General features: G+C 46.4%; 2 protein-coding genes across 3 annotated transcripts; both read right to left on the bottom strand.

The window, feature by feature from the left end:
• Positions 1 to 4331: 4331 nt before the first annotated feature.
• LOC143815153 (uncharacterized protein C3orf38 homolog) lies at positions 4332 to 14892 on the bottom strand. The gene is made up of 3 exons (XM_077294086.1): positions 14613 to 14892; positions 8044 to 8240; positions 4332 to 6392 (listed from the first exon to the last, which is right to left on the bottom strand). The coding sequence occupies exons 1-3, from the start codon at positions 14737 to 14739 to the stop codon at positions 5856 to 5858; spliced, it is 861 nt and encodes a 286-aa protein (XP_077150201.1). The 5' UTR covers positions 14740 to 14892; the 3' UTR covers positions 4332 to 5855.
• A 7634-nt stretch (positions 14893 to 22526) lies between these two features.
• Positions 22527 to 62278, bottom strand: ZNF654 (zinc finger protein 654). Of its 2 annotated transcripts, XM_077294085.1 has the most exons (10): positions 62041 to 62278; positions 57304 to 57449; positions 52714 to 52795; positions 52316 to 52451; positions 51974 to 52176; positions 50509 to 50648; positions 49417 to 49558; positions 40743 to 42323; positions 39803 to 40703; positions 22527 to 22806 (listed from the first exon to the last, which is right to left on the bottom strand). In XM_077294085.1, exons 1-10 carry the CDS (start codon positions 62170 to 62172, stop codon positions 22796 to 22798), a joined length of 3474 nt encoding a protein of 1157 aa, XP_077150200.1. In that variant the 5' UTR covers positions 62173 to 62278; the 3' UTR covers positions 22527 to 22795. The 2 variants fall into 2 exon arrangements, with proteins under 2 accessions (XP_077150200.1, XP_077150199.1); XM_077294084.1 differs by having other exon boundaries at positions 39803 to 42323; positions 62041 to 62277.
• Positions 62279 to 72089: the final 9811 nt, after the last annotated feature.

Raw genomic sequence — 72089 nt, 5'->3', positions numbered from 1 at the left:
CTATAGGACCAAGTCTTGTGCTATATGCTGAAATAATTTCCAGACATATGGTCGAGCGGAAAATCGCTCATGTGAATTGTGCCATCAAATATTATGGTGTCCAGGTATAGTCTGCTGTGAACAAGGACAACACTTAAACAGCAGTCATGTGAATTAGTTCTAATACTCATAGCTAGTTTAAAGAGGTATTCTCAAGTTATTACACTGCTTTAATTGGTCAAAGAACATGAAGATAAGCAAGTTTGCATTTGACTTGCTTTTTCTATCTGCTGTCATTCTTCTGCAATGAGAGCTTTTGTCTTTCATAGTGTACAGCTAGTTTCCATGGATCTCAGCCTCTGGTGCCTGACCAGACCCTGGCCAAGAGTGTACAGTAGTTATATTCCAGGAGAGGTGTTAACTCCTAACATCCCAGTCAGCTCTCTCAAGCCCATTGATATCCCTACCACAGTTATTTGGTCACCTCCCTCTCAGCTCCTGACCAAGCTGCTGTTATAAATATTGCAAAATCACAAGAACAGCATCTTTCAGAGCATTTTCCTAATCATTGCTCTTGCTATGCTGAGCCGTTTGCTTGTTCAAATGTCCTGTTATCTCTATGTGTAAATATAGGCATAACAGTGTAGACTCTAGAACAAATCAGATAGCTGAATGTGCTACAGCAGAACTTGTGCTGAGCTTTATAGTTCAACTAATACTACAGCTTTGCTACTAACCAGAACTTTCCATCTGGAGTATAGCCCTCTCTGCAAAGAGAAAACTTGAGAATGTCCCTTTAAGCAAGCATACACCGATGAGCCAAAGCATTGTAACCACCTTCCTAATATTGGGCAGGTCTTCTTCATGCTGAACTGCTGGGTCCAGAGCTCTATAAGACCCATGAAGATGTTCTGTTGTCACTGACCCCTAAATATTAGCAGCAATCTGTGAGTTGTGAGGTTCGGCATCTGGGTACGAGCCTTGTTTTCCCAGCATCTTCCACTGATGCTCGATCAAATTGAGATTTTGGAAATTTAATTAACCCAATCATCACCGTGAACTGTCATCTCACCTGAAACCTTTCCTAAAAAAGTGTTGCAAAGTGCATCATCCTGCGGGGAGAGGCCATGGCTACCAGGGACTTCTGCTGCCATGAAGTGGTGAGACAGTGGTAGGTAGGTGGTATGTGTCACATTACCATCCACATGAAGGACAGCACCCAAGGATTCCCAGTAGGACGTTGCCCAGGCACCACTCTGCCTCTGCTGGTTTGTCTTCCAACCACAGGTCTCCAGGTGGCATCTCTTTCCCAGGTGATGTACATGCACACCACTGTATAAATGATATAATTGGAGTATAAACTGATCTTCAAGAAAGTCAGCCAAGTGCAGAGTAATGTGTAACAGCCAGGAAGCATGCAGCCGTGAGGACCCGGACGTGGCACTCGAGCACCCACAATACTCGGGGCGTACCCGAGCACTTGCGCTCATCACTGATGGAGAAAGAACATTTGCCAATTGATGGACTGATTGACTCTATACAAGCTGATCAGCGCTCACTTACTGGCCCATTCACGCAGGCCAACACAACTGTGGATTCTGATCCTTCTGGAGATTCATGTCCCAGCAGCACATCACACCCTTACACTGGGTGACGTGCTGCTAGAAATGACGACAATAATAATAATTATATTGTGCAGCACTTTACATTTACTCATTAGTTGGGTGATCGGCAGCATGGTTACAGCGGCTGACAATCAGGTATGAATATTGTTAGGAACGAATACTGGACAGCCTAAATGGGCCTTTCTTTAGCTATATTCAGTGTAAAGTTAATTACCAGTATGTAATACGGATCTCTGGTGTCTCGGCTGCCCTGATACACACATTTCTTCTTAGGGATCATACTAATCACAGTGGGGGAAAAAAAAAAAGGTCCGATTTCGGTCCAGAAAAGTCTGACGAGTTGCATGCGATTTCCATACGAGTACAATCCGATTTCAACACCTAGCACCCGATTTACATGTGAATCCGATCCGGTTGCAATGCGATTTTTAACATGAGCTTTTACATAGATACAAAAAGATATATAAAATATGACACATATATAATCAGTGCTTTGTGTGTGTAGTTTCCTGTACATTTATTTTTAGTAAATAAATTCCATTCAGAAAATAAAAAAAGAAAAGGTGTGAGCACAGAACAGGCTTTTCCTTGGAGACATAGAACACCAGAAAAGAAAAAAATCTGCAGCCACTGTTACATTATGTTAAGCTCAACAGAAAAAACGTAATGAATGGTCCTCGCTTTTAAGGGATTATCTACGATCAGAAATAAAGGTTTTCTTCTTTTCTAGAATGGAGACACATGATCCACGGGTCGTGTCTGACATTCAGATAAGTGGGGAAAAGTTACAATAGCAGAAACATCCCGTGGCAAGCTCTGGCACTGGCTTTGGAAAAGGTTTTTTTTTTAATTTTTAATTCCTGAATCGCCCCGTTTGATGTCCAGTCCATCCCTGGATAAAGACAGGTTGAAATGCTGTCAGCTTCCGTGATTGTTATGAGATTTGGAAACATATGAAGGAGGTTAAATGAGGCTCCACGCTACGCCCGGCCCTAAAGTGAGGCTGTAAGAGGCATGGAGGATGCTGATTCTGATCATCTGATTATCAGCGCTGCAGTGTCGTTCTAGTGTTACACGAAGGGTCACCGGGGATGCAATTATCCACTGTAATGTGAGGTCATGGTGTCCGGGCGGGGAAAATCAAAGCGCTACAAACCACAAGATAGACACTGAACTTTTTTTGGCATCAAGCATAGGGGTGCACAGATATGATTATTACTTGATAGAGTATGGCGGGTGCTCAGGTACCATGCTCGAGTCGTTAGACCAGGAGGGCGAGAGAGTCTATTTTTTCTGAGACCCCAGCGCTCATGTTAGGGTCTTCCGGAAAAATGCTCATGTTTCCCATTGACTTCCATTGTAACTGTTAGTCGTGTCAAGCCCGTCCGAGCATCCGACCTCCTGAATGCAAGTATCGAGCGCTCAAGCATTTTAGTGCTCAATCATCACTAATAACCAACATGACATTGTTATTAACGGGAACACGTCTCCTCCAGACACTCCACATTTCTGCACATATTGCTGTTTCCCTGCAGATTACTACAATTAAACCCTGCCGGTCGGGATCACTAGAAGCATAGCTATAGGGAAAAAATGAGGTTTACAGTCACCACCCACTATACGGTGAGCGCGGCTGGAATCATTACCCTGAGCACTGATTGACAGCCAACTCTGCAGTGTGTGTGTGTGTGTGTGTGTGTGTGTGTGTGTGTGTGTGTGTGTGTGTGTGTGTGTGTGTGTGTGCGCATGTTGTCGTAAGGCACCAGGTGAATGTGGTCCCAGTTTGACCCAAAAGATTACTGTGGCCACACTACACAGGTTGCCATGATGCAAACCCTTCTAGGTTTCTTGCGCTCTATTACCTTAACGATTGTGCCATGTTGTAGCATTGTGATACGTTGCACGGCCCGAGACTGTAGTATCACCCAATCTTAACATTAAGGTACTTTTTTTTCAGTTTTTTTTTATGGTTTGTTCCCATTGTGGTCAGGTTAAGTGTTTTCTAGTGATGAGCGAATATACTCGGTACTCGAGATTTTCTCCGAGTATTTTTTAGTGCTCGGAGATTTAGTTTTCATCGCCTCAGCTGAATGATTTACAGCTACTAGCCAGCATAAGTACATGTGGAGGTTGCCTGGTTGCTAGGGAATCCCCACATGTAATCAAGCTGGCTAACAGATGTAAATCATTCAGCTGAGGCGAAGAACTAAATCTCCAAGCACTAAAAAATACTTGGAGGACCCCCGAGCGTGCTCAGGAAATCTCGAGTAACGAGTATATTCGCTCATCACTCATCACTTTTTTTATTAGGTGAAAGTGCTCACAAACCACTTCAAAGAGAGATGCCCAGCCTTTTTTTTGCCTTCCCATTTACTCCTACTGTAAACTATGGAGCATCTTCAAGGGAAAAAAAAACTCCTGAAGGTCAGGTAACTTAACCGCTTGGTCGTCTTTGGAGACCTTAAGTGGTTAAAAGATAATAAAAAGCCTGAACTGTATGGGTTGTTTTTTTTAAATAAACATAAATGAATACAAACGGTCTTCTGAGCACTTTTTCAGGCAGTTTTTCGGAGCAAAGGCCCTTAAAAAAAATGTGAACAGACCCCAAGGGATTATTCCTAGAGGCAGGTGAGAAAACCTTGAGAATATGGTGCGGTACAGAAGACAACATACAACCCCCCAGTCACTTATATGGAGCTGAACTTCTCAATGAATTCTTACATCACATCTTACCAGTAGAATGGCACTGGCTCCCAGTGTGGTTTAATGTATACTATGTAAAAACCATAATAAACATACAGGAATAATATACCGACAGAGAGGATCATTTCTGACATTGAGCGGATCTTGCACCGATATATTAAAGTTCCAATGAGAACTAAATAGGAAATAAAATATAAAGCAAAACATTAAAACTGCAAAGAAAGAGAGCGCAATACCATGTGATGCAATGTTATATTACAGCCCATTAGTCATAGATTTACACATCGGGGGTTGATTCATTCACTGTAAGCGCGCTGATCCCATTGGCAGCATTAGTAAATCTGAAAATGAAGGCCCAATACTAGAAGAGTGGGTTCAGAGTTTATTTTGGCCTCACGTTCATGACTCGATCTGTCTGAGCTCTTGAGATGTAGGATTCGGACAGGACAATCTAAAGTTGCATATCTGATAATTGACGTATTTGGCTCCACCAGGGGACATGTCAAAAGGTTCAGACTGAGATCGGAGAAGCCCCTTACTTTTTTTTCTGTAGTGTCTGTCCGGGCCATCAGCTTTATACAAGAGGGTCATGTTGTATAGGCACAATGGGGACGGAGAAGGAGCCACGTAACAAGTAGTGTTGAGCAAACGTGCTTGGATAACATCTTATCTGAGTGTCTTGGGTGTGCTTGGATAATATGTTCGAGTCCCTGCGGCTGCATGATTTGTGGCGGTAGAAAGCGGCAGTCGAAAATCATGCAGCTGCAGGGACTCGAACATCCGAGCATGCCCAAGATACTCGGATAACCCGTTATCCGAGCGCGTTCACTCATCACTAATTACGAGCCTTGTGGCCCCTTCATTTGGAGGATCAATGGGAATTTCAGCAACACAAAACCCCATTAATCGTCAAGTGGAGAGGGGGCTAAGCATGTGTAGGTGCTAGTGATGAGCGAGTGTACTCGTTGCTCAGGTTTTCCCGCGCACGCTCGGGTGGTCTCCGAGTATTTATGACTGCTCGGAGATTTAGTTTTCATCGCCTCAGCAGCATGATTTACAGCTACTAGCCAGCTTGATTACATGTGGGGATTCCCTAGCAACCAGGCAACCCCCACATGTACTCAGGCTGGCTAGTAGCTGTAAATTATTCACCTGCCGTGATGAAAACTAAATCTCCGAGCAGTCATAAATACTCGGGAGACCACCCGAGTGTGCTGGGGAAAACCCGAGCAACGAGTATATTCGCTCATTAGTAGGTACACGCCGGTCTCCTCGATGGGAGAGACGAAATGGCCAAATGCAAGCAGAGAATGAATGGCGAGGTGGATACTCATGTGCATGGCGCCTTACATTATCTTCTATCATTTGCGTCACCCAATGTGCTTGTTTGGCTAAATCCCATAGAAGTCAATAGAGAGCTGCACAAATGAGTGGCTTCCTCTTTATTTATGTATATTCACCACAGGGACATGGTGGCCACCTGACTAGGTATGACTAGAATGTCGCCCCTTTGTATTCTGCGCCAATCCCAGGAAAGAGCTCGGGGGTTCAGCCATAGTACAACTCCAATTCACTGCTCTGTAAGGTAATGGCGGGCAATTGTTTAGACTCTTCACACGTTAAGGTGTTCTGTCCGAGAATTCGGAGATTCACGTTCTTAATCTTCCAGTTTTTCCCCACTGGACAGCGAATCAACCCAAAAATCTGTTCAAATATCCCCAGCCAGACGTGGTCTCTGTGGATGGTTCCTGCCACTGCCACCACCACCAGCCCGTGAGGCGATGGCACACATTTCAGGCCCCTGCTATCAATGTTGGGGTTAAATACGAGTCTCTCCTCTCGTGTCAGTGCCAGAAGACGTAGGCTTGCCATCTGCGAGCCATTGTGTTCCTCTAAGGCCTGCTCTGCAGTCCTGTACGCCAGCTTTAGCTCTGCATTCTCCCAGAAGTGCTGGGGTCCCCAGTCGCCCTTGTCCTGCCCCAGAGATGGATTCTGAGAATTCAGCATGGGGTAAAACCAACTGCAAAACTGTTCTCCCAGCATCTGACAGTCCAGCGTCTGAGGTTCACATTCTTCTTTTTCAACCTAAAAACAAATGAATCCATATATTTTATTTAATTAAAAATTCACGTATTTAAGTTAAAGGAAATTTTCCACCACAAACGTTCATGGGGTCGTGAACAATTACCAGATTGCGAGTCTAAAAATGTCTGATAACTAGTTATCACCACCATTTTCTAAAGGCCCCTCATACACAGTCTAGCCCACCAATATTGTCGGAATAGACAATTGTGCGCGGGGCCTCCAGACTTTTCCCAGGCAGATGATGCTGGTGGAAAGAAGAATTTGGCATGCTTGGTTTCCAAAGGCCGAACCTTTTGTTCTCAAGGTAAATTGTAAAACCCCCTTCATAGCCCCATCCCAAAATGTTAACACACCCCTTCACCTAAATGGAGCGGTGCTACGACTCCAAATCCTGCCCTGGGGTGGAATTGGAAAGGTTTTAAAATATTGGAAAGCTCCTTCAAGTTTTGCTGACCCTCCATTCTGGTCATCCAGAGGGGTTGTATCAATCAGACCACTTATGATCTCCTTCCCCCAGTTCCCCAACCTCTTGTGGAACCACAACTCCTAGCTTCAGAAAAAAAATTGTGCTTAAGATCCTCCCGACGTGTCGTGCCTGTGTCTATTTCTTACATTATTCATCAATCCCCAACACTCCTGAAGTTTATGGGTAGGAGAAGTATTTTATAGACCAATATTCTGATCACAGACAAAGCAGTCAGCAAATTAGCATTTTGAATCCTTGATCAGGGAGAAGGGTCTGGGAGTCTAAGAAAAGTAAATCAACCCAGGAATGCATTGCTATGGCTTTTCACTTCAGTATTTCTGCAGTGATATCAAGCTGGGTGACATTTATAATACTTTATAGGGAATTCCTGCTCAGTTCACATCACTTGTGCTCCAAGACGTGTCGTGGCGTGATATAGCAGGTTTCGTGCACCTCCCTTACTCATTAACATAGGGAAGCTGCCCGATACCTGCTGATCAGGTGTGTGACCTGGCTGGTACCAGATGTGACATCACCGACCAAAGCTGGATGTCAACTATCCACAGGATTGGTGGCAAGTTTCTGATCGATTGGGACCCCCCCTTAAAGAACATGGATACCCATAGTCCTATGTGAATTAAAAAGCAGGTGAGCATGTGCACTACTGGTCCATGCAAAGTCTGAGGCATCGAAAGAAGCAGAAGATGGCTGTAGTCCGAGACCAAGGTCAGTCCTATAAACTGACTGGACTGCCATGGATACGGTTGACTGCTGTTCCATCAAAAAGGGGGCTTATGACCCTGGTTCGGCAGATTGGCAGCTGATCATCTGGACTGGAGAAAAGTTACTGTTGTATAAGCTCATGAACCACTGAAGAAAAATGTAGGTTGAATCATTTCAAAACGTCCAGCCCCCGCAAAACCGGGTTTGGATGTATGCGCTGACGGGGCCATAGACTGTAATGGTGACAGCAGAGAAAACGTGCACTGCGATGTGCATCATTTTCAGGAGTGAACGACTACAGGAGGCGTCTTGCAGGGGAACAGGGTTCGGACGTATCCCCCCCGACAGGACCCAGGAATGCAATATGAAAGCACCCTATTACTACACCCGGATGTGTGCAGTCAGTGTGTGAAGAATAAGCGCAGTCTCGGGGATGGAGATCTCGCCATGGCCGCTGCTCACCTTCTCACTTGTCTGCTGGACACTCGGACCTCTCCAGTGATCCAGCGCACACTGGATGAGATGACTTTTCTCACTTGTCGGCAGCACGGTGACATTCTCCGCAGCAAGATACTTGAAAATGGCGCTGCGGTGAACCTTCCTCCTCTTCAACAGCTCATCAGCACTCTTACTATATACTGTGATGGCATCAACGGCCTCTAGAGAGAAGAGAAAGGTCAGGTCTGGACACTAGGAAAGAAGTGTAGGAATTAAAAACCCTCTACCACCACAGGGGCGCTAGTCATGGCTGTAATGTATAGGGGGGGGGGGCAAAGGGGACATCCCTCTACTACCACAGGGGGCGCTATTCATGGCTGCAATGTACGAGGGGGAACAGGGGACATCCCTCTACTACCACAGGGGGCGCTATTCATGGCTGCGATGTACGGGGGGGGGGGGGGAACACGGGACATCCCTCTACTACCACAGGGGGCGCTATTCATGGCTGCAATGTACGAGGGGGAACAGGGGACATCCCTCTACTACCACAGGGGGCGCTATTCATGGCTGCGATGTACGGGGGGGAACATGGGACATCCATCTACTACCACAGGGGGCGCTATTCATGGCTGCGATGTACGGGGGGGAACAGGGGACATCCCTCTACTACCACAGGGGGCGCTATTCATGGCTGCAATGTACGAGGGGGAACAGGGGACATCCCTCTACTACCACAGGGAGCGCTATTCATGGCTGCGATGTACGACGGGGAACAGGGGACATCCCTCTACTACCACAGGGGGCGCTATTCATGGCTGCAATGTACGAGGGGGAACAGGGGACATCCCTCTACTACCACAGGGAGCGCTATTCATGGCTGCGATGTACGGGGGGGGGGAAACACGGGACATCCATCTACTACCACAGGGGGCTCTATTCATGGCTGCAATGTATGGGGGGCAAAGGGGACATCCCTCTACTACCACAGGGGGTGCTATTCATGGCTGCAATGTATGGGGGCAAAGGGGACATCCCTCTACCACAGGGAGCGCTATTCATGGCTGCAATGTATGGAGGCGTCCTTCTACTACCATAGGGGGCGCTATTCATGGCTGCAATGTACGGGGGGGAACAGGGGACATCCCTCTACTACCACAGGGGGCGCTATTCATGGCTGCGATGTACGGGGGGGAACACGGGACATCCCTCTACTACCACAGGGGGCGCTATTCATGGCTGCAATGTATGGGGACATCCCTCTACTACCACAGGGGGCGCTATCCATGGCTGCAATGTACGGGGGGGGGGGAACAGGGGACATCCCTCTACTACCACAGGGGGCGCTATTCATGGCTGCGATGTACGGGGGGGGGGGGGGGGAGAACACGGGACATCCCTCTACTACCACAGGGGGCGCTAGTCATGGCTGCAATGTATGGGGACATCCCTCTACTACCACAGGGGGCGCTAGTCATGGCTGCAATGTATGGGGGCATCCCTCTACTACCACAGGGGGCGCTATTCATGGCTGCAATGTATGGGGGCGTCCTTCTACTACCATAGGGGTGCTATTCATGGCTGCAATGTACGGGGGGGAACAGGGGACATCCCTCTACTACCACAGGGGGCGCTATTCATGGCTGCAATGTATGGGGGGCAAAGGGGACATCCCTCTACCACAGGGAGCGCTATTCATGGCTGCAATGTATGGAGGCGTCCTTCTACTACCATAGGGGGCGCTATTCATGGCTGCAATGTACGGGGGGGGAACAGGGGACATCCCTCTACTACCACAGGGGGCGCTATTCATGGCTGCGATGTATGGGGACATCCCTCTACTACCACAGGGGGCGCTAGTCATGGCTGCAATGTATGGGGGCATCCCTCTACTACCACAGGGGGCGCTATCCATGGCTGCAATGTACGGGGGGGGGGCAAAGGGGACATCCCTCTACTACCGCAGGGGGAACTAGTCATGACTGCAATGTATGGGGGGCAAAGGGGACATCCCTCTACTACCACAGGGGGCGCTATTCATGGCTGCCATGTACGGGGTGTGTGGGGGGGGGGGGAACACGGGACATCCCTCTACTACCACAGGGGGCGCTATTCATGGCTGCAATGTATGGGGGGCAAAGGGGACATCCCTCTACTACCACAGGGGGCGCTATTCATGGCTGCGATGTACGGGGTGTGTGGGGGGGGGGGGGGAACACGGGACATCCCTCTACTACCACAGGGGGCGCTATTCATGGCTGCAATGTATGGGGGCATCCCTCTACTACCACAGGGGGCGCTAGTCATGGCTGCAATGTATGGGGCCATCCCTCTACTACCACAGGGGGAGCTAGTCATGGCTGCAATGTATGGAGGCGTCCTTCTACTACCATAGGGGGCGCTATTCATGGCTGCAATGTACGGGGGGGAACAGGGGACATCCCTCTACTACCACAGGGGGCGCTATTCATGGCTGCAATGTATGGGGGGCAAAGGGGACATCCCTCTACTACCACAGGGGGCGCTAGTCATGGCTGCAATGTATGGGGGCATCCCTCTACTACCACAGGGGGCGCTATTCATGGCTGCAATGTACGGGGGGGAACAGGGGACATCCCTCTACTACCACAGGGGGCGCTATTCATGGCTGCGATGTACGGGGGGGGGGGGGGGGGGAACACGGGACATCCCTCTACTACCACAGGGGGCGCTATTCATGGCTGCAATGTATGGGGGCATCCCTCTACTACCACAGGGGGCGCTAGTCATGGCTGCAATGTATGGGGGCATCCCTCTACTACCACAGGGGGCGCTATTCATGGCTGCAATGTATGGGGGCATCCCTCTACTACCACAGGGGGAGCTAGTCATGGCTGCAATGTATGGAGGCGTCCTTCTACTACCATAGGGGTGCTATTCATGGCTGCAATGTACGGGGGGGAACAGGGGACATCCCTCTACTACCACAGGGAGCGCTATTCATGGCTGCAATGTATGGAGGCGTCCTTCTACTACCATAGGGGGCGCTATTCATGGCTGCAATGTACGGGGGGGAACAGGGGACATCCCTCTACAACCACAGGGGGCGCTATTCATGGCTGCAATGTATGGGGGCAAAGGGGACATCCCTCTACCACAGGGAGCGCTATTCATGGCTGCAATGTATGGAGGCGTCCTTCTACTACCATAGGGGGCGCTATTCATGGCTGCAATGTACGGGGGGGAACAGGGGACATCCCTCTACTACCACAGGGGGCGCTATTCATGGCTGCGATGTATGGGGACATCCCTCTACTACCACAGGGGGCGCTAGTCATGGCTGCAATGTATGGGGGCATCCCTCTACTACCACAGGGGGCGCTATCCATGGCTGCAAAGTACGGGGGGGCAAAGGGGACATCCCTCTACTACCGCGGGGGGAAATAGTCATGACTGCAATGTATGGGGGGCAAAGGGGACATCCCTCTACTACCACAGGGGGCGCTATTCATGGCTGCAATGTACGGGGGGGAACAGGGGACATCCCTCTACTACCACAGGGGGCGCTATTCATGGCTGCGATGTACGGGGTGTGGGGTAGGGGGGGGGGGGGGGAACACGGGACATCCCTCTACTACCACAGGGGGCGCTATTCATGGCTGCAATGTATGGGGGCATCCCTCTACTACCACAGGGGGAGCTAGTCATGGCTGCAATGTATGGAGGCGTCCTTCTACTACCATAGGGGGCGCTATTCATGGCTGCAATGTACGGGGGGGAACAGGGGACATCCCTCTACTACCACAGGGGGCACTATTCATGGCTGCAATGTATGGGGGGCAAAGGGGACATCCCTGTACTACCACAGGGGGCGCTAGTCATGGCTGCAATGTATGGGGGCATCCCTCTACTACCACAGGGGGCGCTAGTCATGGCTGCAATGTATGGGGGCATCCCTCTACTACCACAGGGGGCGCTATTCATGGCTTCAATGTACGGGGGGGAACAGGGGACATCCCTCTACTACCACAGGGGGCGCTATTCATGGCTGCGATGTATGGGGGCATCCCTCTACTACCACAGGGGGCGCTATTCATGGCTTCAATGTACGGGGGGGAACACGGGACATCCCTCTACTACCACAGGGGGCGCTATTCATGGCTGCAATGTATGGGGGCATCCCTCTACTACCACAGGGGGCGCTAGTCATGGCTGCAATGTATGGGGGCATCCCTCTACTACCACAGGGGGAGCTAGTCATGGCTGCAATGTATGGAGGCGTCCTTCTACTACCATAGGGGTGCTATTCATGGCTGCAATGTACGGGGGGGAACAGGGGACATCCCTCTACTACCACAGGGGGCGCTATTCATGGCTGCAATGTATGGGGGGCAAAGGGGACATCCCTCTACTACCACAGGGAGCGCTATTCATGGCTACAATGTATGGAGGCGTCCTTCTACCATAGGGGGCGCTATTCATGGCTGCAATGTACGGGGGGGAACAGGGGACATCCCTCTACAACCACAGGGAGCGCTATTCATGGCTGCAATGTATGGGGGCAAAGGGGACATTCCTCTACCACAGGGAGCGCTATTCATGGCTGCAATGTATGGAGGCGTCCTTCTACTACCATAGGGGGCGCTATTCATGGCTGCAATGTACGGGGGGGAACAGGGGACATCCCTCTACTACCACAGGGGGCGCTATTCATGGCTGCGATGTATGGGGACATCCCTCTACTACCACAGGGGGCGCTAGTCATGGCTGCAATGTATGGGGGCATCCCTCTACTACCACAGGGGGCGCTATCCATGGCTGCAATGTACGGGGGGGCACAGGGGACATCCCTCTACTACCGCGGGGGGAAATAGTCATGACTGCAATGTATGGGGGGCAAAGGGGACATCCCTCTACTACCACAGGGGGCGCTATTCATGGCTGCAATGTACGGGGGGGAACAGGGGACATCCCTCTACTACCACAGGGGGCGCTATTCATGGCTGCAATGTATGGGGGCATCCCTCTACTACCACAGGGGGCGCTAGTCATGGCTGCAATGTATGGGGGGCAAAGGGGACATCCCTCTACTACCACAGGGGGCGCTATTCATGGCTGCAATGTACGGGGGGGAACAGGGGACATCCCTCTACTACCACAGGGGGCGCTATTCATGGCTGCGATGTACGGGGGGGTGGACACGGGACATCCCTCTACTACCACAGGGGGCGCTAGTCATGGCTGCAATGTATGGGGGCATCCCTCTACTACCACAGGGGGCGCTATTCATGGCTGCAATGTATGGGGGCATCCCTCTACTACCACAGGGGGCGCTAGTCATGGCTGCAATGTATGGGGGCATCCCTCTACTACCACAGGGGGCGCTGTTCATGGCTGCAATGTATGGGGGCATCCCTCTACTACCACAGGGGGCGCTATTCATGGCTGCAATGTATGGAGGCGTCCTTCTACTACCATAGGGGGCGCTATTCATGGCTGCAATGTACGGGGGGGAACAGGGGACATCCCTCTACTACCACAGGGGGCGCTATTCATGGCTGCAATGTATGGGGGGCAAAGGGGACATCCCTATACTACCACAGGGGGCGCTAGTCATGGCTGCAATGTATGGGGGCATCCCTCTACTACCACAGGGGGCGCTAGTCATGGATGCACTGTATGGGGGCATCCCTCTACTACCACAGGGGGCGCTAGTCATGGCTGCACTGTATGGGGGCATCCCTCTACTACCACAGGGGGCGCTAGTCATGGCTGCAATGTATGGGGGCATCCCTCTACTACCACAGGGGGCGCTAGTCATGGCTGCAATGTATGGGGGCATCCCTCTACTACCACAGGGGGCGCTATTCATGGCTGCAATGTATGGGGGCATCCCTCTACTACCACAGGGGGAGCTAGTCATGGCTGCAATGTACGGGGGGGGGGGGGGAGGGGAATACGGGACATCCCTCTACTACCACAGGGGGCGCTATTCATGGCTGCGATGTACGGGGGGGGGGGGAACAGGGGACATCCCTCTACTACCACAGGGGGCGCTATTCATGGCTGCGATGTACGGGGGGGGGAACACGGGACATCCCTCTACTACCACAGGGGGCGCTATTCATGGCTGCAATGTACGGGGGCATCCCTCTACTACCACAGGGGGCGCTAGTCATGGCTGCAATGTATGGGGGCATCCCTCTACTACCACAGGGGGCGCTATTCATGGCTGCAATGTATGGAGGCGTCCTTCTACTACCATAGGGGGCGCTATTCATGGCTGCAATGTACGGGGGGGAACAGGGGACATCCCTCTACTACCACAGGGGGCGCTATTCATGGCTGCAATGTATGGGGGGCAAAGGGGACATCCCTCTACTACCACAGGGGGCGCTATTCATGGCTGCGATGTACGGGGGGGGAACACGGGACATCCCTCTACTACCACAGGGGGCGCTATTCATGGCTGCAATGTATGGGGGCATCCCTCTACTACCACAGGGGGCGCTATTCATGGCTGCAATGTATGGGGGCATCCCTCTACTACCACAGGGGGCGCTAGTCATGGCTGCACTGTATGGGGGGACCGGGGACATCAGTAGTCCGCTCACCTTCCCTGTTGAACACATGGATCAGGCGATTGGTGACGGTTTCGGCTACAGAGAACAAGTCCTCGATGTCCAGCTGTGCCAGCAGCCGCCTGCAGCCCTCCTTCTCCCGGGGGCTGAGACCCGCCATGCCAGAGGCTCACACCCGCCCGGGAACTGTGTACCTCGGACCGGGACTTCCGCCCCCAAAACTGACAGCTAAGAACGAAACTAACAGAGGAGGCGTCCACTTCCGGCTGCGTCCTTGTCACGTGATCGGGCGTCACCTGGGAGACGAGAAGCTGCGGATGGTCGGTGGGGCGTCACGTGACATGCGAGATGTGACGTCACACCGCTGCACTACTAAGGCTCACCGCTAGTGGTCGCATTGTGATCCCTGCGGAGATCCTCTGTGAGTCGCTGTCGCCGGATCCTTGTAAATTGTAATCACACTGAGATCCCACTGATCTGCATGAGGTTGCGATGTAGCAGCAGCACAGAGACATTTGACCTCTGTCTTGGCCAAAGTCACCACAAATCCCCAACGTTAAGAGTGAGGGTCCCTTTCCACTTGCAAGAGACAAAACGGTCCGATTAACGGACCGAAAAAACGGAGGAAAATCATGCGAGTGCCATGCGATTTTTTTATCGCAACATCCGTATGACATCCGTATTACTGTCCGATTTTTACGCACCGGTGTCCTTTGAAAAGCCGGGAAATCAGTGCTGTGTACAGTAAAATCACACTGACAGGTTAGAATAGATATATACACATAGAATGTGTATATATACATATATATATATGTCAGTGAGACACCTATATATGTATATTTAATGCAGCGCTAGATAGCATAAAAGCCGCTAATTTAATTGCCGGCTTTTCATTTCTCCTTCACAAACCCGACAGGATATGAGACATGATTACATACAGTAAACCATCTCATATCCCCTTTTTTTTTGCATATTCCACACTACTAATGTTAGTAGTGTGTATGTGCAAAATTTGGGCGCTGTAGCTGCTAAAATAAAGGGTTAAATGGCGGAAGAAATTGGCGTGGGCTCCCGCGCAATTTTTCTCTGCCAGAGCGGTAAAGCCAGGGACTGAGGGCAGATATTAATAGCCTAGAGAGGGTCCATGGTTATTGGCCCCCCCCTGGCTACAAACATCTGCCCCCAGCCACCCCAGAAAAGGCACATCTGGAAGATGCGCCTATTCTGGCACTTGGCCACTCTCTTCCCACTCCCTGTAGCGGTGGGATATGGGGTAATGAAGGGTTAATGTCACCTTGCTATTGTAAGGTGACATTAAGCCAGATTAATAATGGAGAGGCGTCAATTATGTCACCTATCCATTATTAATCCAATTGTATGAAAGGGCTAAGAAAAAACACACATTATTACAAAGTCCTTTAATGAAATAAAGACACAGGGTGTTGTAATATTTTATTATTTTCTTAATCCAGCTGAAGACCATCGTTCTGTAACAAAGTAAAAATAAAAAATGAACAATATTCCATACCTTCCGTCGTTCCGTCAGTCCCACAAAGTAAATCCATCTGAAGGGGTTAAATCATTTTACACCCAGGAGCTCTGCTAATGCAATTGTGCTCCTGTGTGTAAAAACCCCGGCGAATAAATGAAATGCAGGGTGACCTGGAGTTACCTTGAGTTGCGGTGATGCGCCCCCTGCTGGATGTCCTCATGAACTGGAGCCTGGTAAGAGTTCCCACGCTCGAGTTCATATGAGGACATCCAGCAGGGGGCGCATCACCGCAACTTAACCCCTTCACCCCCGGAGCTTTTTCCGTTTTTCCATTTTCGTTTTTCGCTACCCTCCTTCCCAGAGCCATAACTTTTTTATTTTTCCGTCAATTTGGCCATGTGAGGGCTTATTTTTTGCGGGACGAGTTGTACTTTTGAACGACATCATTGGTTTTAGCATGTCGTGTACTAGAAAACGGGAAAAAAATTCCAAGTGCAGTGAAATTGCAAAAAAAGTGCAATCCCACACTTGTTTTTTGCTTGCCTATTTTGCTAGGTTCACTAAATGCTAAAACTGACCTGCCATTATGATTCTCCAGGTCACTACGAGTTTATAGACACCTAACATGACTAGGTTATTTTTCACCTAAGTGGTGAAAAAAAATTCCAAACTTTGCAAAAAACAAAACAAAACAAAATTGCGCCATTTTCCGATACTCGTAGCGTCTCCATTTTTCGTGATCTGGGGTCAGGTGAGGGCTTATTTTTTGCGTGCCGAGCTGGCGTTTTTAATGATAGCATTTTGGTGTAGATACGTTCTTTTGATCGCCCGTTATTGCATTTTAATGCAATGTCGTGGCGACCAAAAAAACGTAAATCTGGCGTTTCGAATTTTTTTCTCATTACGCCATTTAGCGATCAGGTTAATGCTTTTTTTTTATTGATAGATCGGGCGATTCTGAACGCGGCGATACCAAATATGTGTAGGTTGGGTTTTTTTTTTATTGATTTATTTTGATTGGGGCGAAAGGGGGGTGATTTAAACTTTTATATTTTTTTTATTTTTTTCACATTTTTAAAAACTTTTTTTTTTTACTTTTGCCATGCTTCTATAGCCTCCATGGGAGGCTAGAAGCAGGCACAGCCCGATCGGCTCTGCTATGCAGCACCGATCATAAGATCGCTGCTACACAGCAGATTTGCAGGTGTGCTGTGAGCGCCGACCACAGGGTGGCGCTCACAGCCACCGGCAATCAGTAACCATAGAGGTCTCAAGGACCTCTATGGTTACCTTCCTGACTCATCGCCGACCCCCGATCATGTGACGGGGGTCGGCGATGCGCTCATATCCGGCCGCACGGCCGGATGCGGTAGTTAAATGCCGCTGTCTGCGCTTGACAGCGGCATTTAACTAGTTAATAGCGGCGGGTGATCGCGATTTCACCCGCCGCTATTGCGCGCACATGTCAGCTGTAAAAAACAGCTGACATGTCGCGACTTTGATGTGCGCTCACCGCCGGAGCGCACATCAAAGCGGGGGTCCCGACATGTGACGTACTATACCGTCACATGTCGGGAAGGGGTTAAAGGGCCACTGTCACCCCCCCAGCCGTTATAAACTAAAAGAGCCACCTTGTGCAGCAGTAATGCTGCAGTCTAACAAGGTGGCTCTTTTAGTTTTTGATTCATTTATTACCTCAAAAAAGCGTTTTAAAAATTGGCCACACATACCAGATATTATACCTGGAGGCGGTCCGAAGCGTCCTGTATGAATCCCCCAACTGCCGTCACTCATCTCTTCAGGGCCGATGGTCCCCGCCCCCTGAGCGCTATCGTCTGAAATCCGGCGCCTGCGCTGTGCGTGCCTGCCTGGGGCCTGCGCAGTGTTCATTGTCAGTGCGGCCACACTGTTGCGGAATCCCCCGCCCCGCACTGTTATTCATTATGCACAGTGCGGGGCTGGGGTTCCTGGGCATGCGCACTGCGCTGTTTAGACGCTCCCCCAGCTCAGACGCTCCCCAGCTCCCCCGCCTTCCCAGGAACCCCAGCCCCGCACTGTGCATAATGAATAACAGTGCGGGGCGGGGGATTCCGCAACAGTGTGGCCGCACTGACAATGAACACTGCGCAGGCCCCAGGCAGGCATGCACAGCGCAGGCGCCGGATTTCAGACGATAGCGCTCAGGGGGCGGGGACCATCGGCCCTGAAGAGATGAGTGGCGGCAGTTGGGAGCTTCATACAGGACGCTTCGGACCGCCTCCAGGTATAATATCTGGTATGTGTGGCCAATTTTTAAAACGCTTTTTTGAGGTAATAAATGAATCAAAAACTAAAAGAGCCACCTTGTTAGACTGCAGCATTAGGCTACTTTCACACTAGCGTCGGGAACAACCCGTCGCTGTGCGTCGGGCCGACGTTCCCGACGCTAGCGTGGTCTCCGCCGCACTACGGGGGCAGCGGATGCATTTTTCCCACGCATCCGCTGCCCCATTGTGAGGTGCGGGGAAGTGCGGGGAGGTGGGGGCGGAGTTCCGGCCGCGCATGCGCGGTCGGAAAAAGCTGACCGTCGGGAGCAAAAAACGTTACATGTAACGTTTTTTTCTCCCGACGGTCCGCTACCACACGCCCAAGCGTCGCAAATGCGTCGCTAATGTTAGTCTATGACGAAAAAACGTATCCAGCAAGAACTTTTGCTGGATGCGTAGTTTCGGCAAAACGACGCATTTGCGACGTATTGCAGTTAACGCTAGTGTGAAAGTAGCCTTACTGCTGCACAAGGTGGCTCTTTTAGTTTATAACGGCTGGGGGGGTGACAGTGGCCCTTTAAGGTAACTATAGGTCATTAAAGAAAAAAGGAAAATCCAGCTCAACGAAATAGTGAAAAAAACGTGTCGTTCCTTTATTCACTTCAATAGTATATGTGGAGGATAAAAACATCAGCAACAACAGAAATAAAAACAGTATCAAGTCATTGACCTACATTTCCTTCATTCCCCGGGGTTTACAGGCATGAGCACAGCTGCATTATAGCAGAGCTCCTGCCTGTAAAATATTTTAACCCCTTCAGATGGATTTACTTCGTGGGACGTCACAGATCTACAGAAGGTATGGAATATTGTTGGTTTATTATTTTTAATTTGTTACAGAATGAGGGTCTTCAGGTGGATTGAGAGAGCAATAAAATATTACAACAACCTGTGTGTTTATTTCATTAAAATACTTTTTAATATTGTGTGTGTGTTTTCTTTAACCCTTTCAGACAATTGGATTAATAATGGATAGGTGTCATAATTGACGCCTCTCCATCATTAATCTGGCTTAATGTCACCTTCCAATAGCAAGGTGGCATTAACCCTTCATTACCCCATAGCCCACCGCTACAGGGAGTGGGAAGAGAGTGGCCAAGTGCCAGAATAGGCGCATCTTCCAGATGTGCCTTTTCTGGGGTGGCTGGGGGCAGATGTTTTTAGCCACGGGGGGGCCAATAACCATGGACCCTCTCCTGGCTATTAATATCTGCCGTCAGTCACTGGCTTTACCACTCTGGCGGAGAAAATTGAGCGGGAGCCCACGCCAATTTTTTCCGCCATTTAACCCTTTAATTGCATAGCTAGAGCCCCCAAATTTGACACACAGACACTTCTTACATTAGTGAAGAGGAATATGTAATAAAAGAAGGGATATGAGATGGTTTACTGTATGTAAACCATGTCTCATGTCCTGTCGGGTATGGGAAGGAGAAATGAAAAGCCGGCAATTGAATTAGCGGCTTTTATGCTATCTAGCGCTGCATTAAATATAAATATACATATATAGGTGTCTCACTGACTATATATATATATATATATATATATATATATATATATATATATATATATATATATATATATATATATATATATATATATATACATACACACTCTATTCTAACCTGTCAGTGTGATTTTACTGTACACCGCGCTGAATTGCCGGCTTTTCAAAGGACACCGGTGCGTATAAATCGGACAGAACTCGCATGGTGCGAGTGCTGTGCGATTTTTTTCTCGCACCCATTGACTTGCATTGGCGAGTCTCGTCCGAGAATCGCAGCAATACGCAGCATGCTGCAATTTTTTTCTCAGCCGATCCAGATTTTTCTCAGTCCGATTTCGGCTGAGAAAAAAAATCGCAAATGAAAAGACACCTATTAAATAACATTGGTCCGAGTGCAATCCGAGTTTTTATCGGATTGCACTCGCCCGTTTTCCTCGCAAGTGGAAAGGGGCCCTGAGGGTGAGGAACCAAAAGACGAATCCCACACATGGAAACATGGTCAGTGCTGCAGGTCACAAATCACTGCGACATCATAGGAAAGCATCAGATGTGATAAGTGACACCATCGTCCCAATGTGCCGTGGGGCGTAAGGCATTGCATGTCATGGCTTCCACCTGTGACGTAAAGGGGTCGGCCGGCGTTCGGGTACAAGGAATTCGTTTTACATTCTGTGACTGCAGACTTATCATGTGCACTGCGCGCTGTGAGGATTCTCCGGTGACGGCGGTCACGTATGTCATTTCCATACTTCCGGCCACATGCCGACTAGACTGTGTCTGGCCCTACACGTGCCTGGAGCGAGGCTGCACCCATCTGGTCAGCGAATATACTCGTTACTCGAGATTTCTCGAGCACGCTCGGGGGTCCTCACAGTATTTTTTAGTGCTCGGAGATTTAGTTTTCCTCATCGCAGCTGAATGATTTACATCTGTTAGCCAGCATAAGTACATGTGGGTATTCCCTAGCAACCAGGCAACCCCCACATGTAACGAAGCTGGCTAACAGATGTAAATCATTCCGCTGCGATGAGGAAAACTTAGGGCTTGTTCACACTATCCTTTTTTTGCTGCCGATTTTTCAGGTCCTGATTTTGGAAAACCCGCAGTGCAAAACCACGGTGGATTTCCCTGCGGTTTTTTGTGCGGTTTCTCCTGCGGATTCCACTGCGGGTTTCCAACTGCACTTTCCTATTGGTGCAGGTGGAAAACCATTGCGGAATCCGCAGAAAGAATTTACATGCTACTTCTTTTTTTCCGGAGAAAATCAGCGCGGATTTTCAAGCGGAAAAAAGGAAAGTGGGCACAGCGGAATTGGTTTTCCATAGGGTAACATTGTACTGTACCCTGCATGGAAAACGTCTGCGGATCCGCAGCTGCAAATCCGCTGCGGATCCGCAGCAAAAACCGCAGCGTGTGAACATAGCCTAAATCTCCGAGCACTAACAAATACTCGGAGGACCCCCGAGCGTGCTCGAGAAATCTCCAGTAACGAGTATATTCACTCATCACTAGTTAGCATGTGACCACATGTATGCAGAACACAGACTTGCCACACGCCCGCAATCCCTGACATTGAAGAGTCCTCACAGCTGACTTTGCCTCCATAGACTTCAGTGGCATCTGAGTGCAACTTCTGACCAGAAAATCAATACGTCTGATTTTTTTTTTCTTTTGTCCCTTGTGACCATCATGTCATGAGATAGATGCTGTGTGCCCTGGCCCGATGATGTACTTGATTAGTGGATTTTATGGGGCTAGAGATTGTCAAAATGGCCCTGCTTCAATAGGACAGATTTACTAGATCTGTTTAAACCATCTTTTTACCTCCCCTTCTTCCAAGAGGGCTTCATTTTTTTTGCGGGATCAGTTCTACTTTTGAATGACACCATTTATTTTATCATGTGATGCAGTGGAAAATGGGAAAAATTTCCAAGTGTGCGGAAATAAAAAAAAACAAAACAAAATGTAATTAAACCCTTGTTTTTTTGCTTTTGCATTTACCATGTTAAACGGACCTGGCACTGTGTTTCTTTGGGTTAGTACGATTACGCAGATACACAACATGTATAGTTTTTATTTCAGAGGTGAAAAAAGTCAGAAATTTGTAAAACCATAACGTTTTTGTAATCTGGTTTCGATTTTCGGGATATGAGGCTGGATTAGGGCTTCTTTTTCGCACCCTGCACTGATGTTCTTACTTATACTATTTTAGAATACATACAATGGTTTGATCGCCTCTTACTGCCATGTGAGCTTTTTAAGCCTTTGAATTGGCTTGTAAAGTACAGACAAAAAAATCTTCTGAGTGAAAGAATGGTCCGGTCACTTCCTTTAACCACTCGGCGTCTTTGGAAAACTGAAGTGGTTAAAAGACGCTCAAAAAACGGAACGTGCGCACAGCGAGACGTTTTTACATAGAAATGCTTATGTTCTTTGTTTTGAGACTTTTTTCCTTGTTTCCTGAGACTTTTTCCAGGTGGATTTCAGGCAGAATCCACCTCAAGAAGTCGTATACACTTTGCCTTATACGCTGTGGATTTTAGCAAAGCCGAACGATACAAGTAAGACTATAAAATAGGCGTTCGGTGTAAGAATCTCATCACCTGTAGAAAACGTGCATCAGAATGACCAGATCCAGGCTGTAGTGATAAATATAAAATATTTTATTCAATCAGTCTTCAAGGCAATACACACTTCAAAATTACATGGCACATTATTATTTTTTTTATTTATTTATTTTTTATTTGTTGCTAAAATGTGAAAATGAACAATTTCCGGACTTGAAATATACACATCTAGCACTCCACATGGATTCTTAGTAAAAACTCAAAAGCTGGTAAAGTCTTATTGATTAAGGCCAAATTTAAATTGGGAAACATAAAAAGAATCATTTTGTGTCTTGTACAAGTCTTCACCAGGCACCTATGTAAAAAAGAAAAAAAATGTTTTTTTTATTATTATATTTCATGCATCAAGGTAAAATATTTTGCATCCTTTAGAGGTTTATCTTTGTTACTTAAATGTAAAAAAAACCAAAAAAAAAACCACTGGGTTCAAAATTTTAGCAAGTGGATTCCATGAAATATTCTGCACCATTTGCCTTCTATAGCCTCTTTGTATTCTCCACTGCAGAATGATTTAACTGAGAATCGGAGAGTGAGCTCATTCTTATGGAGGTAGTATGTGAGGCCACACACACGTTCAGTATTTGGTCAGTATTTTACCTCAGTGTTTGTAAACCAAAACCAGGAGTGGATCAATCAGGAAAAGTATAATAGAAACACGTCACCGCTTCTGTATTTATCACCCACTCCTGGTTTAGCTTACAAATACTGAGGTAAAAAACTCATCAAATACACAACATGTGCACGTGGCCTTACTCTTTGCCTTTTACAGACCTCTGAACGTTCAGCTCGTCATTTATTTGATCATAAATTCAGCTAAGAAGAATTTAGTAAAAAAACAGAAGAGCTACAAACTCCCCTCAGGCTGGGCTCACTGACAGATTCTCAGTTCACTGTTTCACGATGCCAGCTGCTGAACAAGAGTTTGGAAAAGTAGAACGGCACAATTTTGTTTTTTTTATGAAACCAGTGTTTAAAAACCTTTACATGAGCTTAAGTAAGAAAAATAAAAAAAAGAAAGGTTTCCAAGTCCAATTGCATTTCGAACAATTTCATACAGTGTGTAAGGTCGCAGTCAGACGACCATATAGCACGGACGATCATTGCATCGCAATCCTCGGACTGGCCGTTGGTTTCCCGGACGTAAAAGCGGCAGCTGCATAGAAATACATGACAGTGTCACGCTCAGATTAGGAGAGCCGCCGGCCAGTCCGTGCACGCCGAGCAATCATCGTCCGTGTTATACAGCCGCCTGACTGCGCCCTAATAGTTACATGCCCACTATGTAAAGGGACTGTCCGAAGACGAGCGGTGCCTATGACAGTAAGCCACACTTGCCCTGATGTGTACAATGGTCCTACCCATTACGTGACGCACTACCAGCATCACCGTTCAGCAATGCACATGTGACCGTTTCACCTACTGATTGGCTGCAGTGGTCACGTGTTGTTGGCATATAAACACAGACCTAGGATCTTGTAGGAAGGCCCGTGCAGAATCAGTGAGCAAGAAAACTGTGAATCCCATAATTTCTATTACCTTAAAACAATTGTTTTTAATTAATTTTGATCGTCTGGATGAAGGTATAAGTGCCAGACTTTACAGAGGACTTGTCACTCCCCACAAATGTAATTTTGTTCATTTCCATTCCTAAGATATGGCCCCCTCTTGCAAGTATATAAATCTACTCTAAAAATGCTAGAATTATACATAGGGAAGAGGTAGCCTTATCTCAGGAATGAGGGGGTGCAGGAAGAAAAGAAGAAATAGCCCCAGATTCAGGAGAACAGCGCCATTTACTCCAAATAAAAAACCACATATCGCAAAAGAGAATACGTGGACGTCGTTACTGCTCCACATACAGTTCTCAGGAGCAGATACTAACTACTGACAAATCATTTTTTTAATCAGCACATGCAAGAAACGGGCCCTCAGAAGTGGCAATGGTGGGAAACAATCAGTACGGTGTACGTGTTGGGGATCGTGTCCTGCACGGGGCTTCACTACCACCACACGAGCAGTCTCACTAGAGACATTGAGGCCACGGTCACACATTCAGTATTTTACCTCAGCATTAGTAAGACAAAACCAGGAGTGGGTGATAAATACAGAAGTGGTGACATGTCTCTATTATACTTTTGCGCTGATTGTCCCACTCCTGGTTTTGGCTTACAAATACTGAGGTGAAAAATTGATCAAATACTGAATGTGTGAATGTGGCCTTATAGCACATGGGGAGGTTGGCCACTGACTGTGACCATCTGGTGCCATCGGCGAAGTAACATCGTGAAACGGATTCTGCATCTTTGCAGTTTGCCATGAAAGGACTAACAGGAAATCTGTCACTAGATGGGTGCCACTGCTAAATAGCGCACTAGGAAGCGTAGAAGGGCTGAACCATTATGGTGAGGAGACAGGACGCGTGTATTGTGCAGAGCAAAGGACCGTACACATATGCTGGGACGTCAGGTGTACGGTCCTCAGCCTCGTGTGCACAACATGTTGGACGAGTCCTTTCACTACCGAATGCTGAAACAATTTATTTTTTTTTTACAGAAATGTGATTGAGATGTTGAACCCCAGCAGCATTACTTGCTGGCAGTTCAGTAGCCAGAATCCTGAGGTTATGGGGATAACCCCTTAGGGTAAGACATGAATCCATGTTTATAAATCTTGGCTTTATACTACAAGTCGTCTCAGCAGCAGAAGACTCATGTAATGAGCTGAAGAGATTTACTTCCACTTATCTGGATAAACATAAGTTAATCTTTTTTGGAGAACCCATTTCCATTCACCTTTAAAAAGGTGTTATCCGTCACAGAACTAAGACGCAAGTTTCAGTACCAGAAGCGAGCAATGTCATTATGACCTCACATCTGGCAGGTATCACGCATGGTGTGGGGCATCACAACTGGATGTGGTTCTCCAAGGAGCGCAGCTCGCTCTGGAGAACCAGTTCTGTGTGGGGACTGCTCATAATTCCAGCATAACAAGATTAATTGCAATGCCAGACCCTTGACGGACACCAGCAGCGGTTACCGCTGTATGTAAGCTTATACATAGAAAGCCGTCAGTCACTGATAGGACCGCCCACTGGACCAAACCTCCCAGAAACAGCAGAGGATTCAATGACAAACACGGGTTATACTGATTTTTTTCTTACAAAATCACCTAACATACTCGGCTCCCCCTGCTCTATAACATGGTGCCGGCAGACTGAACAGCATTTTCATGAAGATGGATTCCCTTTAAAGGGGTATTCCCATCTCCAAGATCCTATCCCAATATGTAGTAGGTGTACTAATATTAGCAAATACCTCCATTTAGAAATGTAGCATAGTTTTCCCGATTCGGTTTCCTCATGCGCAGACATTGCAGGACCTTAGGTATCCATGGTTTCGACCATTAGCAACTAGCTAACAATGTCACTTCATCAGTGGATGTAACCATGGATACCTAAGGTCCTGCAATGTCTGCGCATGAGGAAACAGAAAAAGAATGAGAAGAACTGAACTATATTTCTAATTGAAGATATTTGCTAATATTATTATTACACCTACTACATATTAGGATAGGATTTTGGAGATAGAAATACCCCCTTTAAGCTTTATATTGCTCTCTTGTGGTAGTTTCCCTCTCAGTTAAGGGTATTGTAGGGGTTTCACTCACTCAGGTGCGACGGCTGACACTCAGGATGCAGGCTCCAACAAAAGTTCAAAGGTTTATTGTTCCATAAACCAGTTAGCATAAACAGAAAACAAATAGCCTTTAGCTCAGGCAAATGAAAAAACAAGTCCATTCCTTCAGGCTCAGTCCTGGAGCCTTAACACACCCTGGAGGCTAGCACCTCCACACATATATCCTGTGTTAAGCATTAGCCTGTCTTATATAGAGCTAACCACACCCAGTAACCCATCACATGATTAGCCATGTGGTCTGACATCACCACAGGTCCTGAAACACACATATATATATATACATGGTTAAATACAACAAAGAAATACTCCGGGCTACATTACAGCAACAAGGCACTTATGTGGCACATACCTCCCGTCGACTACACACCCTTTAGCCATGCTACATACCTCCCCCCTCTGCCTAAAGCCGTGGGGCTTGGCACTTTCCCCCACTAAACAAGGGATTCTTGATAGGGCATCCGCATTACCGTGCAGCTTTCTGGCCCTATGTTCCACATGGAAACTGAAGTCCTGCAGGGCTAAGAACCAACGGGTGACCCTAGCATTTCTACCCTTTGTTTCCCTCATCCATCTAAGTGGGGCATGGTCAGATATTAGTCTGAATTTACGACCCAGCAGATAGTACCGTAACGTGTCCACCGCCCACTTTATGGCCAAACACACTTTTTCCACGACTGAGTAGTTCTTCTCAGATGAGGACAGCTTTCTACTCAGATAGAGAACAGGATGCTCCTCCTCATGTAGCTCTTGGGAAAGGACTGCTCCTACCCCAACATCTGAGGCATCTGTCTGAAGAATAAATTCTTTATTAAAGTCTGGGGCCATCAGAACGGACTGCTTACATAGAGCCCCTTTCAACTCTTGGAAGGCTGACTGTCTCTTCGGACCATTTAACCATCACCGATTTTGTCCCCTTTAGCAGATCAGTCAGAGGCGCAGCCACTGTGGCGAAGTTCGGGATGAACCTCCTGTAGTATCCCACGATTCCCAGAAAGGCTTTAACTTGCTTTTTGGAGAGTGGTTTCGGCCATGTTTGGATTGCCTCCACTTTCCTGATTTGGGGCTTTATTTCTCCACGACCCACTATATAGCCTAGGTATTTAGCTTCTTCCTTACCCAAGGCACACTTTTTCGGGTTTATTGTAAACCCCGCCTCTCAGAGCATCAAACACCGCTTGGACCTTTTCCAGATGACTCTCCCAGTCCGGGCTAAAGATGACGATATCATCTAGGTACGCAGCAGCGTACGCCTTATGGGGTGCAAGGACTATCCATAGCCCTCTGGAAGGTCGCCGGAGCTCCCTGTAGGCCAAACGGCATCCGGACATACTGGAAGCATCCATCAGGTGTCGAAAAGGCCGTCTTCTCCTTGGCTTCCTGTGCCATGGGGATCTGCCAATACCCCTTTGTCAAATCCAAGGTGGTTATGTACCTGGCGGGCCCAAGCCTTTCGATGAGCTCATCAACGCGGGGCATGGGATAAGCATCAAACTTGGAGACCTCATTCAACTTCCGATAGTCGTTGCAAAACCTCCACTCTCCATCAGGTTTTGGGACCAGGACAATTGGGCTCGACCAACCGCTCTTGGATTCCTCAATGACTCCAAGCTTCAATATACGCTCCACTTCCTTGGAAATAACTTCTCGACGAGCCTCACGAATACGATAGGGCTTCACGTTCACCCGCACATGTGGCTCTGTTAGGACCTCGTGCTCTATGACCTTCGTGTGTCCTGGCAACTCTGAAAACAGGTCCCTGTTTTTCTGGAGTAACTCCCGACACTGCTGTTTCTGGGTCTTCGATAGCGTCTCCGCTATAGTAACCGCTCCAACCTCACCTTCTGGGTTGCTTAACAACGATGGAGTTACTGTCGGCTCTCTATCTTGCCACGGCTTGATGAGGTTGACATGGTATACTTGGAATGGTTTCAGTCTTCCTGGTTGGTGAATTTTATAATTTACTTCACCAAGTTTCTCGACAACCTCATATGGCCCTTGCCATTTGGCCAAGAATTTGCTCTCCACCGTCGGAACTAACACAAGAACTCGGTCTCCCGGATTGAACTGCCTCACTCTTGCAGACCGGTTGTAGACTCTGGCCTGAGCTTCTTGTGCCTGGAGGAGGTGTTCTTTCACAATAGGCATCACCTTTGCAATCCTCTGCTACATCAGGGCCACATGCTCAATGACGCTTCTGTGGGGCGTGACTTCGGCTTCCCAGGTTTCCTTGGCTATATCCAGGAGTCCTCGCGGATGTCGGCCATATAGAAGCTCAAACGGTGAGAACCCTGTGGAGGCTTGTGGAACTTCACGAATGGAAAACATCAGATAGGGTAAGAGACAATCCCAGTCTCTACCGTCTTTCTCTATAGCTTTTCTCAGCATGCTCTTCAGTGTCTTGTTAAATCTCTCAACAAGGCCATCTGACTGGGGATGGTACACCGAGGTCCTCAACTGGGAGATTTTCAGGGCTTTGCATAACTCCCTCATCACTTTGCTCTTGAAAGGTGTCCCCTGGTCAGTCAGGATCTCATTCGGCAGACCTGTCCGGGAAAAGACATGGACCAACTCGCGGGCTATACTCTTCGAGGAAGAATTTCTCAGAGGAATTGCCTCAGGATAGCGTGTGGCATAGTCCAGGATGACTAATATATATTGATGGCCCTGGGCTGATTTAACTAAGGGACCGACCAAGTCCATGGCAATTCTCTCGAACGGCACCTCAATAATGGGCAGGGGCACAAGGGGGTTCCGGAAATGAGGAGTGGGAGCAGTTGGCTGACATGTAGGGCAGGACCTGCAATAGTTCACTATTTCCCGGTGACACCCAGGCCAATAGAACCTCTGCACAACCCGTTCCTGCGTTTTTTCCACCCCTAGGTGTCCACCCAAGATGTTTGAATGGGCCATGTCCAACACCTTCCGTCTATATGGACCCGGCACTACCAACTGCTCTACCAACTCCTCCCTTATTTTCGTGACCCGGTACAACAACTCCCCACTCATCAGAAAATGGGGAAATCTTGTGTCTGCCCCCGGCTCCTGTACCACCCCGTCAATAACTGACATTATTAAAGGCTTCCCTCAGAGTGGGGTCCCTATGTTGGGCAGGCCCAAAATTTTCACCGGTTACCTCTAACTCCAGAATGTCAGATGCAGGGGACACTTCCTCCTCATCCCCAACCAGAACACAAAAAGGAAACCTGTCTGACTCCGGGTGTGGCGACACCCTTCCAGGGTTCATTGGTTCCCTACTCTTGCTAGGGAGCTCAGAACCTTTTCCCCACAAATCCCAAAACAAACAGAAATCCCGGCCAATAATTATAGGGTGCAACAAGTCCTGCACGACGCCGACTATGTGGGACTCAGTGCCACATGCCGTTTCAATGTCCACCCTGGCCAAAGGGTAGTCCTTTGCATCACCATGTATGCACCGCACTCCGACCTTCTTTCCCGGGAGCAGGTGGAGAGGAAAAGTGGCCCTCACCAGGGTCACTAGGCTCCCCGAGTCTAACAGTGCCGTGACTGCTCGACCGTTCACCTTTACGGGACACGCTTGAGGTCCCTCGTTGGGCGGAGAGTTGACACTGCAGGCTGGATACGCATAGTATGAACAACGGCGTCCCATGCTGCAGTCCATCTGCTCAGTGGTCTGGGAACAACGGGCAGCTATATGTCCTGGCCCGTGGCACCTCCAGCAAATAATATCACCCGTAGGGACCTTGGGCACCACCTCCCCCGCCCTTTGTGACCTTGGATGCGGCACCCCTTTTTGGGACTCAGCACCTTTCTGGGACCCCCAGTACGGCATGGGCTGCCTCCCAAAGGAGCCTTCCATCCCTTGGTATCTCTCGACCAGTCCGATCAGTTCGTCAGCATTCTGGGGATCACCCTGGGCAACCCAAGTCTGTATGGACCTCGGGAGGGAATGCACAAACCGATCCATCATCACCCGTTCTACCATCTGTGCAGGCGTAGAGGACTCTGGCTGTAGCCATTTCTGGACCAGGTGCAACAGGTCAAACATTTGGGAGCGAGGCGGTTTGTCCCGGTGATAGGCCCAGCAGTGAACTCGCTGTGCCCTAACAGTTAGTGTCACCCCCAAACGTGCGAGAACCTCAGCTTTCAATTTGTCATACTCCTTGGCATCCTGCAAGGTCAAATCATAGTATGCCTTCTGAGGTTCCCCCGTCAGGTAAGGCACCAATACATCTGCCCACTGTTCTGGCGGAAGTTTTTCCCTCTCAGCAACCCTCTCAAACACCGTCAGGAAGGCCTCGACATCATCCCCGGGAGTAATTTTCTGCAATGCGCGTCTTACCGTCTTCCGGACGTGGGTGTCATCAGCCAGACCTGGGGTTGGGGCACTCGTCTTGCCCTGGATAGCGGTTGCCAGAAGCTGCATCTGCTGCCGTTGCTCCTGCTGGCTCTGCCGTTGCTCCTGCTGGCTCTGTTGTATTTGCTGCATCAACAGCTTGTTGGTCTCTTGCTGGTTCTGTTGCAACTGCTGCATAAACAGCCTGTTAGCCTCTTGCTGCTGTGACTGCGACTGCCTGTTGGTCTCTTGCTGCTGTGACTGCAACTGGACCAAGTGTTTCAGCAGTTCCTCCATTTTCCCCGGCTGGCTTACAACAGACTTGACCCCGGACATTCAATAACAGACTTTTCGTCTCAGCTGGGAACGCTGCCCGCATTCTCCACCAATTGTAGGGGTTTCACTCACTCAGGTGCGACGGCTGACACTCAGGATGCAGGTTCCAACAAAAGTTCAAAGGTTTATTGTTCCATAAATTAGTTAGCATAAACAGAAAACAAATAGCCTTTAGCTCAGGCAAATGAAAAAAAAACAAGTGTCCATTCCTTCAGGCTCAGTCCTGGAGCCTTAACACACCCTGGAGGCTAGCACCTCCACACATACAGGTCCTTCTCAAAAAATTAGCATATAGTGTTAAATTTCATTATTTACCATAATGTAATGATTACAATTAAACTTTCATATATTATAGATTCATTATCCACCAACTGAAATTTGTCAGGTCTTTTATTGTTTTAATACTGATGATTTTGGCCTACAACTCCTGATAACCCAAAAAACCTGTCTCAATAAATTAGCATATTTCAACCGTCCAATCAAATAAAAGTGTTTTTTAATAACAAACAAAAAAAACATCAAATAATAATGTTCAGTTATGCACTCAATACTTGGTCGGGAATCCTTTGGCAGAAATGACTGCTTCAATGCGGCGTGGCATGGAGGCAATCAGCCTGTGACGCTGCTGAGATGTTATGGAGGCCCAGGATGCTTCAATAGCGGCCTTAAGCTCATCCAGAGTGTTGGGTCTTGCGTCTCTCAACTTTCTCTTCACAATATCCCACAGATTCTCTATGGGGTTCAGGTCAGGAGAGTTCGCAGGCCAATTGAGCACAGTAATACCATGGTCAGTAAACCATTTACCAGTGGTTTTGGCACTGTGAGCAGGTGCCAGGTCGTGCTGAAAAATGAAATCTTCATCTCCATAAAGCATTTCAGCCGATGGAAGCATGAAGTGCTCCAAAATCTCCTGATAGCTAGCTGCATTGACCCTGCCCTTGATGAAACACAGTGGACCAACACCAGCAGCTGACATGGCACCCCACACCATCACTGACTGTGGGTACTTGACACTGGACTTCAGGCATTTTGGCATTTCCTTCTCCCCAGTCTTCCTCCAGACTCTGGCACCTTGATTTCCGAATGACATGCAAAATTTGCTTTCATCAGAAAAAAGTACTTGGGACCACTTAGCAACAGTCCAGTGCTGCTTCTCTGTAGCCCAGGTCAGGCGCTTCTGCCGCTGTTTATGGTTCAAAAGTGGCTTTACCTGGGGAATGCGGCACCTGTAGCCCATTTCCTGCACACGCCTGTGCACGGTGGCTCTGGATGTTTCCACACCAGTCTCAGTCCACTGCTTCCTCAGGTTCCCCAAGGTCTGGAATCGGTCCTTCTCCACAATCTTCCTCAGGGTCCGGTCACCTCTTCTCGTTGTACAGCGTTTTCTGCCACATTGTTTCCTTCCAACAGACTTACCATTGAGGTGCCTTGATACAGCACTCTGGGAACAGCCTATTTGTTGAGAAATTTCTTTCTGGGTCTTACCCTCTTGCTTGAGGGTGTCAATGATGGCCTTCTTGACATCTGTCAGGTCGCTAGTCTTACCCATGATGGGGGTTTTGAGTAATGAACCAGGCAGGGAGTTTTTAAAAGCCTCAGGTATCTTTTGCATGTGTTTAGAGTTAATTAGTTGATTCAGAAGATTAGGGTAATAGGTCGTTTAGAGAACCTTTTCTTGATATGCTAATTTATTGAGACAGGTTTTTTGGGTTATCAGGAGTTGTAGGCCAAAATCATCAGTATTTAAACAATAAAAGACCTGACAAATTTCAGTTGGTGGATAATGAATCTATAATATATGAAAGTTTAATTGTAATCATTACATTATGGTAAATAATGAAATTTAACACTATATGCAAATTTTTTGAGAAGGACCTGTATATCCTGTGTTAAGCATTAGCCTGTCTTATATAGAGCTAACCACACCCAGTAACCCATCACATGATTAGCCATGTGGTCTGACATCACCACAGGTCCTGAAACACATATATATATATACATGGTTAAATACAACAAAGAAATACTCCGGGCTACATTACAGCAACAAGGCACTTATGTGGCACATTCCTCCCGTTGACTACACACCCTTTAGCCATGCTACAGTACGATACGATACGATACCATAATTTCCCACGGGATGAATAAAGTGTATCACAGCAGCACAACTTACATCATAAGAATCATAAAATGAATTACATAATTGACATGACAGTTTGTTGACAGAAGGACATTATACATTAGAATAGGACAAACACAGCGGGTGAACTGAAAAGTAGAAGAAATAAAGTAGACAATCCCCATTATGATTTAACCCTAATGTTATTGTTGTACAATCCCATAGCAGTTGGCACAAACGATTTCCTAAATTTTTCCTTCTTACACCTCAGAAGTATTAGCCGGTTACTGAAGGTGCTCTTCTGTCTCATGAATAGCTCATATAGTGGATGTGCATTATTGTTCATGATTGCCATACACTTTTTCAGAGTTCTTCTCTCCACTACCTCCTCAAGAGAGTCCAGATTGCAGCCGACAGCAGAGCTTGCCTTTTTGATAAGCTTATTCAGCTTATTAGCATCAGAGGCCCGCACACTATTACCCCAGCATATGATTGCAAAAAAGATGGCACTTGCCACTACAGATTGGTAGAACATTTCTAACATTTTGCTACACACATTAAAAGACCTCAGTTTCCTTAGGAAATACAGTCTGCTCATCCCCTTCTTGTAGACAGTCTCTGAGTGGCATCTCCAGTCCAGTTTGCTATCCAAATGGACCCCCAAATATTTATAACTCTCCACCTGCTCTACCTCCTGACCAGCAATAGTGATCGGTAAGCATTCCAACTTAATCCTGCTATAGTTGGCCACCAACTCCTTGGTTTTCTTAACATTTAGTTGTAGATAGTTACCATTGCACCAATCCACGAAATTCGACACCACCCTTCTATATTCCTCATCCCCCCGATCTCCCCTAATACATCCCACAACCACGGAGTCATCCGAAAATTTTTGAAGGTGGCAAAGATCAGATTTATACTGAAAGTCTGATGTATACAGTGTGAATAGAAAGGGTGCAAGCACCGTTCCCTGGGGGGCACCTACACTGCTCAATAATCTGCTTGACACAACTGCTCCCATCTGTACAAACTGTGGCCGATCTGATAGGTAGTCAGTTATCCAATTTCTCATCCCCACCTCCACTTTCATATCAGTCATCTTTTTGTGTAGTAAAGGTGGCTGCAGGGAATTAAATGCACTCGAGAAATCAAAGAACATCGCTCGCACCATGGTTCCGTCAGTCTCCAGAAATGAATGTACACTATGTAACAGAGAAAGAATAGCATCATCCACCCCCAATCTATGTCGGTAAGCAAACTGAAGGGGATCGATAAAAGCATTGACCCTTGGTCTTAAGTGAGCAAGCACTAATCTTTCCAAGGCCTTCATAGCGTGAGATGTTAAGGCTATCGGACGATAGTCATTTAGGGTTGCAGGAGAAGTCTTGGGTACCGGCACCAGACAGGAAGTTTTCCATAACACAGGTACCCTCTGTGTTTGTAGACTTCCATTAAATAGGAGTGTAAAGACAGTACACAGCTGGTCTGCACAAACTTTAAGGACACGTGAGCTGAGTCCATCAGGTCCAGCAGCTTTACCAATGTTAAGTGACTTAAACTGCCTCCTCACATCATTTTCGGATACTCTAAAATTAGTCTGCTCCTCCTCCAATATCGATGTTGCAGAATTTGCACCCAATTCCCCTCTACTTCCAGTTGGCAGTACACATGTACTGTTAAATCTATTGAAATACTCGTTCATCTCATTAGCCTTGTCCAGATTTCCTCCCCCGTGATCAGACCTTACCTGAAGCCCAGTCAGTAATTTCATTCCTGACCAAACGTCCCTGGTATTATTGTGGGACAGTTTCTTTTCAAGTTTAATTCTGAAGGCTTTCTGGGCCTCCTTTATTTTATACTTCAATTCATGCTGTATATACACATGCATTTTTTTCTTGAAGTGTCTTTTAGTACGACCTGTGTTTTTTTTTTTTTTTTAAATTATGTGTACAACAGCGAGTGGCTTCTAAGCAGAAGCAGTCTGAAGAATGGCAACATCACTTCTTTTAGCTGCGTATAGCTTTAAAAATGGCATAAGAATGACAACCATGTGCTGTGTGTGATTTTTTACAGACCCTTAGACTTACAGTATTTTTCGGACTATAAGACGCACCAGACTATAAAGACGTACCCAGGTTTTAGAGGTAGAAAATAGGGAAACAAAATATTTGTTGCAAAAAATGTGGTAAAATATTTAATAACAAATAACATACTATATTATATAACACCACATATAGTAGTATGTTATGTTGGAAGCTGCGGGTAGAAGATGGTGCTGCGGGACCAGTGTGGTGTCTGTAAAGTACTATATGAAGACGCTGGAGGGTGAGTATAAGAATGGGGGCACAGGGCTTATATTAACCCCTTTACCCCCAAGGGTGGTTTGCAGGTTAATGACTGGGCCAATTTTTACAATTCTGACCACTGTCCCTTTATGAGGTTATAACTCTGGAACGCTTCAACGGTTCCCAGTGATTCTGACACTGTTTTCTCATGACATATTGTACTTCATGATAGTGCTAAAATTTCTTTGATATTACCAGCTTTTATTTGTGAAAAAAATGGAAATTTGGCGAAAATGTTGAAAATTTCGCAGTTTTCCAACTTTTAATTTTAATGCAATTAAATCACAGAAATATGTCACACAAAATACTTAATAAGTAACATTTCCCACATGTCTACTTTACATCAGCACAATTTTGGAAACATTTTTTTTTTGTTAGGGAGTTTTAAGGGTTAAAACTTGACCAGCAATTTCTCACTTTTACAACACCATTTTTTTTTTTTTTTTAGGGACCACATCTCATTTGAAGTCATTTTGAGGGGTCTATATGATGCAAAATACCCAAGTGTGACACCATTCTAAAAACTGCACTCCTCAAGGTGCTCAAAACCACATTCAAGAAGTTTATTAACCCTTCTGGTGCTTCACAGGAATTTTTGGAATGTTTAAATAAAAATGAACATTTAACTTTTTTTCACAAAAAATTTACTTCAGCTCCAATTTGTTTTATTTTACCAAGGGTAACAGGAGAAAATGGACCCCAAAAGTTGTTGCACAATTTGTCCTGAGTATACCGATACCCCATATGTGGGGGTAAACCACTGTTTGGGCGCATGGCAGAGCTTGGAAGGGAAGGAGCGCAGTTTGACTTTTCAATGCAAAATTGACAGGAATTGAGATCGGACGCCATGTTGCGTTTGGAGAGTCCCTGATGTGCCTAAACATTGAAACCCCCCACAAGTGACACCATTTTGGAAAGTAGACCCCCTAAGGAACTCATCTAGATGTGTTGTGAGAGCTTTGAACCCCCAAGTGTTTCACTACAGTATATAACGCAGAGCGGTGAAAATAAAAATTATTTTTTTTCCCACAAAAATTATTTTTTAGCCCCCAGTTTTGTATTTTTCCAAGGGTAACAGTTGAAATTGGACCCCAAAAGTTGTTGTCCAATTTATCCAGAGTACGCTGATACCCCATATGTGGGGGGGAACCACCGTTTGAGCGCGTTGGCAGAGCTCGGAAGGGAAGGCACGTCATTTGGAATGCAGACTTAGATGGATTGGTCTGCAGGCGTCACATTGCGTTTGCAGAGTCCTAATGTACCTAAACAGTAGAAACCCCCCACAAGTGACCCCATATTGGAAACTAGACCCCCCAAGGAACTTATCTAGATGTGTTGGGAGAACTTTGAACCCCCAAGTGTTTCACTACAGTTTATAACGCAGAGCCGTGAAAATAAAAAATCTTTTTTTTCCACAAAAATTATTTTTTAGCTCCCAGTTTTGTATTTTCCCAAGGGTAACAGGAGAAATTGGACCCCAAAAGTTGTTGTCCAATGTGTCCTGAGTACGCTGATACCCCATATGTTGGGGTAAACCCCTATTTGGGCGCACGGGAGAGCTCTGAAGGAAAGGAGCACTGTTTTACTTTTTCAATGCAGAATTGGCTGGAATTGAGATTGGACGCCATGTCGCGTTTGGAGAGCCTCTGATGTGCCTAAACAGTGGAAACCCCCCAATTATAACTGAAACCCTAATCCAAACACATCCCTAACCCTAATCCCAATGGTAACCCTAACCACACCCCTAACCCTAATCCCAACCCTATTCCCAATCGTAAATGTAATCCAAACCCTAACTTTAGCCCCAACCCTTACTGTAGCCTTAACCCTAGCCCCAACCCTAGCCCTAACCCTAATGGGAAAATGGAAATAAATACATTTTTTAAATTTTTTAATTTTTCCATAACTAAGGGGGTGATGAAGGGGGGTTTGATTTACTTTTATATCAGGTTTTTTATTCGATTTTTATGATCGATTGGCAGCCTTTACACACTAAAAGACGCTTTTTATTGCAAAAAATATTTTTTGCGTTACCACATTTTGAGAGCTATAATTTTTCCATATTTTGGTCCACAGAGTCATGTGAGGTCTTGTTATTGCGGGACGAGTTGACATTTTTATTGGTAACATTTTCGGGCACGTGACATTTTTTGATCGCTTTTTATTCCGATTTTTGTGAGGCAGAATGACCAAAAACCAGCTATTCATGAATTTCTTTTGGGGGAGGCGTTTATACCGTTCCGCGTTTGGTAAAATTGATAAAGCAGTTTTATTCTTCGGGTCAGTACAATTACAGCGATACCTCATTTATGTAATTTTTTTATGTTTTGGCGCTTTTATACGATAAAAACTATTTTATAGAAAAAATAATTATTTTTTGCATCGCTTTATTCTGAGGACTATAACTTTATTTTTTCGCTCATGATGCTGTATGGCGGCTCGTTTTTTGCGGGACAAGATGACGTTTTCAGCGGTACTATGGTTATTTATATCCGTCTTTTTGATTGCGTGTTATTCCACTTTTTGTTTGGCAGTATGATAAAGGGTTTTTTTTATGGTGTTCACTGAAGGGGTTAACTAGTTGGACAGTTTTATAGTTCGGGTCGTTACGGACGCGGCGATACTAAATGTGTGTACTTTTATTGTTTTTTTATTTAGATAAATGTATTTATAAGAACAATATATATATTTTTTGTGGGGGAATTTTTTTTTTTTTTTTTTACACACATGTGAATATATATATATATATTTTTTTTTTACACTATAACATTGCCCCAGGGGGGGACATCATGTTATAGTGTAAGATCGCTGATCTGACACTTTGCTGTGCACGGTGTCACATCAGCAATGCACTGTGAAGCCACCTCCCTGCAGGACCCGGATGCAGCGGCCATTTTTGATCCGGGCCTGCTGCAGGGAGGAGGTAAGAGACCCTCGGAGCAACGCGATCACATCGCGCAGGGAGGGGGCTCCCTGCGTGCTTCCCTAAGACCCCTGGAGCAACGCGATGTGATCACGTTGCTCCAGGGGTCTCAGGGAAGCACGCAGGGAGCCCCCTCCCTGCGCGATGCTTCCCTATACCGCCGGAACACTGCGATCATGTTTGATGTGCCGGGGGCGGTCCGTGACCGCTCCTGGCACATATTGCCGGATGTCAGCTGCGACAGTCAGCTGACACCCGGCCACGCTCCTCCCGTGAGCGCGGCCGATAGCATATGACGTACTATCCCATCGGTGGTCATACGGTCCCCACTCCACCTCGACGGGATAGTACGTCTAATGTCAGAAAGGGGTTAAATAACACTGGAGTGCCGCTTTAAGATCCCATGGTCCACTAATGTCCAGCATGTCCTGCAGATCCTATGCATGCTGGGTGCTGGGAGTTATAGTTCACCACCTGAGTGACAGAGTGCATTTTTATGTGTTATTACTAAACTTTTAATTAATTCTTACTTGTACAGGCTGTGCTCAGTGCAGTCCTGCAGCCAGCCAGGCTAGCAAACCTAAAGTCTCCCTCTACAGCTGACAGGACCTGTGTTGAAGTAAAAGAAGGGCTGGAGCATCACATGACCGCACAGAGCCCTCCCTCTTATTACCTCACCACAGGTCATGTAAGAGGAAGCTGCATTGTTTCTAGTGCGGTGTCTGCAGGACCTGTGATGACATCATGAAGAGGGAGAGCTCTGTGCTGTCATGTGATGCTCCAGCCCGCCCTCTTCATGACCTCACACAGGTCCTATACGGGAGCACTCAGCATTAGAACAGCCGGGGCCGTGCAGTCAGGTATGCGGCATCCCTCCCTCTTGTGGCACCCTGCTCCTGCTGCCTCTTTCACCATCGGACACACGATCTCCCCAGGCGCTGCAGGAATCAGGCGCTGGGGAAACCATGTGTGTCCGCTGTTTAAGTGAAGGAATATTCATTTACTGCTCCCCGCCCACTGCTCGGTGATGACAGGTGGGCGGGAATGCGGCTAATATTTCTTCACGCATCGGCACCACGTGGTTTCCCCAGCGCTTGATTCCTGCAGCTGCGACATTTTCTTGCCTGGTGTGAGTGTGATCCCACTCAGCCGCTGGCCCCTCCCCAAGGTACATTCGGACCATAAGATGCACCCACACTTTCCTCCCAAATTTTGAAGAAAATAAGTGAGTCTTATGGTCCGAAAAATACGGTATATAAACTATTTTGATCCATGACTTGGATCAAAGCGCTAATGTCTGATTTTTAGGGGGGGACACGAAGTGTGGAAAAAACCCAATAGTAGTATAATTGGTATTTATTCTATTCGTGAAAAGTCAGGAATACAAGACGTACACTTAAATCCTTAGGCCTAACAGAGAAGAGTAAGGATAGCTGAGAAAGCAGTCATGACTTGGAGCAGGAGCACTCTATATTTAGGATGCTAAAGAACAATTAAAAAAATGGTATTTCAAAATTTGTTTTTATTTTTCCATGCATTTACATTTTGCTCTATTACTTACTTTCATCATCTGAGTCAAAACCGAAGTACAGCTGACACTTCTTTTGTGCTAGATGCTTCTCAAGTGCTTCTTTGCTACAATAATTCGTTAGGCACTTCCCACATCTAAATTTCTCCACTGGAGTTTTAGCTACTGCATGGTCTTGAGAAGTGTGTCCCTGGTCATTTTTCCAGCGTTTTGGCATACTTGTGTACTGTTCTGCTAGATAGCTGGACGGCAGCATCCTCCGAAAAGACGGCACTGCCACAGAGCCATACGTAGTGAAGAAATCGGTCACATTTGGTTTAGCAAGAGTCTGTGCCTTTTCAGCAGCTTTTATTGGTGGAGTCTCCTGTACGGTGTTGGAGCCGGGTGGCTTTCTTTTATCCGTTTCGGTATCATCTACAGTTGCCAATGTTTGCACCACAATGCTCGGCGCCAGAGCACTGTGTCCTTTGAGGCTTTGCTCCTCCTCAGCAGCCTGGAGGGCTTCATGAATTGGACCTGGACTAAAGGGGAAGCTTGCCTGTATGGCCTGGTCAGGTGAAAGCACACCACCATTCATTTTCTTCTCTGCTTGTTTATAGGTCTTTGGTTCTGCTATATCCTTTTTTGACTTCCAAATGGGAATGGGAAGGTCTAGAGTTTCCTCTTTCCGGGAAGCTCGCATTTTTTTGAAAGATCTGACCAGTTGGCGGTCTAGATATCTACCACCCTTGTGCAGAGCAGGAACGGTTTCTACAGAATCCACATTGTGTGAAGACTTCTCGATTTGTAAAGAAACAGGGACAGTTTCTACAGACGCCTCGATTTGTAAAGAAACAGGGACAGTTTCTACAGACGCCTCGATTTGTAAAGAAACAGGGACAGTTTCTACAGACGCCTCGATTTGTAAAGAAACAGGGACAGTTTCTACAGACGCCTCGATTTGTAAAGAAACAGGGACAGTTTCTACAGACGCCTCGACTTGTAAAGAAACCGGAGCAGTTTCTACAGATTCCTCGATTTGTAAAGAAACCGGGACACTTTCTACAGACTTCTGTAAAGAAGTGTTACTGTCTAATGGATGTTGTTCATAGTGCTGAGCTTCGTGTACGTACAGGGAAGAACGTTCATTGAAAACCTTGAGACAGTTCTTAAAACCGCACTGAGCTTCGAAGGTCTTGTGGCTTTGCAGATGTTCAGCAAGTTGTGGCGAGAACTTGTATCGCTTATTGCAATGTAACTGCTGGCAGAAGTAGACGTTGGGATAGTAGTGCATCTTCATATGGTCGAGGAAATGTGTGCAATTAACAAACTTTCTCTGGCAGTAGCGGCACTTTCCTTTGTTCCATGTCATGATGTGCTCCTGTACCTTGGCGTCAAACGGATGCGCGTTTCTGGCATGCTTATTCAAGGCCCTTACCTTGTGGAACACTCTGTGACAGCCCTGAGCAGGGCATGAATAATCAACCTCGCGATGGACAACGGGGTCTTCTCTGCGAAATGAAGAGCCGTTTAATTTAATGTAGTGACTCAGTTCGCTGCTGGCACCGTCTTCTACGTCACCTAATGCACCAGTGTCATCCGAATTACTGACGTCTGTCGAGAATGAAGTCTGTGTAGCCGTGGAGTACTTGACATTTCCTTCGGTACGGTCGACCGTGTGGTTTTCCCCAGGAATGGCTGGCTCATTCACCAGCAAGTCATGGTTAGAATTTCCAGTCTCCGAGGATGAAAAAGACTCCTCTGAACAATTCACCTCATTAGAATATGTTTGCAAAGAATCTGATGAAGGGTGTAGAGAATTTTCTGTAGGACGCCGTTGCAATTTCTTTAGATGATGTTTTAGATGCCTGAGCATGGAAACTTTACTTCTGAACTTGCGGACACACATAACGCATGAAAACCATCCTCTTTTATGATGAGTCTGTGCATGTCGGAGTATGTGACCGCCCAAAAATTGTCTATTGCACAAGGCACAAAGATGCCTGGGTGTGACGGTGTCCATCTTCGAGGGGATGAGCATTATATGGTTTTTCTTGAGCTCCGATGTGACTCGTAGCCGGATACTGCTTTCCTTGTGCTTCAGTTCTCCATTGTGTAATGGTGTTACAGCGCCTTCCACAGGCAAGCTTAGTTGTTCAACAACATTATCCGGCGGGTCAGGATTGGATAAAGCCAGCACAGCAGCTTCCTTTCCCAGCAGAGCAGAGCAGTTTGTTTGGATCATGGAGAAGTTCCAAAATTCAGGATCAAATAATAATCCCCTTTTTAATATTGGAAGTAGTTCAAAGCGTACCCGATTCTCGACGTAGCTGGAATACTCATTGTAATCCTCATCAGAGTTCCTATACAACCGCTCAACAACTCGATATGATTCTACGGTCCGCTCCAGGAAGAAAACGGACAGTGCGCAGACCCTGCAAATCTCCAAGTCAGTGGGTAAAAGGTAAGCTATGGTCTTATAAATTAAAGATTTTGTCCCGGAGTCATCCTTAAGATCCAACTGTAACGCACAGCCGCAAAGTTCAACCGACAGCTGCACCGAACCTTCAGCAATCTGCAAAAAGAAAAAAAGGAGAGGGGTCAGACATGTACAGGTGGACGATCCTCAGGCACAGACATAAATATTAAAGAAGTTGTACAATCACAAAGAAAAATAACATTCCCAGAACGCTGTAGAGTAATAAAAGTAATAATTGCCCTAACACTGCGCCAACTCCAATGCTGCCCACATCCCCTGCTGGTCTCTATACCTTCTGTTCAGTCCAGATGATCACTAGCAGTCACATGTCTGTCCATGCTGGCAAAGGTGTAATGACCGTGATCGCAGAAGTCACGACAAAGCACATAAAGGTGAGCCGACGCCAGCTGAAGTTTCAACTGGATGTGCGTTCGAGGACAAACATCCAGTTGAAGTGTATTGCGCCGCACAGACTTGTCAAGTATGTGCGCAGCAATACACACCGTCGGCCAATCAGAGCCAGCAGCTGTCGTCGGCATGCACGTGACTGAGGGTGCGTGGCAATGACATCATGTGCTCCTGTCAATTGCACACTGAAGTCAGCGTCGGCTTCAGAAGAGGACACCGTGCAGCGGAGGAGCAGGAAAAAAGGTGAGCATGGCGGCTTGTTTTTTTTCTATGCATTAACCCCTTCCCCCCAGCCTGTTTCCACCTTCATGACCGGGCCAAATTTTACAGTTCTGACCTGTGTCAATTTATGAGGTAATAACTCTGGAAACCTTCAACGGATCCCAGTGATTGTTATGAAAAAAAAAACAAAAAAAACCCACCATCTCCCATAGTGTGCTTCATGATCGTGGTAAAATATGTCCGATATGACTTGCATTTGTTTGTGAAAATATTGGACATTTGGCAAAAATTTGGGAAGTTTTGCAATTTTCAAACTCTTAATTCTTATGCCCGTAAACCTGAGTTATGTCACGCAAAATAGTTAATAAATAACATTTCCCACATATCTACTTTACATCTGCATCATTTTTTTAAAAAAATATTTTTTGCTAGGAAGTTTTAAGGGTTAAGTAGCTTTAGGGGGGCCTATATGACAGAAAATACCCAAAAGAGACACCATTCTAAAAATAGCACCTGTGAAAGTCCTCAAAACTAAGTTCAAGCAGTTTATTAACTCTTCAGGTGCTTCATAGAAATTAAAGCAATGTGGAAGGAAAAAATTAACATTTAACTTCTTTTTTTTTTCACCAAAATTTTACTTTAGCCTCAATTTTTTTTATTTCACAAGGGTAACAGGAGAAAATTGACCCCAAAATTTGTTGTGCAATTTCTCGATACCCCATATGTGGGGGAAAACTACTGTTTGTGCACACAACAGTGCTCGGAAGATGAGGAGAACCATATTGGAGCTCATGTTTGGCTGGAATGGTTTGAGAGTGCCATGTCACATTGGCAGAGCCCCCCTGAGGTGCCAGAACAACAGAAACACCCCCATAAGTGACCTAATTTTACAAATTAAACGTCCCTATGAATTCATCTAGGGGTACGGTGAGCATGTTGACACCACATGTGCTTCAGAGTTTTAAATCAATGGGTGGTGAAGAAAGAATAATTAAATTTTTAGAGCCAAAATGTTTTTTTTAGCTTCAAATTTTTATAAGGGCTAATAGGAAAAAATGGACCACATAAGTTTGTTGTGCAATTTCTCCTGATTGCACCAATATCCTATCAGGAGCTATTTTTTCAGGCACAGTGCAAAGCTCAGAAGGGAAGGAGTGACATATTATAGTGTAGAATTTAGTTATGGTTTGCAGGTATCATGACAATGGGAGAGCCCCTAATGTGCCAGCACAGCAGAACCCCCCTACATAAGAGACCCCATTTTACAAACTACACCTCTCAATGAATTCATCCAGGGGTGCAGTGATCATATTGACACCATGAGTGTGTCACAGAATTTTATGCCATTGTGCAGTGAAGAAAATATCACTTAGTGTCAGCCTCCTAGTGGCAGCAGCATACACCCACGGTCTGTGTCTCCCAATGAGGCGAAGGAGAAATAACTACATTTTTACCATAAAAATGTTTTAGCCCCAGATTTTATATTTTCACACTGGGAAATGAGTAAAAATGAAACCAAAATTTGTCCCACAATTTCTGCTGAATGTAGAAATACCCCATATGTGCCTGTACAGCACTGTTAGCCCCGCGGCGAGACTAGGGAGGGAAAGAGTGTTATTTCCCTCCTGGAAAACAAATTTTCCTAGAATAGTCTGTAAACTCCATATAAAGAGCCGCTAAGTGCTATAAGAGCAGAATCACCCCCTCAAGTGACCCCATGTTAGAAATTATACCCCTCCGAGAATTTACCGTATCTACAGGTGTAGTGATGATTTGACATTTTACAAAGCAGTAGTAGATGTTGCTGAGTGAAAATTGCAAATACGCCATTGTATTGCCCAGAAAAAAAAAGCAGATACAGTATTTCAAATGCGCTGCTGATTCCAAGACCCCAAGACAAGATGGTTAGTGGTTGTCCTGAGGAAGAGGTCATTAATGACTTTGAAATGCACCGACAATAAACCACTTTCAATTACCGTATATACTTGAGTATAAGCTGGGATTTTCAGCCAAAAAAAATGGACTGAAAGTGCCCCCCTCTCGGCTTATACTCGAGTCATGGAAGGCGGGGGGGGGGGGTCGGCGGGTGAGGGGGAGCGACGCCTGTCAAATACTCACCTACTCCCGGCCCTCCTGACGCGGTCCCTGCATGTCCCACGGTGTTCGGCGCGGCAGCTTCTTCCCCTCTTCAGCGGTCACGTGGTACCGCTCATTAAAGTTATGAATATGGACTCCACGCCCATAGGGGTGGAGCCGCATATTCATTACTGTAATGAGCGGTACCATGTGACCGCTCACTACAGGAAGAAGCTGCAGCGCCGTACACCGTGGGACATGCAGGGACCGCGTCAGGAGCGCCGGGAGTAGGTGAGTATATTTACCTTCCCTCGTTCCACCGAAGCTCCGTCTTCCCGTCCTCTTGCTGTGACTGTTCAGGTCAGAGGGCGCGGTGACGTATTAGTGAGCACGCCGCCCTCTGCCTGAACAGCCAGTGCGGAGAGACGGGACGCTGAGGAGCAGCGGGCAGCGACGCGAGGTATGTCTTTTTTTTTTTTTAGTGCAGCAGCAGCATTACATGAGGCACAATGCTGCATGGAGCATTATATGGGGCCATAGCTGCATGGAGCATTATATGGGGCCATAGCTGCATGGAGCATTATATGGGGCCATAGCTGCATGGAGCATTATATGGGGCCATAACTGCATGGAGCATTATATGGGGCCATAACTGCATGGAGCATTATATGGGGCCATAACTGCATGGAGCATTATATGGGGCCATAACTGCATGGAGCATTATATGGGGCCATAACTGCATGGAGCATTATATGGGGCCATAACTGCATGGAGCATTATATGGGGCCATAACTGCATGGAGCATTATATGGGGCCATAACTGCATGGAGCATTATATGGGGCCATAACTGCATGGAGCATTATATGGGGCCATAACTGCATGGAGCATTATATGGGGCCATAACTGCATGGAGCATTATATGGGGCCATAACTGCATGGAGCATTATATGGGGCCATAACTGCATGGAGCATTATATGGGGCCATAACTGCATGGAGCATTATATGGGGCCATAACTGCATGGAGCATTATATGGGGCCATAACTGCATGGAGCATTATATAGGGCATCTTATGGGGCCATAAAGAACTGCATGGAACATTATATGTGGCTCCTGATTGATTCAATATGGATATTCAAAAACACTTAACCTACTAATGTCTCAATTAATTTTACTTTTATTGGTATCTTTTTATTTTTGACATTTACCGGTAGCTGCTGCATTTTCCACCCTAGGCTTATACTGGAGTCAATAAGTTTTCCCAGTTTTTTGTTGCAAAATTAGGGGGGTCGGCTTATACTCGAGTATATATGGTAACCATCTTAGAATCAGCAGCACATTTGAAATCCACTGTTCCTGTTTTTCATGTACGGATTCCTGTGAATATTGAAGCAGCTGACAGTTACGCTGTATAGTAGTTGTGTCACACACAACCTCTCAAGGTGACCATATCAACCCTATCCTTCTATCAGGCATACCTGGGTAAGGCCCTATTGCGCTTTGCACATTTCTTTCAATTGTAGCGCCCAGTACATTGTAGTGCCCAGTACATTGTAGTGCCCAGCCTGTGCTTAGTGAGACATGCACCTGTAAATTAGGCGGGCTCTCATTGCTACAGAAATGCCAAACATGTGGACGCTATCTGGTTTAGGGACACTGAGGCACAGAATGGAAGGTGTCATTTGGATTCAGTCTGAATCACGCACTTCAGAGATTTACATGGAAACCCCGATGTAAGCGCTCAGCGCAGAGTAAATGTGAGCTGAGCCTTAATGCAATCTTTGGGAGGCAGAATTAACAAATCAACAGCAGGTGAAGAATTGGTTTGATTTTTTACGCAATTCCTCGTGCGGTATAAGTTATTAGATTACTTTATTTTTCAGGTCGGTGTGATTACAGCGATACAAGATTTATATGCTTTTTTTCTATTTGGCTGCTATCACACATTAAAAGACGTGTTTTTTTTTGTTTTGTTTTTTGCAAAAACAAGTTTTTGCAACCCCATATTTTGAAAGCTATAATCTGTCCATATTTTACCCCAGAGTCATGACATGGCTTGTTTTTTTGCGGGATGAGAAGACGTTTTTATTGGTACCATTTTCAGGCACATAACATTTTTTTGACTGTTTTGTATTCTGATTTTTGGGAGGCAACATGAACAAAAAAAACCAATTCAGGAATTGTCTTTTTGGCTGTTTTTTTTATGTAGTTCAGCGTGTGGTAAAATTGATAAGGCATCTTTATTCTTTAGGTCAGTACGATTACACAGATACCCCTTTTCTATATTTTTTTTAGGGATTACTGCTTTTACACAAACTATTTTATAGAAAAAAAAAATTTTTTGCATTGCTTTATTCTGAGAGCTATAACTTATTTTTCCGCTGAGCTGTATGGCGGCTTGTTTTTTTGCTGAACAAGATGACGTTCTCATCGATACCATTTTTATATTCATCTTTTCAATTGCGTTTTATTCCAATTTTTGTTTGGTGATATGATGAAAAAGCATCTTTTTTTGACTCGTTTTTATTCATTTTTCTTACGGTGTTCACTAAGGGATTAACTAGTGACAGCTTTATAGGTCAGGTCACTCCGGAAGTGGCGATACCAAATGTGTACATTTTTATTCATTTATTTATTTTTACATAAAAATACTTATTTATGGGTATAATTTTTTTTTATTACTATTTTGTGATTTTTTAATAATATTTTTACTTTTTTTTTTTTTTACTGTTTTACTTTATGGGACGTTCACCTTTAGCAGTCTGAGCGCTGGTGTAAAGCACTACAATGCATTATAACTGTCAGAGCTACACTGGCACAAGCTTAGTCTAACAAGCTTGCTGTAACCTGTTGACCCGAATGCCATCATGACTACCTCAGGCCCTCAACAATCAAGCCCTGGCAATGATGTTTTGGGGCGACCCGATCATTGGGGAGAGGGAGCCCCTTCCATCTCTTCCAAATGCTGCGATTGCACATGTACAGAACCTGTGTCTGCAAACTCAACAGGGCGTTATCTAGACGTCCACGATCGGGAAGTCCTTCCCAACCAGGACGTATGGATATGTCTAAGGTCGTGAAGAGGTTAAACAGCGGTAAACGGGGGGCATAAACTAACATAGGCCCCAGGTAAGAGACATATTACCATGATGAGACCCAGGATAAGGGACATACCGTATATACCAGGACAGGGGTTACATATACCAGGATGGAGGATATTACATAATTATAGCAGGATGGGGGGCCTCCAAATCTTGAACTGGGGCCCATCGGACCCTAGCTACGTCACTGAATACCGATCTTGCAACAAATGCTGCTAAACACTGACCAAAGCAAAGGCGGGAGCATCACCGCTGCAGCCAGTCATCATCTGACCTGATCAAAAAGTAAAGAGACGGTCAGGGCATCTGGGCTACATTGAATTATGAGGACCGTCAGCAGTAAGCTGGGGCTGCAGTCACTGCTTCCTTGTCTGACCTGAAGCGTCATTGGGGCAGCGCTGCGGTTACTTACCACATCTTCCGTCACATGTCGTGTCAGTGAACAAGGTGACGGGGCCAAAAGCAGTCTGGACTGAAATTAAAGCAGCATCAGAGAAGCTGCGGGGAGTGACAGCAGCCCCAGCATCCTGATGACTGTAAAGCATGCTGCGAGATTCAAACGAATCCTCAGTAGACAAGAAGTAATAGAGGGAACGGTAGAGAGTTTTGTAATTGATATACATTAGAAAAGTGGATAGATTATTAGTTAGACACACAGTATGGAATTCACTTAGTTTTGGACAATCCTTTTAAAAGGGAACCTGACAGGTGGTACATGTTGCCTGATCCACAGGCAGTCAATATGTATCAGGCGCTGGCTGTACGATCTCAGCCAGGAATACTTGACTCTGAAACGCTGTTACATGTCAGAGAAAAACAGAGACTGCTCTGTGCTGTACACTAGTCGGACAGGAGGATCCCCGGAGGCTTCTTCCCGCTTGCTGCCCTGGACTGATGCCTCTGTGGGGCAAACATGGAAGGAAGTGAGTGGGGATCCGCCTGTCCGACTAGTCTCCAGCACCTATTAAACTAGGCTTTTCTCTGAAAATCCTGCAACCAGTGTCGATACCTTCTATCCGTGGATCAGGCAGGATGTACCAGCTGTCAGGTTCCCTTTAACACCAAATCTGCTACTATAACTTTCACTATTGTAATAGTACCTGGTTCCCCTTGCTCGGGCCTCAGCTTATCTTGTGCACCACTAAACCTTTTTTTATTGCACTGCAGGGTTTTAAGCTTTCTTATATTAAAAAATTAAAAGGAATGTACCCTTTTTATTTATTTTTTAATCAGTAAATTGTCTTTGATGCAACTCCCCTCAAAAACAAAAGGCGTTGTCATTGTGGGGTGGTAATGGCCTGGTCCTGTGTGACATGCACTGATGGAGCTTTCCTTTCTGCACACATCTAACATACAGGCCATTCATCCTGACACACACTCACCTCCTCTCTGATGGCTTTCATGAAGGGGAATATGGCCTTCACATTGGTGGCAATCCTCAGCATGTTGTAGCATTGCTCCACAAATACTTGCTTGGATGGGTTTACCTTCAAGTGAAGTTTACTCCAAATAAAAATTAAATCCCTGCAAAACAAGAACACAGATTAGCTAAATATATAGCTAGTAAAGTACAGAATGTGGATACATAATGGGACAGGTCATCTAAGAATCAAGAATGGGACATTGCAAATTCTCGGTAATGGAAAGCCTGCAGCGGCCAAAACAAACCTCAAATTGTGCTGTTTACAGAATTTGCTGCAGATTTCACGACATCCATTGCAAAAGGTGAAATCCACAGTGAAATCTTCAGCATACACCAACGTGTGGACTGTACCACAAGCAAAGTTGCACAGTGGATTTTTTCTGAAGCACATGGATGAGAATCATAGGAAAAAAAAAAGCAGTATATTCCATGCATGTGAAGACGCCCTAGAGGTATATCCAATGTGCTGAGGAATATATCTAAAAAGCCCTCAATCCTTTAATCATTTCTTACTCCATAACATGCTATTGTGACAGGTTTATGAACCGAGCTCAGGAGCACAGCCTGCTCTGCAAAAGGCAGGTGGCGGCTGCATCTAACAGCAGCTACAGGAGCTGGCTCTGATCGCTCCTGGGTGGGACATTCGCGTGGGTGCCCATTGGCTTTGGGAGATGAAACCATGCAATGTTTTGCATTTCTAGTCAGGAACCTGCTGAATGACTGTCTTGGCTATCTTACAGCTCCTGTAAAAAGTTCATGCTGAGCTGCGGGTGACTGAAGAGCCAGCATCTCCCCCTACTACGGCTTTAATATAAGCTCATAGAGGGGATATTCTCCTGTGCCTGCACCAAGACGTGATATAAGCATCCATTACAGTGATGTGCGTGAATGCACAAGGCCCACGCGGATTTGTCACAGGCATTTTTACAATGGATTTGAGCAGTGCAACTCCGCGATCACAAGATCTCCGGAAATGGCTGAGATCTGCAGAGGTTTAGAGGCTGAAGAGGAAGTAGTGTTCCCCATTCCTGGCTTCTTTTTGGACACTTACCAAAGACAGTACATTTTCCCAGTTTGCAGCTGTGTGATAAGGAAAGCTTCGCTCAGCTGTAATGCCAACGCCGTTTTACCTTCCTTTTCAATATTGCAGATAATTTGAACTCCGTCGCTGCAATCTATTCTTAGTACGTGCTGGAAAAGTAGAAACGCAGGTTAGAAATAATCAGATAGGTGAATTATCTTTCCTAGATATAGAATTGTATTACATTGTAAACCCGCATCTTTCCTAACTTAACACATTACAACAGATCAGAATTTAACAAAGCAGAATATTATTATTATACATTTTTATAGCGCCATTTATTCCATGGCACTTTACATGTGAATACGGGGCAAATATAGACAAATACATTAAACATGAGCAAAAAACAAGGCACACAGGTACATAAGGAGAGAGGACCCTGCCCGCGAGGGCTCACAGTCTGCAGGGGATGGGTGAGGATAAACTAGGAGAGGGTAGAGCTGGTTTTGTGGCAGTTCAGTAGGTTGAGGATCACTGCAGGCTATAGAGGTGGGAGGACAGTTCAAGATGGACATGTTGCTCCAGTAATTTGGAGGCATAAGGGAGAACAGATATCGGGTGATAGCTAGACACAGAGGACAGGTCGAGGGAGGGCTTTTTGAGGATGGGTGTGATCTTGGCATGCTTGAAGGATGAGGGGAAGACACCTGTGATAACTTACTGATGGATGGCAGTCTGACCTCTGGGATCTGCACTGGGTCAGCAGAATAGGGCACTTTTAGCCAGGGTTGTGAAGTTGTGGAATCGAAGCCCATTTTGGTGAAGTCGGTGTCATGGAAATTGATGAGTCGGAGGTTTGGCTTACCAACTCCACAGCCCTGATTTTATCCCCCCATTAGTGTGGAGCAGAAGTGCACATTGTTGACCGCTGCTCCATTTATTCTCTATGGGGCAGCCAACCGTTGTGCTCGATTTTTTTCTGGTGGTCCCATAGAACAGTGTTCCCCAACTCCAGTCCTCAAGGCTTACCAACGGGTCATGTCTTCAGGATTTCCTTTGTATTGCACAGGTGTTGGAATTATTGCCTGTGCAGGTGATGCAATTATCACCTAGGGAATACTAAGGAAATACTGAAAACATGACCTGTTGGTGGGCCTTGAGGACTGGAGTTGGGAACACTGCCATAAAAAATTAATGGAGATGAATTCTGTCATCCTGACCCGCAGATCCACTTTGTAACAGGGATAAAAGTGTCTCATATGGGGTAAAAATGCCATTCTTCCGATCGGTGCAGGTCCCAGTATCCAGGCCCCGATCAGCTATTATCACCAATCCTTTGGATAAATAATAACTTGGTTTTACCAGACAAACTCTTTAAATATACAGTACCTAATTTAACACATATGACTATTCACTACAAAGCTATGGAGTATCCTCTGCCATACCATAAACCCTGGTAATATAGGCCTATTTACACAAAATGTAAAGCACAAACCTCAGGAAGCAGCTTGTCCGTTAGTCGGGTCATATGCAGACATGTAAAGTAGGCCTGATGATAATACAGGTTCTTACTGACGTCAGGATGGCTCAGGCAGGTTGTTATTAGCGCGACTGCTTCTGAAATACGTTCGCAGGCGATGAGGTATCTCACTCGAAACTCAAAGAACAGCTGGTTCTCTGACCGCAAGTATCGGTCCACTAAGAAGGGGAAAAGATGACCACTCTCAGCTTGTATGCGACATGTCATTATTTAGGCACAAAGTGTTCGGGAGCAGGCGCCTTCCACGGATAACCTGTTCTTGCAATGAATCTCTGTATATAAGTACAGGAAACTCACCGATATCTTGAGGTTCAGATTTCCCTTTGAGGATAGCTTGTAATACTGGATCTTCCCAGGGACCTCCATCCTTAATAACGCATGTAACTAGTCTCAAGTCTACGCTGTCATAGTGGATAAGGAGGTCATGGCATTCCTGAAAATCAAAAATCATAAATGACCAAATGGACGTTTATACGGTGGCGAGTCAGAGTGGAGAGCCGCCAATATCCTAGTCTGCCGCCTGTTCATGCACTGCACACCACGTCATACAGCTAGATACAGACAACAGCCGGTCGCTGGTGATTAGTGGGGCCAGACCAGTGGCGATCAGCAGATCACTGACCGGCTACCAGGAAAGGAACAAGCACTTCAACGAGAACGCGAGTACAAAGTTACACCTGCACAGCCATCATTACCTGGACTGAACCCAGGATGTCTTTCAGAGGAGCCTCATAAAATTCATCTTTTCCAAAAAACAGCAGCAACTCAAACAGACTCCTGAAATAAAACAGCAATGAACTGGGATTAAGGCCAAAACAAGCGAAATGCGTCAATAATTAGCTTACAGACACTAATCACACAGAACCAGGTAACAAATCAGACTGGATTATGTCACTAGTGTCACTGTAGGGGGCGTGTCGCCCCCAACTTTTAATTATAATTCCTGCACCTGTGGTCTCCCCAAAGATCGGGTCACACAGGTTTGGATCTGACTTACGTTTTTCTTCACAGATGGGAATAGTAATCCGACTGACAAAGGAGTTTTGTTACAAAATAAGATGCTCTTGCAAAATAAATAAAAATATTATAAATATTTTCTCTATTACTTTCCTCTGCAAGGGTCACCGATGTTGTATCAGACCCCGTAGGACTCCACTGTCATGCAGATTATAATAATAATAAAAATATATACCGTATTTTCCGGCGTACAAGACGACTTTTTAACCCCTGAAAATCTTCTTAAAAGTCGGGGGTCGTCTTGTACGCCGGGAATCGCCTTGTACGCCGGGTGTATATGGTGGGTGGGGGGGGGGGAGTGATCCTGATGACGACGAGGGGGCGTCTCACAGAAAAGTGAGTATCCCCCATTACCTTATCATAGCGCTGCAGCGTGGGGTCTCTGTGCTGGGAGCGGCGGCTGCTGTGCTGTGCTGTGGCGGCTCCTCTTCTGCAGTGTGGGGCCTCTGGTTCTGTGGGGCGGTGGCGGCGGCGGCGTATCTTCATGCAGTCGGGGCTCCTCCGGCATCTCAGCCTGGAAGCCCCGCCGGCAACTCCATCGGTACAATGCGCTGGCCTCCGGGAAAATGGCCGCTGCTTAGATTCAGATCTCGTTGAGATCTGAATCTGAGCATGCGCAGCCCCCAGCGGCCGGGCCACCGCATCGCACCTATTGAGCTGCCTCCGGGAAAATGGCCGCTGCTCAGATTCAGATCTCGTCTCCCGAGATCTCGGGACGAGATCTGAATCTGAGCAGCGGCCATTTTCCCGGAGGCCACCTGACCGCATTGTACCCATGGAGTTGCCGGCGGGGCTTCCAGTCTTTGAGATGCCGGAGGAGCCCCGACTGTATGAAGATACGCCGCCGCCACCGCCCCACAGCACCAGAGGCCCCACACTGCAGAAGAGGAGCCGCCACAGCACAGCACAGCAGCCGCCGCTCCCAGCACAGAGACCCCACGCTGCAGCGCTATGATAAGGTAATGGGGGATACTCACTTTCCTGTGAGACGCCCCCTCGTCCTCATCAGGATCACTCCCCCCCCCCCAAAAGGCACATATTCACCGGCCCTATAAGACGACATAGGGTGTATAAGAAGACCCCCAACTTTTAAGAAGATTTTATTTTTTAACTGGTAAAGTTGGGGGGTCGTCTTATACGCCCAGTCGTCTTATACGCCGGAAAATACGGTAATAATAATAAAATTATATTATCTCAAAAAGCAGCACCAAAAGAAAACAAAGGGTGCAAAAAATCCTTCCCGGTATATGCTACAATCCAGAAAAATGAAGGCAGCACTCCAATAGAAAAAAATAAAGGTGGTTTATTGGCCCATGTGCGACGTTTCAGTCCAGGATGTGGACCTTTCTCATGATATATCTTGAGAAAGGTCCACATCCTGGACTGAAACGTCGCACATGGGCCAATAAACCACCTTTAGGGTATGTGCACACGTTGCGGATTCTGCTGCAGATTTTTCCGCAGTGGATTTGGAAAATCCGCAGTGCAAAACCACTGCGGTTTTCACTGCGGATTTTATCGCGGTTTCTTCTGCGGATTTTCAACTGCACTTTCCTATTGGTGCATGTTGAAATCCGCTGCGGAATCCGCAGAAAGAATTGACATGCTGCAGAAAATAATCCGTTGCGTTTCCACGCGGATGTTTCCGCGTGGATTTTTCCGCAGCATGTGCACAGTGTTTTTTTTTTCCCCATAGGTTTACATGGTACTGTAAACTTTGGGAAAACTGCTGCGGATCCACAGCACCGGTTCCGCAGCAAAATCCGCAGCGTGTGCACATACCCTTATTTTTTTCTATTGGAGTGCTGCCTTCATTTTTCTGGATTATAGCATATACCGGGAAGGATTTTTTGCACCCTTTGTTTTCTTTTGGTGCTGCTTTTTGTATATAATATACGTATGTATGTATGTATGTATGTATGTATGTATGTATGTATGTATGTATGTATGTATGTATGTATGTATGTATGTATATATATACACACACATATACATATATATATATATATATATATATATATATATATATATATATATATATATATATATATATATATATATATATATATATATATATATATATATATATACTGTGTTCCAAATTATTATGCACAAAGAGTTTAGGGGTGATAAGGTTAGAATTTTTTTGTTTGCCATTTAAACTCATTGATGGCGGAGTTTCTAAAACAACACTTCCTGCCATGGTTGAAGAGGAAGAACCGTGCTTTCCGCAGCAAGATCATTTTCATGCATGATAATGCACCGTCTCATGCTGCAAAAAACACATCTGCATCTCTGGCTGCTATGGGCATAAAAGAGGACAAACTTATGGTGTGGCCACCATCTTCCCCTGACCTCAACCCCATTGAGAACCTCTGGAGCATCATCAAAAGGAGTGTCTATGATGGCGGGAGGCAGTTCACATCTAAGCAACAGCTCTGGGAGGGTATTCTGTCCACATGCAAAACAATTGAAGCAGAAACCATCCAAAAACTGACAAATTCAATGGACGAGAGCGTTCAGAAGCTTCTTTCGAACAAGGGGTCCTACATGCAAATGTAACATCACCTAGAATAAAGTTTTCACTTGAAAACTGTTTGATTTCATTTTGTAATAAGCTGATAATGCTTATAACTTCACAATTGACCATTTTTTTGTTAAAAAAAAAAAAAAGGTTGAAAACTCTGCTGTGCATAATAATTTGGAACATGCATTTTGAGTGTTTATTTTTTTTTAAGAAGATACTGTTTTTGCATAATAATTTGGAGCACAGTATACATAATATATATATATATATATATATATATATATATATATATATATATATATATATATATTTTACACACACACATAGTCATGGCCGAAAGTATTTATGCAAAAAAAAAACACAACAAAAAAACATGTCACTCTTGCGGTTTTGTGAATATGGATGTCCTTTTTTTTTTTTTATGTAGAAGTATCCAGACAAAATTAGGATGTTTTGGTCAAAGCCTGACCATCAGTCACGTAGACAGTTGAAACACTGTAGAGTACAGTGCAGGGTGAAGCTGTGCGTCATCCACCGCTGTGCATGAAAGTGCCGACTGATGACGGTCAGGTTTTGACCGAAACTTGGTTAAGTAACCTAAGGGTACCGTCACACAGTACCATTTACATCGCTACGACGGCACGATCCGTGACGTCGCAGCGATCGTATGAATATCGCTCCAGCGTCGTAGACTGCGGTCACACTGTGCAATCACGGCGCTGGAGAGATGCCGAAGTCCCCGGGTAACCAGGGTAAACATCGGGTAACTAAGCGCAGGGCCGCGCTTAGTAACCCGATGTTTACCGTGGTTACCAGCGTAAAAGTAAAAAAAAAAAAACCGTACATACTCACTATCTGATGTCCGTCCAGTCCCTTGCCGTCTGCTTTCCGATCTGACTGTCTGCCGGCCGGAAAGTGAGAGCAGATCACAGCGGTGACGTCGCCGCTGTGATCTGCTCTCACTGTACGGCCGGATTCAGTCAGAGCAGGAAGCGGACGGCAAGGGACCGGACGGGCATCAGATGGTGAGTATGTACGGTTTGTTTTTTTTTACTTTTACGCTGGTAACCACGGTAAACATCGGGTTACTAAGCGCGGCCCTGCGCTTAGTTACCCGATGTTTACCCTGGTTACCAGCGAACACATCGCTGGATCGCTGTCACACACAACGATCCAGCGATGTCAGCGGGTGATCAAGCGACGAAAGAAAGTTTGAAACGATGTGCTACGACGTACGATTCTCAGCAGGGTGCCTGATCGCAGTAGCGTGTCAGACACTGCGAGATCGTAACGATATCGCTACAACGTCACGAATCGTGCCGTCGTAGCGATAAAAATGCCACTGTGTGACGGTACCCTAAGGAATGAGCATAAGAATTCCGAACTATGAAGTGAACCCTGAAGTGGTTAAAAGAAGTGACATAAAAAGAAACTTACGCACAACAATGCGGTTTTGGCATTGCTGTACACCATGTTAATTTCTTGTGGCTCTTTTTTTCAGGTAGAATTCACCTGAAAAAGACGCTGTGTGCACATGACTTAAAGGGGCTTTTAACCTCTGTCCCTCGACTGCAGTTTGTGTTAAAAAACGGAGCTGAGCTCGGGTGAACTTCAGTGCTGCAGACAATAACAAACACCAGCAGCAGCGGAGACTCTGCACTGGACCTGGGAAGGGCATGTAAAGCAAAATTTGCATGCAGGAATTTCCAAAACTAAAAAAACCTTCAAGACTTGTACTTACATAGCGAGTCTGCTCAGCACATCCTGGACGTGTTCACACTCCGGTGGGAAGGAGACGCTGGCAGATGTGAAGCAACACAGTGCAGTCTGCAGCACTTGGAGCTGTGGGAGTGGGACTTGCCACCGCGCAGTATAATCTTCAACAACCTGGTAATGTAAGGAAAAAACACATCAGCGAATAACTACAATGCCTGAACAGTACGGCGAGATGCCAAACCGGGAACATGGCAGGCGGCATTACGGTCATATAGAGAGAAAAAAAAAAGCTCACTCCCTTTAAAGGATTCCCTAGCCGACCGAGATCATTAGGATCACCAACCCTCAGTGCACCAGGACCTGTCGTCTCCCCGGACAGAGGGTAATAAGCAGGGATTGGGGCATTGGACTATTTATAAAAATTGTTTATCATTCCTGTTATCCAGTAAACAAAAACCATAAATGAACACAAAGGCCGTGTCCGCAGTCAGAAAGCTCCAGTCCCCAGGCAGTTTGTTATTGAAATAAATAAACAAAAACTGCCTTGCTCACGGTCCCCGGGTCTAGCTCAGCGGATCTGCCGATACTGCGTGCGATATCATATCCCGGGTATTACAGCGAGGCTGGGTGGTGAACCTGGGAGTAAAGTGCAGTGTGTTTTTTTTTTTTTAAAATAAACTGCACCCAGGAACCTGTATTCTTGAAAAGAGGACAAGCCCTTTAAGGCTACTTTCACACTAGCGTCGTACACTGCACGTCGCTATGCGTCGTTTTGTAGAAAAAACGCATCCTGCAAAAGTGCTTGCAGGATGTGTTTTTTCTCCACAGACTTGCATTAGAGACGCAGTGCGACGCATTGCCACACGTCGCAACCGTCGTGCGACGGTTGCATCGTGTTGCGTCGGTCCGTCGCCACCAAAAAACGTTGCATGTAACGTCTTTTGGTACGTCGGAACTCCGCCCCCGCACATCACAATAGGGCAGCGGATGCGTTGAAAAACAGCATCCGCTGCCCCCGTTGTGCGGCGCTTTCACTGCTTGCGTCGGTACGTCGCAACGGCGCAATTCATTGTACGACGCTAGTGTGAAAGTAGCCTAAGACTACGTTCCCACGATGAGCTTTTGGTGAGTACTTGATGTTGCAGATTTCCAGCACCATTAAGTAAAATAGGTTATTTGCATTTTTTTTTCTCGAAAATAAGTGTAAAAAGACTCACCAAAGCTCAGCATGGGAACATAGCCTAAAAGGAGGAAAAGCCTGCTAATAGAGTTCAGGTGGTCTCCACAGACCATGAACAAGGCCCTGACGCTGTCAGTGACAGGCCCGAAACATCATTACCCAAACGTTGCGGTTCGCGTACGGCGGCGGCTGGGGCACGCCGCCGAGGGTCGCGTACGGCGGCGGCTGGGGCACGCCGCCGAGGGTCGCGTACGGCGGCGGCTGGGGCACGCCGCCGAGGGTTGCGGCACACGGAGGAGAGTTGGATGTCACTGGGATGGCACACCCAGGCATCACACAGAACTGGCAGGGCAAAAGTGGAAATAAAACTGGTGCAACCAGTGCAGCCACACAGAGGTACAGGAGGTTAGGGGATCCACTATAACCTCCAAAGCAGGAGGATCTGTTGGGCCCGCACACAACACACTGTACGCCACACATTCATAGACACCCAGGGCCCACACACTGCCACACACACACTCACCCGGGGCTCACACACACTGTACACACACACACTTACCCGGGGCTCACACACACAGTACACACACACACTTACCCAGGGCTCACACACACTGTACACACACACACACACAAACACTTACCCGGGGCTCACACACACTGTACACACACATTTACCCGGGGCTCACACACACTGTACACACACACACACTTACCTGGGGCTCACACACACTGTACACACACACACACACACTTACCCGGGGCTCACACACACTGTACACACACACACACACACACACACTTACCCGGGGCTCACACACACTGTACACACACACACACACTTACCCGGGGCTCACACACACACTGTACACACACACACTTACCCGGGGCTCACACACACACTGTACACACACACTGTACACACACACACTTACCCGGGGCTCACACACACACTGTACACACACACACTTACCCGGGGCTCACACACACACTGTACACACACACACTTACCCGGGGCTCACACACACACTGTACACACACACACACACTTACCCGGGGCTCACACACACACTGTACACACACACACACACTTACCGGGGGCTCACACACACACTGTACACACACACACACACTTACCGGGGGCTCACACACACACTGTACACACACACACACTTACCCGGGGCTCACACACACACACACACACTTACCCGGGGCTCACACACACACTGTACACACACACACACACACACACACACACACACTTACCCGGGGCTCACACACACACTTACCCGGGGCTCACACACACTGTACACACACACACACTTACCCGGGGCTCACACACACTGTACACACACACACACACACTTACCCGGGGCTCACACACACTGTACACACACACACTTACCCGGGGCTCACACACACTGTACACACACACACACACACACTTACCCGGGGCTCACACACACTGTACACACACACTTACCCGGGGCTCACACACACTGTACACACACACACTTACCCGGGGCTCACACACACTGTACACACACACACACTTACACGGGGCTCACACACACTGTACACACACACTTACCCGGGGCTCACACACACTGTACACACACACACACACACTGTACACACACACACTTACCCGGGGCTCACACACTGTACACACACACACACACTTACCCGGGGCTCACACACACTGTACACACACACACACACACACACACACACACACACTTACCCGGGGCTCACACACACTGTACACACACACACACACACTTACCCGGGGCTCACACACACTGTACACACACACACACACTTACCCGGGGCTCACACACACACTGTACACACACACACTTACCCGGGGCTCACACACACACTGTACACACACACTGTACACACACACACTTACCCGGGGCTCACACACACACTGTACACACACACACTTACCCGGGGCTCACACACACACTGTACACACACACACTTACCCGGGGCTCACACACACACTGTACACACACACACACACTTACCCGGGGCTCACACACACACTGTACACACACACACACACTTACCGGGGGCTCACACACACACTGTACACACACACACACACTTACCGGGGGCTCACACACACACTGTACACACACACACACTTACCCGGGGCTCACACACACACACACACACTTACCCGGGGCTCACACACACACTGTACACACACACACACACACACACACACACACACACTTACCCGGGGCTCACACACACACTGTACACACACACACACACTTACCCGGGGCTCACACACACTGTACACACACACACACACACTTACCCGGGGCTCACACACACTGTACACACACACACTTACCCGGGGCTCACACACACTGTACACACACACACACACACACTTACCCGGGGCTCACACACACTGTACACACACACTTACCCGGGGCTCACACACACTGTACACACACACACTTACCCGGGGCTCACACACACTGTACACACACACACACTTACACGGGGCTCACACACACTGTACACACACACTTACCCGGGGCTCACACACACTGTACACACACACACACACACTGTACACACACACACTTACCCGGGGCTCACACACTGTACACACACACACACTTACCCGGGGCTCACACACACTGTACACACACACACACACACACACTTACCCGGGGCTCACACACACTGTACACACACACACACACACTTACCCGGGGCTCACACACACACTTACCCGGGGCTCACACACACTGTACACACACACACGCACTTACCCGGGGCTCACACACACTGTACACACACACACTTACCCGGGGCACACACACACAGGGCCCACACACACACACCCAAGGCCCACGCACTGTATACACACATACATACTGTAAACAAACAAACACGCCCAGGGCCCACACACTGTACACACACACACCCAGGGCCCACACACTGTACACACACACCCAGGGCCCACACACTGTACACACACACCCAGGGCCCACACACTGTACACACACACCCAGGGCCCACACACTGTACACACACACCCAGGGCCCACACGCTGTCTACACACACACCCAGGGCCCACGTACTGTATACACACATACTGTACACAAACATACACACACCCAGGGCCCACACACTGTCTCACCTAGGGCCCACACACTGTACACACACATACACACACACACCACCCAAGACCCAGGCACTGTATACACACATACATACTGTACACAAACATAAACACTTTCAGTGTCCACACACTGCGCACACATACACTCAGGGCCCACACACTGTACACACATACACACAGGGCCCATGCACTGTACACACATACACACAGGGCCCATGCACTGTACACACATACTGTACCCAAACATGCACACACCCAGGGCCCACACACTGCACACACACACGGCGGCCTCCTCTGTGTCAGGCAGGTCCGCCCTGTACATAGTGCTGCTGTGGCAGTGCAGTAATGGCTCCGATCAGGGCGGTCAGTGCTGGAGCACACAGGCCACACTCTGCCCAGGAGCCGAGTCCTGCTCTCAGCCCGGTCGCCCTCACCTCACAGAAGCGGCGGCAGTACTCCCGGCTGCCCGAGCCCCCGGCTCCCAGTGTCCTCAGCTCTTCATCGGCCGCAGCTTCCAGCTCTTCTATCAGCCTCTCCGACTCCTGATCACTCTCGTCTTCCGCCATGCTGCTGTGCCCGACCTGCGCGTACAGCAACCGCCGGGGAACCGCCCCCTACTTTTCCTGCCCCGCCCATCCCGCCGCCGTAGTGGTCAGAAACAACGTCAATCAAATTGAATAGGCGGGCTGTTTGCCAATAGTCGAATGCTGACTGGATAGACTCTATATCCGTCAACAGTCTGTCTCCGGAAGCGATGACGTAAAATGCGTCCGCCGGTGATTGGCTGAGCTGGTCGGTTGTCATTAGTACAATGTCGGCTGTTCAGTCCTGTCATAAAGTGTCAGCACTCAGGGCGACGCAGACGTAGGAGTGTGTGTATACATATATATATATAGATATAGATATATATATAGATATAGATATATATATATATATAGTATGTGTGCGCGGTGCATGTGTTAGCTGTGTATATTATTATTATTTACTGGATGGTGGCCCGATTCAAAGCATCCGGTATTCTAGAATATGTATAGTAGTATATATTACACTGCCCACGCAGTATGTAACACAGACCACTTAGCATATTACACTGCCCATGTAGTATATAGCACAGCCACGTAATATATAACACAGCCTGCATAGTATATAGTACAGAGACATAGTATATAACAGCCCACGCAGTATATAATACAGCCCATGTAGTATCTTTCATAGCCCACGTAGTATATGGCACAGCTCACGTAGTATATAGCACTGCCCACGTAGTATATAACAGCCCACGTAGTATATAGCACAGCCCACATAGCATATAACACAGCCCACGTAGTATATAACACAGCCACGTAGTATATTGCCCAGCCACATAGTATATAGCACAGCCCACATAGCATATAGCACAGCCCACGTAGTATATAACACAGCCCACGTAGTATATAACACAGCCACGTAGTATATAGCACAGCCCACGTAGTATATAGCACAGAGACATAGTATATAACACAGCCCACGTAGTATATAACACAGCCACGTAGTATATAGCACAACCACGTAGTATATTGCCCAGCAGTATATAGCACAGCCCACATAGTATATAGCACAGAGACATAGTACATAACAGCCCACATTGTATATAACACAGCCCACTTAGTATATAACACAGCCCATGTAGTATATAGCACAGAGACGTAGTTTATAACACAGCCCACACAGTATATAACACAGCCCACATAGTATATAACAATGTGTGTACCATATCCTTATTAAAAAAAGAGTTAAAATAAAAAATAGTTTAATACTCACCTTCTACAGACTGATCCGTAGAAGCGCCATATCCGGCGCGAAACGGCCTTCGTCGGTACCTGCACACTCTTTGCTCAGCACTCCCCCAAGCCATGAAGATTTTTAAAGTGCTTCAATAAAGGATTACCCATTTCTAGGATCGGTGAGAGCTATTACCTTCTTTCTTCTATGATCATGATATGCATTTCTCACGTTTTGGTTTAAGCACCCGAGATCCGGAGGCAAGCTTCTATTACAACCAGATGGCTTACGTACCTTTACTCAGACGTACTGGCGGTGCTGTCACTTTTTTCTTTTGATAAATAAATATATATATATATATACATATATATATAAAGAAAAAACTTTTTGTTTCTCCAGCGATCAGTCCAATGGTAGAGTAAAATATACCTTTTATTCATTAAAAAGTTCCAGATTTCTTCAGTTACAATATCGCATACATTCAATTCTTTATCAATCCATAAGAGATTGAATGTATGCAATATTGTAACTGAAGAAATCTGGAACTTTTTAATGGATAAATAAAAGGTATATTTTACTCTACCATTGGACTGATCGCTGGAGAAACAAAAAGTTTTTTCTTTACATATGTGGATTTGTCCATATATAATATCTGGACTAATGACTCGTATAGAGGCAGTTTCAAATAATCTCATGTGTCAGAAGATTTTTATCAGCCGCCCCCGCCCACCACCACTAGCACTTTCATTGATTCAGGGTCCAGACTCCCTGTGTCTAAAACAGGAGTGATGATCCACGTTTCCCTAATGAGAAGCCAGACATTGGTAAGGGCAGGAGATATTACCTGCCAGGTGGCATATTCCTCAGTTTCAATAATATCCAACCCTTACTTGGGGTTAGACATCTAAGGATTCGGAAAAGACGTGATCTCCTGGATGAGTAATGTGCGTACATCCCAATGCTCTGCCATTATCCATGTACTGACTGTTATTGGTTAGATCTTCCCACAGTCCAGGGTCTTTGTCTTGCAGGTCTCCTTGTAGTATGGTAAGATGGTCTGTAACCAAGGTCTAACCTGAGCCCAGGAGGTCCGATGAAGGAACAGTCCTGGGTTATAAGCACATGCAGCTTATTATTGGTCAGTACAGTCCTCATTGTACGGTGGCTGTGACTATATTTTGCTGGGCAATAAGGTTTTCTAAACCTATTCTGGGGCTGCGATGTTTATCTACCACAATAACTGTAATAACTCGCTGCGGTTCATTATTGGTATTGGAGAACAATGGGTGAATTTCCCTCTCTGTTTCTGATGCGTATTTCGTTTACCACATTCATACTGAAATTGGCTATTATAGACATACAGTCATGGCCAAAAGTATTGACACCGCGCCCACCGGTAAACGGCTGAATAGCGCAGATCGCGCTGTTTTTCATCACCTGGACAGTGGATTAGCCTTTTGGACATGTGCACACCACTACGCCACCAACGTAATGATGAGCAGGATTCTGGGGGAGAAACAGCGCTGTCACCACGCCCATATGACCAGACCAGCGTGAGTGACAGCAGAAAACGGCGACTTTACAAAGGTATTTCGGCAGCATAGGTGGGTAATAAAGGCACACAAAGACACTAATGTAACGCCCAGCTCTGCCCCTATTTAATGCTATTTTTAGCTCATCTTCAAAAAACGGGGTGACAGGTTCCCTTTAAAGTTGACTCAACCTCTGTCCTGTGTCCTTGTGTGTACCACATTGAGCATGGAGAAAAGAAAGAAGAACAAAGAACTGTCTGAGGACTTGAGAAACCAAATTGTGAGGAAGCATGAGCAATCTCAAGGCTACAAGTCCATCTACAAAGACCTGAATGTTCCTGTGTCTACCGTGCGCTGTGTCATCGAGAAGTTTAAAGCCCATGGCACTGTGGCTAACCTCCCTAGATGTGGACGGAAAAGAAAAATTGACAAGAGATTTCAACGCAAGATTGTGCGGATGTTCGATAAAGAACCTCGACTAACATCCAAACAAGTTCAAGCAGCCCTGCAGTCCGAGGGTACAACAGTGTCAACCCGTACGATCCGTCGGCGTCTGAATGAAAATGGACTGTATGGTAGGAGACCCAGGAAGACCCCACTTCTTACCCTCAGACATAAAGAAGCCAGGCTGGAGTTTGCCAAAACTTACCTGAAAAAGCCTAAAACATAGCGATATAGGTATTTGCATTAGCTGCCTGTATTTAGCGTAATCATGCATAAATGAGCTTACTGGCATGTGCACACCGGGGGTTTATCCACTGGGGGTCGTGCTCTGTGGACCCTAACCGGTGTACCCTGCCTGGTGTCTCTCACGGGTAAGCGCTGCCTTTTCAGCTTCTCAATTTTATGCCACATGGCATGTGTTTTACCGCTATAGCGATATAGGTGTTCGCAGCAGCTGCCTGTATGTAGCATAGTCATGCATAAATAAGCTTACTGGCATGTGCACACCGGGGGTGTATCCACTTCTCTTTTAAAAACATCCTTGTATAAATTATATACTTATGTGTGCTTTGTGTGTTTTTTTGTATTTTGCTACTAAGCGTGTTGAGTACACACCTACTAATAAAGCCTTTTCTAATTAATAAATATCTGTATGCTCCTATTTTTCTCCTTTTATTAAAGACCTGAATGTTCCTGTGTCTACCGTGCGCAGTGTCATCGAGAAGTTTAAAGCCCATGGCACTGTGGCTAACCTCCCTAGATGTGGACGGAAAAGAAAAATTGACAAGAGATTTCAACGCAAGATTGTGCGGATGTTCGATAAAGAACCTCGACTAACATCCAAACAAGTTCAAGCAGCCCTGCAGTCCGAGGGTACAACAGTGTCAACCCGTACGATCCGTCGGCGTCTGAATGAAAATGGACTGTATGGTAGGAGACCCAGGAAGACCCCACTTCTTACCCTCAGACATAAAGAAGCCAGGCTGGAGTTTGCCAAAACTTACCTGAAAAAGCCTAAAACATTTTGGAAGAATGTTCTCTGGTCAGATTAGACAAAAGTAGAGCTTTTTGGGCAAAGGCATCAACATAGAGTTTACAGGAGAAAAAAAGAGGCATTCAAAGAAAAGAACACGGCCCCTACAGTCAAACATGGCGGAGGTTCCCTGATGTTTTGGGGCTGCTTTGCTGCCTCTGGCACTGGGCTGCTTGACGTGTGCATGGCATTATGAAATCTGAAGACTACCAACAAATTTTGCAGCATAATGTAGGGCCCAGTGAGAGAAAGCTGGGTCTCCCTCAGAGCTCATGGGTCTTCTAGCTGGACAATGACCCAAAACACAATTCAAAAAGCACTAGAAAATGGTTTGAGAGAAAGCACTGGAGACTTCTAATGTGGCCAGCAATGAGTCCAGACCTGAATCCCATAGAACACCTGTGGAGAGATCTAAAAATGGCAGTTTGGAGAAGGCACCCTTCAAATATCAGGGACCTGGAGCAGTTTGCCAAAGAAGAATGGTCTAACATTCCAGCAGAGCATTGTAAGAAACTCATTGATGGTTACCGGAAGTGGTTGGTCGCAGTTATTGTGGCTAAAGGTTGTGCAACCAAGTATTAGGCTGAGGGTGCCAATACTTTAGTCTGGCCCATTTTTGGCGTTTTGTGTGAAATGATCAATGTTTTGCTTTTTACTTCATTCTCTTTTGTGTTTTTTCATTTAAGACAAATTAAATGAGGATAATAATACCAAAGAATTTGTGATTGCAATCATTTTCTGGAAGAAACTGAGTATTATCTGACAGAATTGCAGGGGTGTGAATACTTTTGGCCATGACTGTATATCAGACACTCATTACGGTGATTATCTTTGCAGATCTCATTAGATATCTATAATTCTTCTGATCTTTCAGATCATTTATATATCTAGTCTGGCTCTTGCCTGGGACTTTGGTCCTTGGGCTTCCGTACCCACCCTGGGACCTTTTCTTTGGTATTCTCAATGGTGCTGTCCAGAGGGACATAATGGAAAAAGGGAATTAGACCTACCGGTAATTCTGTTTCCAGGTAGTCCCTCAGGACAGCACCCTTATTTCCCTCCCTTATGTTTCTCTTTAGGCTTGCACGGGATTAATCTTCCGGCAGATCGTTCATCCGTTGGGTCGCCATGGCTCGAGATTAAGATGAAGACGTTAAATAGTTTATTACACACGCGTTTGTAAGGGCGCGTTTAGACCATTTCTTTCCATCCTTCTGTGGTACTTTGAAAAAACACTGGTGCCGGGAGGGTCCTTTTAACCTTTCTGTGATCCTGTCCTGCTATAGGTCAAGGAAGGACGTCCTCCATGGTGCTGTCCTGAGGGACAACCTGGAAACAGAATTACCGGTAGGTCTAATTCCCTTTTTCTGGACAGCTTATCAAAAAATTACAGACAGATTATGTTTTTTTACAGATACATTGAAAAACTATAATAAATCGTTATGATGGCTATGGCTGACTATTGTTGGAGCATCAGGCGAGATTGTCCACAGATTGAACACTGTATATGCAAAGTGCATCATATTGCAGAAGTGGTAAAGGACATCAATATGGGGAATCGACGTGATCAAAGAGCCTTGATTCTGAAGTGTAACTTGTTGTGCCGTTAGAATGCTGGGATGGGAGACAACATCACTAGGGTTGAGAGAAACAGATTAGCACTTTTCAAAAGTCACCGACTTTTGGCAAAGTCGGGTTTCGTGAAACCCGACCCGATCCCACTCTGGGATCGGGTCGGCGGTACACGATCTGTATTCCAAAGTCGGGTTTCGCTGTATACACTCACCGGCCACTTTATTAGGTACACCATGCTAGTAACGGGTTGGACCCCTTTTGCCTTCAGAACTGCCTCAATTCTTTGTGGCATAGATTCAACAAGGTGCTGGAAGCATTCCTCAGAGATTTTGGTCCATATTGACATGATGGCATCACACAGTTGCCGCAGATTTGTCGGCTGCACATCCCAAAGATGCTCCATACAAGGCAGGATGGATCCATGCTTTCATGTTGTTTACGCCAAATTCTGACCCTACCATCCGAATGTCGCAGCAGAAATCGAGACTCATCAGACCAAGCAACGTTTTTCCAATCTTCTACTGTCCAATTTCGATGAGCTTGTACAAATTGTAGCCTCAGTTTCCTGTTCTTAGCTGAAAGGAGTGGTACCCGGTGTGGTCTTCTGCTGCTGTAGCCCATCTGCCTCAAAGTTCGACGCACTGTGCGTTCAGAGATGCTCTTAGGCCTACCTTGGTTGTAACGGGTGGCGATTTGAGTCACTGTTGCCTTTCTATCAGCTCGAACCAGTCTGCCCATTCTCCTCTGACCTCTGGCATCAACAAGGCATTTCCGCCCACAGAACTGCCGCTCACTGGATTTTTTTTCTTTTTCGGACCATTCTCTGTAAACCCTAGAGATGGTTGTGCGTGAAAATCCCAGTAGATCAGCAGTTTCTGAAATACTCAGACCAGCCCTTCTGGCACCAACAACCATGCCACGTTCAAAGGCACTCAAATCACCTCTCTTCCCCATACTGATGCTCGGTTTGAACTGCAGGAGATTGTCTTGACCATGTCTACATGCCTAAATGCACTGAGTTGCCGCCATGTGATTGGCTGATTAGAAATTAAGTGTTAACAAGAAGTTGGACAGGTGTACCTAATAAAGTGGCCAGTGAGTGTATATATATATATATATATATATATATATATATATATATATATATATATATATATATATATACAGTTAGGTCCATATATATTTGGACAGAGACAACATTTTTCTCATTTTGGTTATAGACATTACCACAATGAATTTTAAACAAAACAATTCAGATGCAGTTGAAGTTCAGACTTTCAGCTTTCATTTGAGGGTATCCACATTAAAATTGGATGAAGGGTTTAGGAGTTTCAGCTCCTTAACATGTGCCACCCTGTTTTTAAAGGGACCAAAAGTAATTGGACAGATTCAATAATTTTAAATAAAATGTTCATTTCTAGTACTTGGTTGAAAACCCTTTGTTGGCAATGACTGCCTGAAGTCTTGAACTCATGTTCATCACCAGACGCTGTGTTTCCTCCTTTTTGATGCCAGGCCTTCACTGCGGTGGTTTTCAGTTGCTGTTTGTTTGTGGGCCTTTCTGTCTGAAGTTTAGTCTTTAACAAGTGAAATGCATGCTCAATTGGGTTGAGATCAGGTGACTGACTTGGCCATTCAAGAATATTCCACTTCTTTGCTTTAATAACCCCTGGGTTGCTTTGGCTTTATGATTTGGGTCATTGTCCATCTGTAGTATGAAACGACGACCAATCAGTTTCGCTGCATTTGGCTCGATCTGAGCACACAGTATGGCTCTGAATACCTCAGAATTCATTTGGCTGCTTCTGTCCTGTGTCACATCATCAATAAACACTAGTGACCCAGTGCCACTGGCAGCCATGCATGCCCAAGCCATCACACTGCCTCCGCCGTGTTTTACAGATGATGTGGTATGCTTTGGATCATGAGCTGTACCACGCCTTCCCCATACTTTTCTCTTTCCATCATTCTGGTAGAGGTTGATCTTGGTTTCATCTGTCCAAAGAATGTTCTTCCTGAACTGTGCTGGCTTTTTTAGATGTTTTTTAGCAAAGTCCAGTCTAGCCTTTTTATTCTTGATGCTTATGAGTGGCTTGCACCGTGCAGTGAACCCTCTGTATTTACTTTAATGCAGTCTTCTCTTTATGGTAGATTTGGATATTGATACGCCGACCTCCTGGAGAGTGTTGGTCACTTGGTTGGCTGTTGTGAAGGGGTTTCTCTTCACCATGGAGATTATTCTGCGATCACCCACCACTGTTGTCTTCCGTGGGCGCCCAGGTCTTTTTGCATAGATGAGTTCACCAGTGCTTTCATTCTTTCTCAGGATGTACCAAACTGTACATTTTGCCACTCCTAATATTGTAGCAATTTTTCGGATGGGTTTTTTCTCTGTTTTCACAGCTTAAGAATGGCTTGTTTCACCTTCATGGAGAGCACTTTTGACCGCATGTTTACTTCATAGGAAAACCTTCCAAATGCAAGCACCACACCTCAAATCAACTCCAGGCCTTTTATCTGCTTAGTTGAGAATGACATAATGAAGGGATTGCCCACACCTGTCCATGAAATAGCCTTGGAGTCAATTGTCCAATTACTTTTGGTCCCTTTAAAAAACAGGGTGGCACAGGTTAAGGAGCTGAAACTCCTAAACTCTTCATCCAATTTTAATATGGATACCCTCAAATGAAAGCTAAAAGTCTGAACTTCAACTGCATCTGAATTGTTTTGTTTAAAATTAAATTGTGGTAATGTCTATAACCAAAATGAGAAAAATGTTGTCTCTGTCCAAATATATATGGACCTAACTGTATATATATATGTCATAGAGAGACATATATATATATATTCTGTATTTATATTTACTTCAGCGCGATAATGTTGAAAAGCCGGTAATTCAATTGCCGGCTTTTCATTTCTCCTGCCTAAACCATGTCATATCTGTTATGATCTGGTGGTAGGATCACAAAACTGACCTGATAAATAAACCTGAATATTAGGACGAGCTCTGGGGATGTGGAAACTATACTGACCACAACCCTGATCCTATCCAAACACACTAAAGGCAGCCGTGGAGCGTTACCTAAAAACCTAGACGCCTCTTCACAGCCTGAGGAACTAACTACCCCTAGAGAGAAAGCAAAGCCTCACTTGCCTCAGAGAAATAACCCCAAAGTTTAGACAACCCCCACACATAATAACGGTGAGTTAAGGGGAAAATACAAACGTAGTAATGAAAAACAGGCTTAAGCAAATGAGGCCCGCTAACACTAAATAGACTGAAGATAGCAAGGGATCTGTGCGGTCAGTACAAAAACTATCAAAAACTATCCACGCAGAAAATACAAGAACCCCCACACCGACTCACGATGTGAGGGGCGCACTCTGCACCCCAAAACTTCCAGCAAGCGAAAAATCACATATAAGCAAGCTGGACTGAACTAATCATATATTGAGAAACATTTTCAAGAGAAATATGAGCAAACATGAACTAGCAAGACTTAGCTTCTCCAGATGGAGACAGGTCACAAGGAAGTCCAGAGAGATCAGAACCAGTACTGAATACAACGACAGCAGGCAACAAGTGAAGGTCCAGGAGGAGTTAAATAGGAACCAGCATAGCAGGAAATGAGGCAGCTGAGCCCTGCTACAGACCCGCAGTAACACTAAAGGCCACCAGAGGGAGCCCAGACGGAATTCACAACAGTACCCCCCCTTGAGGAGGGGTCACCGAACCCCCACCAGAGCCCCCAGGCCGATCAGGACGAGCCGAATGAAAGGCACGAACCAAATTGGCCGCATGGACATCAGAGGCGACAACCCAGGAATTATCCTCCTGACCATAGCCCTTCCACTTAACCAAGTACTGAAGCTTCCGTCTCGAAATACGAGAATCCAAGATCTTCTCCACCACATACTCCAATTCTCCCTCGACCAAGACCGGAGCAGGAGGATCAACAGAAGGAACCACAGGCACCACATATCTCCGCAATAATGACCTATGGAACACATTGTGAATGGCAAACGATGCTGGGAGGTCCAAACGAAATGACACAGGGTTGAGGATTTCCAAAATCTTATAAGGACCGATGAAACGAGGCTTGAACTTAGGAGAGGAAACCTTCATCGGAACATAATG

Source organism: Ranitomeya variabilis, chromosome 3 (assembly GCF_051348905.1).
Source record: "Ranitomeya variabilis isolate aRanVar5 chromosome 3, aRanVar5.hap1, whole genome shotgun sequence".
Lineage (NCBI taxonomy): Eukaryota > Metazoa > Chordata > Amphibia > Anura > Dendrobatidae > Ranitomeya > Ranitomeya variabilis.
The sequence above is the reverse complement of the archived record's forward strand: the minus strand, read 5'-3'. Positions and strand labels throughout refer to the sequence as shown.

Coding starts and splice junctions, on each gene's coding strand:
- LOC143815153 (XM_077294086.1), bottom strand. CDS start 14,739: ATGGCGGGTCTCAGCCCCCGGGAGAAGGAGGGCTGCAGGCGGCTGCTG. Junction 8,241..14,612: donor CCATGTGTTCAACAGGGAAG/GTGAGCGGACTA, acceptor TCTTCTCTCTAG/AGGCCGTTGATGCCATCACA. Junction 6,393..8,043: donor TCCAGCAGACAAGTGAGAAG/GTGAGCAGCGGC, acceptor ATTTGTTTTTAG/GTTGAAAAAGAAGAATGTGA.
- ZNF654 (XM_077294084.1), bottom strand. CDS start 62,172: ATGGCGGAAGACGAGAGTGATCAGGAGTCGGAGAGGCTGATAGAAGAG. Junction 52,796..57,303: donor GTGCTGAGCAGACTCGCTAT/GTAAGTACAAGT, acceptor GTTTTATTTCAG/GAGTCTGTTTGAGTTGCTGC. Junction 42,324..49,416: donor TGAAAGCCATCAGAGAGGAG/GTGAGTGTGTGT, acceptor TTCTTTTTGCAG/ATTGCTGAAGGTTCGGTGCA.